This window comes from Urtica dioica, chromosome 6 (assembly GCF_054948205.1).
Source record: "Urtica dioica subsp. dioica isolate 48M chromosome 6, U.dioica_male_clone48M_v1_H2, whole genome shotgun sequence".
NCBI classification, from domain to species: Eukaryota; Viridiplantae; Streptophyta; class Magnoliopsida; order Rosales; family Urticaceae; genus Urtica; species Urtica dioica.
Window position 1 is genome coordinate 23,308,373 of NC_142761.1, and position 72,089 is coordinate 23,380,461.

The 72,089-nt window shown below is 46.6% G+C and overlaps 1 long non-coding RNA gene across 1 annotated transcript; it reads left to right on the top strand.

Moving 5' to 3' along the window:
• The first annotated feature begins 29,377 nt into the window (after positions 1 to 29,377).
• Positions 29,378 to 32,730, top strand: LOC149393507 (uncharacterized). The gene is made up of 3 exons (XR_016299650.1): positions 29,378 to 29,977; positions 31,353 to 31,476; positions 32,491 to 32,730. It is a non-coding gene; the product is annotated as an uncharacterized LOC149393507 (long non-coding RNA).
• Positions 32,731 to 72,089: the final 39,359 nt, after the last annotated feature.

Genomic DNA, 72,089 nt, shown 5'->3' on the forward strand with positions numbered 1-72,089 from the left:
CCGGGGTACCTAGAAGGGATGAGAGAACCGTGAGCTAAAAAGGGGAAATAGAGAGGGTGCCTCTGTTTACCTCTCCGACGCTCAACATTAGTGGGATTGAGGTGGATAATATAGGGTTTAAGTGTTTAGGGGCCGAGACTTGAGAGAAACGAGAGAAAGGTGAGTTCGGCAGCGTTTCCTTTCTCAAATTTGGATTACCTTTGGAAGAGGGAGGGCCTCTTGTATTTATAGGCGACCAAAGGGTCATTGGTGGGACCTTTGGCCGAGTGAAGTAAATGGCCGAGGATAGCCATTGGCCGAGGATGGCCCATGGCCGAGGATAGCATTTCGCCGAGGATAGCCATTGGCCGACGATGGCCCATGGCCGAGGATAGCCCCTGGCCGAGGATAACATAAGGTGGCGTCACTGGTGGGCCCGTCAGTATGGGCTCGGCATGGGATAATATAGACTGGCGCTATTGATGTGCCCCCTGGCCGAAGATAACATAGGCTGGCGTCACTGGCGTGTCCCTGGGCTGAGGACAACATGGGCTAGCGTCATTGGTGGGCCCCTTGACCGAGGATAACATAAGCTCGGCCGAGGATGGCAAAGGGCCGAGGACAGGCCTGTGAGGCCGAAGTAGCTCGCCAGGCCGAGGTCGAGCTGAGGCCGAGGCCGAGCTCGCCAGGCCGAGGTCGAGCTTAGGCCGAGGTCGAGCTGAGGCCGAGGTCGAGCTCGCCAGGCCGAGGTCGAGCTGAGGCTGAGGTCGAGCTCGCCAGGCCGAGGTCGAGCTGAGGCCGAGGTCGAGCTCGTCAGACCGAGGTCGAGCTGAGGCCGAGGTCGAGCTCGCCAGGCCGAGGTCGAGCTGAGGCCGAGGTCGAGCTCTTCAAGCCGAGGTCGAGCTGAGGCCGAGGTCGAGCTGAGGCCGAGGCCGAGCTCGCCAGGCCGAGGTCGAGCTGAGGCCGAGGTCGAGCTCGGTCTTGGGCCGAGGCCATTGGGCCGGCTTTTGGCCTAATCGGCCCAAGGGCCGATTAATGGCTAGGGCAAGTCTGATTGCCTTTTATTTTTCCCTTTGAATAGCTTCGATCGGGATCGGGCCGATAACATTAGCCCCCCGAGTTTATCGTCGAGTGAAGCTTGTGCGATAAACTCAAGATTCCCGTCATCCCCAACCCACTGAAGCGACCCATCACGAAAAAGGTTCGACCCGAGCCTCCTTCACTTTTTAATTTCCCTTCTCTGGTTTCTTTTCGTTTTTTGCCTCGCTACACGTGCCAATGGTCCCCACTAACCATCTGTCGGGGCGTGGGTCCATTGAAGATGACCTCTTCCCTCTGCTCGTGGATCAAGATGCAGACAGATGATCTTTGGGCGCAATTCTTACCCCCTGTGGATACCCAAAACACAGCGCCCCCATCAACGCCTTCGGGCGACGGGTCGGTTGAGATGGCTGGAGGCGATCCTCGTTTGGTGGATGCGCGGCTGGCCGACGCGGAGGAGGGTACGCGCATCGGATTCGCCTCCAGAGGGGACCCCGAGGTCGCCGGGAATGCGCGCGGCCTCGGGGGAGGTACGCCCGCCGAGGCGAGTCCGTGCGGAGGCGGGTCGGCCTGCGTCGGCCTTGTCTGTGCTGAAGGTGTTGCCGGGAGAGGCCTAAACCGCGCTGGTGGAGCTCCCGCCATGGAAGGAGTCGCGTTGGTCGGGTCGGGCGCAGAAGGAGTCGCGCCGGTCCCGGGCGGCGGCGAGGGAGGCCCGGGTACTCTGGGTCCGGTCTCCCTCGAGGAGGGGTGCATCGGTGGAGGTCGATCGGAGATGGGTGGTGTTGCTGGCGGTAATGTTGGAATTGATCTAGGGTTTAAGAAAAAGATTAAACTCTTCGAGAAGCGGCGGAATTTTAAAAAATTTCTTTTCAAGTAAAAACAGTTTTTACTAACCTAGACAAAGAAGCAAGTACATGTAATTAAAAATCAATATGAGCTAAGAGTTTACTAACCTTTCTTGAAGCTTGAACTTTGAAGTAGCTTTTGGAAAGTTTGCAACGCTCGTCTCCCCTTGCAGCACGTCTCTCTTCCTTTCCTCGGCACCTCGAGCAACCACGAAAGTTTCTATCACTAAATCACTCGAAATAAAGGAATTAGTGAGTGGGCACTTTTAAACACTACGACTTAAGAACAAGTCTTGAAGTCGCAGAGCTAAACACTAGGTCGAGTGAGGACCTAGGTGCCAAGACAAGAAAAAATCGAAAATAAACTAGAGAGAGAGAGAGAGAGAGGATTTTCGGCCACAAGTTCTAGAGAGAGAGTCTCTCAAATCTCTTAAACTTGGATGAATGAATTGTGAGGAAATGAGGCTCCTATTTATAGGAGAGGTCTCACCTTCTATAAGGTAGTTTCCTCTTCTATAGAATATCACAAATTCATGAGCCAATTACCTCTTTTCCCACTTGAGATGCTCGGCCAACATAGGCTTCATTAAGCCTTGGATTTGTTTCCTATTTTGTTCCAAGCCTTGCTTTGTCTCTCTCTTGGCCGAAGTTATGCTTTCCTTCTAGAGGAAATTTGTTTCCTCTTTTTCTTTTGGCAAGTATCTTGATACATTTATGCACAAAATAAACTCTCTTTCCTTGGGTATTATGGGCGCCTATTCTCATCTAGAAGGAGCTTCTAGAAGCTTCTTCATTTGTTAATGACAACACTAGAAAAGCCCATTAAGAATTTTCAATAAAATTCTTATGAAATGAAATTAATTCACAAGGCCCAATAATCAAGTTATGGCCGAGTGACGTTAAGTCATCAAATGAACTTGTCAAAAAATTTATTGACATTCATTTCATCATATGTCTCAAAAGACAAAAATACCTTTTTGACTATTTTTGTTCTTGTTTTGACTTAGCTTCCAGTTTAACTATTCCTATCGATGTGATTCGTGACAGTGACCTCATGGACCCAAATGAACAAAGCTTGAGCTAAACACTTGGACTCAAAAGTTCACAAACCTTTTCCAAGTTTAGCTTAATGCCAACTGACTCCACTAAAGAGCTGACACTGAAAATCTCTCGGTTCAAATGAGTTTGTTTTCTACTCAAGAATTCGACCTAATTATGATGAGCGGATCCACTGAATATTATCTATGTTTACCCTTCATGAATGTCATCAGCTAGTCGGGATTTACTAAATTACCATTTTACCCTTCTAGCTGTTATTTCCTCAACTCCTTTGTCGCTTGTGAATAAGTTAGAAACAATGTATTGACGAGGAGCTAACAAGTCACATTGTTTCATCCAAAAGAGTCAGGACTCAATTTGGACACTGGCCAGTTCATTTATTCACACTCCAAGGAACAAAGCATGAGGTGACATACATTGCATTTCAGCAATCTGGTACATGAATTCCATATCTATGAGAACTTCACAAAGTTACTCATGACAGACTCACAACTTAGTACTTCACCAATAGGCCTTGTTCGGAATCACATAGTGAGTCCGAACTTTGACTTTCTCAAATGAGAATACTAAGGTGTGAAATGGCATGTCTCATTTCAGGATTAAGGTAAGCATGATGCAATTCATACATAGTGACTTCGAGACACAAGAGGTTAAATGGTTTGTTCTTATATTGTCTCTAGAAGTGCACTAGTCAATTCAGTACCTTCGGAAGATACCTAGAAGAACTATAGAGTCCCAAACTCTCAATGCCTCATAACCAGACATCATAGATTCTTCTAACAATCATACTGAGGTCAATAGTCCTTTGACCCTAAGATTGCGAATATATCCTTTTAAGCAAACTACGAAGAGTTTGTTCATGCAAATCTACATTTGTCTCTTCGCAAGTTGTTAAGTTTGTTTATGGACTAAAAGACTAAGGTTTTATCATAAAACTTCAAACAAAGAAAGAATGAATGAACGTTTCAACTTTATTAATGAATAGGCAATTACAAGCAAGAGTCTTCATGAGACTTTATTACATCAAATGTACAAAATAAAGACTACAACTCTTCTTGTGGGCACCATTGACAACAAACTCCCACTTGACTCAAAGAAGGTGTGTGTAGTCCTTCATGCCTAATCCCTCACGATGTTGGTCGAAGACCTTGTTCGTTAGGGCCTTGGTGAATGGATCTGCGAGGTTGTCCACCATTGAGATCTTCTTCACTTCCACGTCTCCGCGCTGCACAATCTCTCGAATCAAATGGTATTTCCTCTCAATATGCTTAGAGCGCTTATGGCTTCTAGGTTCCTTTGAGTTAGCGACAGCCTCTTTGGATGCTTCACAAGCAGCCACATATTCTGCTTCCATTGTGGAGTCAGCAATGCAAGATTGCTTAATACTTCTCCACACAATAGCTCCACCATTAAGGATGAACACAGATCCCGAAGTGGATTTCCTGGAATCCTTATCCGCTTGAAAATCGGAGTCGGTATATCCCGTCATAGTCAGGTCAGTACCTGAGTGTGTAAGTATCAAGTTCCTAGTTCTTCGAAGATACTTAAGAACATGCTTAGCAGCAATCCAGTGCTCGGGTCCAGGGTTGGATTGGAAACGACTAACTACGCCAACGGCGAAACAGATGTCAGGTCTAGTGCAAAGCATAACATACATAAGGCTTCCTACAGCAGAGGCGTAAGGAATCTTCCTCATGTCTTCAATCTCTTGTGCAGTCTTGGGACACTGGTCCTTAGAGAGTGAAACTCCATGCCTAAAGGGTGTTTGACCCCTCTTGCAGTCTTGCATCGAGAAGCGATTCATCACCTTATCAATATAAGATGCTTGAGAGAGCGACAGGGTCCGGTTTTTCCTATCTCGAAAGATTTGGATTCCCAGAATGTATGCGGCTTCTCCTAGATCCTTCATATCGAATTGCTTCGCCAGCCAGACCTTAACCTCAGATAACTTACCCACGTCATTACCAATGAGTAGTATATCATCGACATATAGTACCAATAACACAACCTTGCCTTCGTGTATTAACTTGTAAACACAAGGCTCATCTATTGACTGTTCAAAGCCAAAGCTCTTTACAGTTTCATCGAATCTAATATTCCATGACCTAGATGCTTGCTTTAGTCCGTAAATGGATTTAAGCAACTCACAAACTTTGGTCTCTTGACCTTTATCCACGAAACCGTCTGGTTGAGCCATGTAAATGCGCTCGTCAAGATTGCCATTCAGAAAGGCTGTCTTGACATCCATTTGCCAGATCTCATAGTCGAGAGCTGCATCTATGGATAGGAGTATGCGGATGGATTTAAGCATCGCGACTGCCGAGAAGGTTTCTTCATAGTCAATCCCTTCTTGTTGGGTATAACCCTTCGCCACAAGTCGTGCTTTGAACGTCTCGACGTTCCCATCAGGACCCTTTTTCTTCTTGTATATCAACTTACACCCTACGGGTTTAATCCCTTCAGGAAGGTCTACAAGTTTCCATACTTTGTTGACATACATCGAGTGCATTTCAACTTTCATGGCGTCAAGCCAAAGGTTTGATTCAGAACAAGCCATCGCTTGGCAATAGGAAACAGGGTCATCCATGTCGGAGATGGCTACAAGAGAGTCTCCATAAGACATGTACCTGTCAGGCTGTTGAACAGCCCTCCCACTACGTCGAAGTACTACTTGACGAGATTCTGATGAGTTAGGTTGTGTTTCAGTTGGGGTAAGAACAGTTCTTACAGATGAGGTAGAAGCTTCCTCACCCAACTTTTCTTCAAGCACAATTTTGCTTCTAGGTTTCGCATCCTTCATAAAGTCCTCCTCAAGGAAACGATCATTCGTGCTAACGAAAGTCTTATCGTCCTCGGGACTATAGAAAGTAAAACCTTTGGTTTCGTTCGGATATCCTACAAACAGGCACAATTCTGACCTACTAGCCAACTTGCTAGTCTTTTGCCTCAGCACGTGTGCAGGGCAACCCCAAATTCGGATGCGGCCAATATTCACTTTACGGCCAGTCCATCGTTCATAAGGAGTACCAGGAACCGTTTTAGACGGAACTTGGTTCAGAATGTAAGCGGCTGTTTCGAGGGCATATCCCCAAAAGGAAAGTGGGAGTGATGAGTAACTCATCATTGATCTAACCATCTCCATAAGAGTTCGGTTTCTTCTCTCTGACACTCCGTTTTGTTGAGGTGTGCCAGGTGCGGTAAGCTGAGAAGCGATACCTTCTTCTTTAAGAAAGTCATTGAACTCTCCAGACATATACTCACCACCTCGATCAGATCGAAGGGTTTTGATCACTTTGCCAGTTTGCTTTTCCACTAAAGCCCTAAAGACCTTAAATACGTTAAAGGTCTCGGATTTGTGTTTAAGCAAATAGACAAACCCATATCTTGAGTAATCATCAGTGAAGGTAACGAAGTATTCGTATCCTCCACGTGCCTGTTGGTTGAGCGGACCACATACATCAGAATGTATTAGTTCCAGCAACTCAGTGGCTCTTCGACCCTTATCGGAGAAAGGTCGCTTAGTCATTTTTCCTTCTATGTAGGATTCACAAGTAGGTAGTGAACCTATTGCAGAGGCTTGGAATGGACCATCCCTCACAAGTCTCTTAATCCTATCTAGACTGATATGACCAAGTCTTAAGTGCCAGAGGTATGTTGATTTTGTTAGATCGGAGGATTCAGAAAGTTTGATCCTCTTTGGCTCCCTAATTAGATCGTTATCTATTTCGGTGTCTAAAAGAGAAGGTTGAGTGGGATAATTGTAAAAAAGACCATTCTTCATACATGCATCATTGACAACAGAATTAGAAAAAGAAGAACAAAATAAACATTATTAAAGTTTAATGTGCGGTCTTCAAAAGACAGCGTCACGGATCCCACAGCCTTCGCAAACACCAGACTCCCATCACCCCATTTAAAACAGAACTCGCCTTCGTCTAAGCTTTTGGTTTTCTTGAAACCATTTAAGGAACAACAAATATGGTTAGTAGCAGCGGAGTCAAGAATCCACGTTGATACATTATCAGCTACTAAGCATGCTTCGGTTAACTAATACAATACTATATTCCTTTGCTTTGAGATAGGCAGGACATTTCTTTTTATCGGCTTTGTAAGGTCCCTTCTCAGTTCTAGAGGCGGAGGCTTTGTGCTCAATAGCATGTACCTCTCCTTGATTCCTCTTTCTCTTAGTGAGACCTACAGCAGTGTAAAGTTCCTGCATAAGCTTGGTAACAGTGTACTTTAGCTTGTTAATGGAGTAGTTCATCTTGGAGGTATCAAGAGATGCGGGGAGAGTTTCTAAGATCACATCTATGACATTCTTCTCATCAATCTCAGATCCTAGGATTTCCATTTTACTTAGATGACTAATGATCAATATCATAAAGTCTCCAACAGGAGTCCTAGCCTTCATGCGACAGTTCATAAATTGTCGGACTGCTTTTTGCCTTGCTTGACGCATTTGCCCTCCAAACATTTGTAGAGCATCTCAGCGGCAGTCTTGATGTCACGATGTTGCTCTTTCAGCACATTGTTCATAGATGCCAAGATATAGCACCTCACAATCTTATCGGATCGAAGCCAGGCCGCTAAGGCGTCATTGTCCTCTTGAGTTGAATCATCATTCGTCAGAGGAGGACACGGGGTGGTGAGTAACCATTTGTGCTTGGTAAGGATTATGTCGAGGTTATGTTTCGAATCTACGTAGTTATCATTTTCGAGTTTGTTCGAGGAAAGGATGAACGAGAGATGTTTGCGAGACATGTTGCTTATTTAAGTTGAAACAAGTTTATGATTAGTCTTTGGTTTAGGATTTAAGTTTTATTAAGACTTTTATAAAATCCAAAGGAGTTATAAACCAAATGATAATTTACTCCCTCAAGAGAAGGCCGCAAAAAATCTCCTTTTATAAGTAAATGACACATCATTAATGCTTAGCCAAGATGTCAATACATCAGCTTTGACTAGCCACCTTGTAAATTGGTTTGATCACTCATATCCTTTCGCAGAGCCTCAAGGGAGGATTACTAGGGATTGAGCCTAAGTGTGTAACCAACCACTTAGTACAAAAGATCAGCTTTGAAAAACAATCCCCCAAGGGGAGGCCTTGTCATCATTGCATCACTCTCGGACGTAGCTCATTGAGCAATGATCGAGGCAATAACGCCTTGGAGTACTCACATTTAAGGGAGGGTCGAAAGAGCGGCTCTTAGTCCCACGTTATTGCATCTTTCATTAGTGTTGGGGATCGTGGGTTACAAACAACGAATATAACCCTCCCACTTAGTTTTTGGAGTTGGTTCATCGACTCTTATAATTTCGGAAACAAATTTCCTAGTTAGAGAGCGACAGAGCGGACAACTAGAAGAGAATCCTAGATCGACATGTTCAGAGTAGTATTAGTGCGTAAAGGCACAAGGTACGTACTCGATCTTTTCCTATTTTCTATTTCGGGAAAGTGCATTAGGGAAGTGTGAACTTCAACTCACTCGAACACTTGAAAGTTTTAGATTACACATCTTTTTATTTTTCGTCTTGTCTACAAGGAGACCTCCCACTCAAATTTTCAAGAGCATATAGATTTTGAACATATGTGATATAGATATAGTTTTGAAAACATTTTGAAAATTTATTTGATTTGGATGACAAAATATTTTCAAGTTTGAAAGTGAAAACGGTTTTTCAAAATTCAAACTAGTTTTGTAAAAACTCAATTTCAATTAATCTTTTAAAAATCAAAACTTTTAATCTTACACATCATGTTTATAATCATATGAAAAACATTTTTGCTCAAGAAAGTTTTCTCATTAGAGTTCTATAACTCATGGTAGTGGGGTTTGAAAATCCGGATTTCTAAAAAAACTGGAGTTTCAGACAGCCGCGCACCTCGGAGTAAAATCGCCATATCTGGCGGCTCCGATGTCCTTTTGAGTCGAAACCGGTGGCATTGGACAGAGAACAGACAGAGATTTAATTTGATTCTAGAATCATTAAATTTCGATTTCTGAGCAGAGAGTTATGCTACTTTTAATGCGGGTTTACTCCAGCTCGAAGAAAAAGAAATAATTAAAACTTTGGTCCTTTTTAGGTGCGAAAAAGAATCGAGTGTAACGGAACGTTTTATGAAGGTTGTAAAAGCTTTTATTTGTGTTTTATTAGCAAGGTAATAACATGATATAAAAGAAATAGTGACAAGCATAAAACGAATACGGTAAATAAAAGAAACTAGAAAGACAATGTAACTAGTCACAAAATTTACAGAAATTTCTCAAACCTTTAAAACACGTTTTTCAATATAAAAAATTAAAAACTTTTAGAACTGATTCTAATTTGTTTTAAAAACATCCCAAACTCATAGAAAATCAACATGCTTTTTAATTTAAAGACAAGAGCATTAAATAAAAAAAAAATCTAAGATTACAATTCTAACTTGTCACAAAATTAGTAAACTTTCGAAAACGATTTTCAAGCTCATAATTTTAAAAACATGTACATGCATATCTTTGACCATAGCTCTGATACCATTTGTTGGAATTGATCTAGGGTTTAAGAAAAAGATTAAACGCTTCGAGAAGCGGCGGAATTTTAAAAAATTTCTTTTCAAGTAAAAACAGTTTTTACTAACCTAGACAAAGAAGCAAGTACATGTAATTAAAAATCAATATGAGCTAAGAGTTTACTAACCTTTCTTGAAGCTTGAACTTTGAAGAAGCTTTTGGAAAGTTTGCAACGCTCGTCTCCCCTCGCAGCACGTCTCCCTTCCTTTCCTCGGCACCTCGAGCAACCACGAAAGTTTCTATCACTAAATCACTCGAAATAAAGGAATTAGTGAGTGGGCACTTTTAAACACTACGACTTAAGAACAAGTCTTGAAGTCGCAGAGCTAAACACTAGGTCGAGTGAGGACCTAGGTGCCAAGACAAGAAAAAATCGAAAATAAACTAGAGAGAGAGAGAGGATTTTCGGCCACAAGTTCTAGAGAGAGAGTCTCTCAAATCTCTTAAACTTGGATGAATGAATTGTGAGGAAATGAGGCTCCTATTTATAGGAGAGGTCTCACCTTCTATAAGGTAGTTTCCTCTTCTATAGAATATCACAAATTCATGAGCCAATTACCTCTTTTCCCACTTGAGATGCTCGGCCAACATAGGCTTCATTAAGCCTTGGATTTGTTTCCTATTTTGTTCCAAGCCTTGCTTTGTCTCTCTCTTGGCCGAAGTTATGCTTTCCTTCTAGAGGAAATTTGTTTCCTCTTTTTCTTTTGGCAAGTATCTTGATACATTTATGCACAAAATAAACTCTCTTTCCTTGGGTATTATGGGCGCCTATTCTCATCTAGAAGGAGCTTCTAGAAGCTTCTTCATTTGTTAATGACAACACTAGAAAAGCCCATTAAGAATTTTCAATAAAATTCTTATGAAATGAAATTAATTCACAAGGCCCAATAATCAAGTTATGGCCGAGTGACGTTAAGTCATCAAATGAACTTGTCAAAAAATTTATTGACATTCATTTCATCATATGTCTCAAAAGACAAAAATACCTTTTTGACTATTTTTGTTCTTGTTTTGACTTAGCTTCCAGTTTAACTATTCCTATCGATGTGATTCGTGACAGTGACCTCATGGACCCAAATGAACAAAGCTTGAGCTAAACACTTGGACTCAAAAGTTCACAAACCTTTTCCAAGTTTAGCTTAATGCCAACTGACTCCACTAAAGAGCTGACACTGAAAATCTCTCGGTTCAAATGAATTTGTTTTCTACTCAAGAATTCGACCTAATTATGATGAGCGGATCCACTGAATATTATCTATGTTTACACTTCATGAATGGCATCAGCTAGTCGGGATTTACTAAATTACCATTTTACCCTTCTAGCTGTTATTTCCACAACTCCTTTTGTCGCTTGTGAATAAGTTGGAAACAATGTATTGACGAGGAGCTAACAAGTCACATTGTTTCATCCAAAAGAGTCAGGACTCAATTTGGACACTGGCCAGTTCATTTATTCACACTCCAAGGAACAAAGCATGAGGTGACATACATTGCATTTCAGCAATCTTGTACATGAATTCCATATCTATGAGAACTTCACAAAGTTACTCATGACAGACTCACAACTTAGTACTTCACCAATAGGCCTTGTTCGGAATCACATAGTGAGTCCGAACTTTGACTTTCTCAAATGAGAATACTAAGGTGTGAAATGTCATGTCTCATTTCAGGATTAAGGGAAGCATGATGCAATTCATACATAGTGACTTCGAGACACAAGAGGTTAAATGGTTTGTTCTTATATTGTCTCTAGAAGTGCACTGGTCAATTCAGTACCTTCGGAAGATACCTAGAAGAACTATAGAGTCCCAAACTCTCAATGCCTCATAACCAGACATCATAGATTCTTCTAACGATCATACTGAGGTCAATAGTCCTTTGACCCTAAGATTGCGAATATATCGTTTTAAGAAAACTCGAAGAGTTTGTTCATGCAAATCTACATTTGTCTCTTCGTAAGTTGTTAAGTTTGGTTATGGACTAAAAGACTAAGGTTTTATCATAAAGCTTCAAACAAAGAAAGAATGAATGAACGTTTCAACTTTATTAATGAATAGGCAATTACAAGCAAGAGTCTTCATGAGACTTTATTACATCAAATGTACAAAATAAAGACTACAACTCTTCTTGTGGGCACCGTTGACAACAGGTAACGCCGGCACTAGAGACGAGGAAAGCCGGCCAGACAGTGCCGGCCAAGGGGCGGCGGCCGAGGCGCTGGTTGCCCTAGCCCTAGGGGCCAGTGGCGTCCCACCTGGCGAGTCGCGCTGTGCCGCCGAGCCAGGCGCAAGCGCCAATGGGCCGGGCGAGAGCCCAAGGAGCCCGGGTGGCCTGGGCGCACGAGGGAACTCTTTGGACAGGCCGGGCTCCGACGGTGGGCTCGCTGCCGGGCCGGACAAGGAGGAGACAGGGCCGGCTGGCCCGGGCGGCCGACGTGAGGGGTCTGCAATCCGTGGCGACCTGGACTGCTCGGGCGTCGATGTCTCGAGCTCGCTCTCGGTCGTTAGCTTCGCAAGTTTGAGGAAGCGTTATGGCATCCCTGACTCGGTGTCGATCCTGAGGCCGTTGCCCGACGATCGCCCGACCCGTCCTCCGAATGGACACGCGGCCATCCACGAGGCGAGTCTTCGCGGGGGGCTACGGTTACCCTTCCAGCCGGTGATTCAAGAGCTATTGATTCGGTTGGGGGTGCACGCGTCGCAGATGTCCCTATCCTTTTACCGGGCGGTCGCCACGTGCCATATGATGCTCTACCGAGCGAAGAAGCGGGCAGTCACTGCCGACGATATCCAGGGTCTCGTGGTTGTTCGCGGGGTCCCGGGGAAACTGGGCTTCTATTGCGCGTGCCCTCGGAAGCGCATCTCCATCGTTACCAAGGTTACCTCGAAGCACCGATACCCTTGGGTGTGGGTTTCCGAGTCGGCCTTTGGGTCCGCACCCTGAGCGTTTGGGCCCGCGGTCGACTTTCCCTCCGTCAGGGACGTAGAAGATTCCGAACTCGTATCTGTGATCAAGGCGATCCCGGATTCGAGGCGGCATGGGTCACTGTTCGAGTCCCCGGACCTCATGGCAAGGACCGGGTGGTTCGTGCCTCGCGGCAACATCCCTCCATGTCTCGGTCTTGGCGTGGAGGTTGCGGCGGACCTTGTATCAGAGGCGGGAGGTTCGTCCGCCCCTCCCCCCGACGCGGGGGGTACTATCCGTTCACATGCTCTCGCGTTATCGCGCTATCTGTTGTTTTAAGCTTATTGTGTGTATTCCAACTTACTGTCGTCTCTCTCTCTTTCAGATATCATGCCCAGGCGACATCGGCCGCGCACACACGTGCCGGCAGCGGCACCCAAGGCCGAAGCCACGATCGCGGCTTGCCCCCGAGCCGAGTCTTGCCGCCGAGGGTCGCCGCCGCAGGCGGGGAACGAGGCGATCTCCTCTAACAAGCGATCGTTGCCGTCGATTCCCTTCGGGCCACCCTCCGGCCACAAGCGTGCCCACATATCGGCGGTGCCGGATGGCATGGATTCGATGCTCCTGGCGGAGGCGGCAGAGTTGAGGGATCAGTGCTCCTGAGGGATTCTTGAGACCTCTCTGCGGGACTTCAGGAGTCTGCTGACGGCAAGCGATCTGGAGCATTTTAAAAACGGGATCGGCGATGCTCGAAAGGTACGATACGCCTGCTTATCTCATGCGTAACCCTTATGCTTACTTCGATTATACGTATATCGTTTGTCTTTGCAGATGCTCGCACGTCAAGAGCGAAGCGGTCGCATTCTCCGGGACCTGCTGCGGCGCATGCTGATTATGGAGAAGGACAAGGAGAGCACGGCGGCCGCCCATGCTGACGCTCTAGCGAGAGCCCGCACTGCTCGAGATTTCCAAGCACTCGAGGAGGAGTTGGAGCGAGCTCGCGAGGAGTTGGCGACCGAGAAATTGCTTTGCACGGCCGGGCAGGCGTCTCGGGAGAAGGCGGAGCAGGCGGCCAACACCTTCTTAGGGGAGACAAAGAAGCTCCAGGCGGCGCTCTTGAGTCGGGACGAGGAGCTGAACATCGTCCATGCCCGGCTGTCAGCGAGTGAGATCTCCCGGGTCAAGGCCGAGAGGGAGAGGGATACTTTGCGGGCGGAGGTGCAGATCCTCGCCGAGGAGAAAGACGACGCTGTGCAGTCCAAGACGGACCTGGAGGACGACTGGGACCTCGCGCTGGAGGCGGCCCGCTATGAGGTGGCCAAACGGGTCCGAGACGCGACTGTGGAGGAGAACGTGTCTCGCGGGACCACGTTTTCCTTCTTCGACGTCATGTTTCCTCCTCTGGACGGCGAGTCACCCGAGGACGATCTGCGTACTCCAGCCCCCGCGGAAGCCGCTCAGTCGGCGAACCTCCAACTCGACGGAGAAGTCATCGGTGGGTTTGGCACCCCCTGCCCCGAGGGAGATGAAGAGCCGATCGACTTCGGCTCGGAGTAGTCGGGTTCTCTTCGGTTTTACGCGCACTCGTCTAGCGCTTGCATCATGCTTTCTTCCGGAATTTTGTTATGTCATTCTTCCGTTAGAAGTTTGTCGTGTTCTTATACTTTTCTTTTTGGGTTGTTCGTACAACATTGTTCGCCTTAGTCTGCGCTTTTCTGTCTGTTATGCGTCTTATTTTCTCGACTTGCCATGCTTAGCGTAATCGATTCGCGTGTTGTGATTGGTGCGTGTCTCACGAGCCCGGCTTGCCTTACCTAGCATAACCGGTTTGCACAGCTTACTGCCGCACTTGGCGGCGAAGCTTCCCGCGGTCGCTGGCTAGACCAGATTCGCCCGGCGGGTGGTGCGACCTTCGGCCACTCATTCGTGACTCATCGCCTGTCGGCGTGTGTGAGCTAGGTGGCCGTCGCGCTCGTCTTGCGGCGAGTACGCTACCTGTCGGCGTGCATATCGTGACGAGCTCGTAGTTCTCGGTGAGCGTGGTACCCGTAGGTACGCTCGTCACGTTTTGGGTTTTGACTGCCGAGATCGACGGTCCGGTGCGCGGACGTGATCTACCGATGCCCCGTTGCCTATCGGTGTGCGGGGCGTGGAGTTGCGCGAGAGCGTCGCGCGGGGGTCGGAGGCCCGGTGCACTGATCCGATTTGTTGATATTTAGCTACCTCTTGGTGCGTAAAACGAGTCGTTGTGCGAGCCTGACTAGACGAGGCGACGAGCTCAGCTAGACGACGTGACAAGCTTGACTAGGCGGAGTGACCAGCTCGTAGTGATGAGGCGGCCAGCTCGACTTAGGTGAAGCGGCGAGCTCGACCGGGAGCTCGATTTGGACCAGTGGCGAGCTTGACTAGGAGCTTGACTAGGAGTAGTGGCGAGCTCGACTAGGAGCTCGACCAGGCGGAGTGGCGAGCTCGACTAGGAGCAGTGGCGAGCTCGACTAGGAGCTCGACCAGGCGAAGTGGCGAGCTCGACTAGGAGCAGCGGCGAGCTCGACTAGGAGCTCGACCAGGCGAAGTGGCGAGCTTGACTGGGAGCAGTGGCGAGCTCGACTTGGAGCAGCGGCGAGCTCGACCAGGTGAAGTGGCGAGGCGAGCTCGGCTTAGGCGAACTGGCGAGCTCGACTGGGAGCTCCACCACGCGAAGTGGCGAGCTCGGCCTAGGCGAACTGGCGAGCTCGGCTTGGCGAACTGGCGAGCTCGACTGGGAGCTCCACCAGGCGAAGTGGCGAGCTCGGCCTAGGCGAACTGGCGAGCTCGGCTTGGCGAACTGGAGAGCTCGACTGGGAGCTCCACCAGGCGAAGTGGCGAGCTCGGCCTAGGTGAACTGGCGAGCTCGGCTTGGCGAACTAGCGAGCTCGGCCTAGGCAAACTGGCGAGCTCAGCCTACGCGAACTGACGAGCTCGACTTGGCGAACTGGCGAGACGGCGAGCTCAGCCTAGGCGAACTGACAAGTCCAACTTGGCGAACTGGCGAGCTCGACTGGGAGCTCCACCAGGCAAAGTGGCGAGTTGAGCTCGGCTTAAGCGAACTGGCGGGCTCGGCCTAGGCGAACTGGAGAGCTTGGCCTAGGCGAACCGGCGAGCTAAGCCTAGGCGAACTGACGAGCTCGACTTGGCGAACTGGCGAGCTAGCGAGCCGGCGAGCTCAGCCCATGCGAACTGACGAGCTCGGCCTAGGCGAACTGGCGAGCTCAGCCTAGGCGAACTGAAGATTTTTGACTTGGCGAACTAGCGAGCTCGACTGGGAGCTCCACCAGGGGAAGTGGCGAGCTCGGCCTAGGGGAACTGGCGATCTCGGCTTGGCGAACAGGCGAGCTCGACTGGGAGCTCCACCAGGCGAAGTGGCGAGCTCGGCCTAGGCGAACTGGCGAGCTCGGCTTGGCGAACTGGCGAGCTCGACTGGGAGCTCCACCAGGCGAAGTGGCGAGCTTGGCCTAGGCGAACTGGCGAGCTCGACTTAGGGGAACTGGAGAGGTCGGCCTAGGCGAACTAGCAAGCTCAGCCTAGGCGAACCGACGAGCTCGACTTGGCGAACTGGCGAGCTTGACTGGGAGCTCCACCAGGCGAAGTGGCGAGGCGAGCTCGGCTTAGACGAACTGGCGAGCTCGGCCTATGCGAACTGGAGAGCTCGGCCTAGGCGAACTGGCGAGCTGGCGAGCCGGTGAGCTTAGCCCAGGCGAACTGACGAGCTCGGCCTAGGCGAATTGGCGAGCTCAGCCTAGGCGAACTGACGAGTTCGACTTTGGCGAACTGGCGAGCTCAGCCTAGGCAAACTGACAAGCTCGACTTGGCGAACTGGTGATCTCGACTAGGCGAATTGGCGAGCTCGAAATCCCAACAATCTGTTACTCAACTTGAGGACTTATGTGGAGTTTGCACGAGGAGTTACGTGATAAGTCTTTCCTTGGGACCTCCGGCCTAACCATCGGCCCCTTGAGACTTTGTTATACTTTTGTTTTTGAGTCTTTTTTTTTTGTTGAGCGAGTGAGCTCTAGTTTCGTTGAGCATTGTTTCCCGTTAGCCCCCCGAGTTTCTTGTGTGCTCGCAGAAAAGACGAGAAATTGTTACAAAGTAAAGTAAAGGTTTCGAAGTGAAGTGTAGTTCGATTACAACGTTGAAATAGTTAAATAAAAAAGATTACATTCCCAGGCCATTCGGCCGTACTTGAGATTTAACAAATGTCATTTCAAAGAATTGAAAATGGAATGACATAACAAAACATAGAGTAAGCAGGAACGGGCATCTATTGGTAGTACCGCCGAAGGTCTTCCGCGTTCCAAGGGTGTGTGAATACGAGTCCTTCCAGGTTCTCGAGCTCGTACGTGCCGTTGTGGATGGCTCGGCGCACGCGGTACGGACCTTCCCAAGTGGGGCCCAAGACTCCCGCCCCTTGCACTTTCGTGTTTTGGAACACTCTCCTGAGGACGAGGTTTCCGTCGGTGAACTGCCGTAGCTTGACCTTGGAGTTGTAGTACTTTTCGACCTTCCTCTTTTGTGCGGCAAGGCGGGTGAGGGCGTCCGCCCTCCTCTCATCTATGAGGTCCAGCTCGAGCCTGATCGCGCTGTCGTTGGCGGTTTCTTCGTATTCCTCGATGCGCAGGGTCGGCAGCTTGGTCTCGACGGGTACCGCGGCCTCGACTCCGAACGCGAGAGCGAAAGGGGTTTCGCCGGTCGCATTTCGCGCGGTGCTTCGGTACGCCCACAGGACCATGGGGAGCTCGTCAGCCCAAGCCCCTTTTTTCTCCTCCAGCCTCTTTTTCAGATTCTCCTTCATCGTTTTGTTGACCGCCTCTACCTGACCGTTGGCTTGAGGATGGTGGGGGGAAGAGAAAGTCTTGCTAATGCCCAACCGCTCACACACTTCTCGGAGGCGCGCGTTGTCAAACTGCTTTCCGTTATCGGTCACAATCGACGCGGGAATCCCAAAGCGGCAGACAACGTTCTTCCAGATGAAGTTCGTTGTGTTTGTCTCGGTGATCTTTGCCAGCGGTTCGGCCTCTACCCACTTCGTGAAATAGTCGATTGCCACGATCGCATGCTTGTATTGTCTCGGAGCCATAGGTAGCTCGCCGATGAGATCGATTCCCCATTTTGCGAAGGGGCGCGGTACGATGATCGGACATAGCGGTGCCGGTGCTTGGCGCGGGATATGGGCGAACCTTTGGCATTTGTCGCACCTTTTGGCCCACTCGTGGGAGTCCTTTTTCAAGGTTGGCCAGAAGTATCCGAGCCTCAGGAGTTTCAACGCCAAAGATTGTCCGGCGGCGTGGTTTCCGCACACCCCCTCATGAACCTCGTGGAGCGCCCTCTTCGCCTCGACCTCGGTCAAGCAGCGGAGGAGGGGCATGGAGTAGCCTCTTTTGAACAGGTTGTTCTCCCTCATCGTGTATTTTGGCGCCAAGCTTCTCAGCTTTTTGGCCTCCTCTTTGTCTTCGGGGACGACTCCTCGCTTAAGGAATTCTACGAGCGGTGTCATGCACGAGGGAGGCGGAGTCTCTTCAACTACCCCTACGTCGCCTCTCGAGACGTAGGGTCGGGTCAGCACCTCGATCGGGACGCTGCCTTCGCCCTCCTCGTCTATCCCGGACGCGAGGCGGGCAAGGGCGTCAGCGTCGATGTTCGCTTCTCGGGGGACTTGGACGATCTCGAACCATGACAGTGCCTCTAGGTTTTTTCGGGTCTTGGATAAGTACGCGACCATGTTCGGCTCTTTAGCGGCGTAGTCGCCCTTAACCTGGTTCACAATCAACTGCGAGTCGCAGTGGATGCGCAGGTTTTGGGCGCCTAGCTTGTCTGCCAGCTCAAAGCCAACGATCAGAGCCTCGTACTCTGCCTCGTTGTTGGAAGCCTTGAACTCGAACCGCAGGGCATATCTCAGTTTTTCCCTATCGGGATTCGTGAGCACTACGCCGGCGCCAGCCCCCCGGGCGTTTGATGCGCCATCCACGTGCAAGTCCCAGACCGGCCCTGTCGGGCCGTTGGCCCTCTTTCTTGACGGCTCGCCGTGGTCATCCTCCTCGTCTTTCGTGCCCTTATTACCTTCGTCGCCATCGTCGGCCGGGGGCGTTGTGAATTCGGCGATGAAGTCGGCGAGGGCCTGACCCTTGATGGCGGTTCTTGGCTGGAACTCGACCCCGTACTCGCCCAACTCTTGGGACCACACGGCCATTCGAGAGGAGGTCCCTTTTTGAAGGGCCTTCTCGATGGGATGTCCCGTGCGGATCACAATGTGGTGCGCCTGAAAGTAGGGTCGGAGTTTTCTCGCGCTCATGACAAGGGCGAGGGACAACCTCTCGATTTCCGGGTATCGAGTCTCGGCGTCGAGGAGCGCCTTGCTGACATAGTAGACCTGCCATTGCACCTTGTCTTCTTCACGTATGAGAACCGTGCTCACGGCCCTGTCAGAAACCGCGAGGTAGATGTACAAGGTTTCACCATTCTTTGGCTTTGTGAGGAACGGGGGGGAGGCGAAGTAGGCTTTCATTTCGCGGAACGCTTCCTCGCACGTCTCCGTCCACACGAACCCGTCGGTCTTCTTTAGTTCCTTAAAAAACGGTTGGCACTTGTCGGTGGCTTTGGACACGAATCGCGTTAGGGCGGCGATCCTTCCCGTCAGACTCTGAACTTCTTTCACTTTTTGCGGCGACCTCATCTCTAAGATCGCCCTAATCTTCTTGGGGTTAGCCTCGATCCCGCGGCGGCTAACCATGTAGCCCAAGAATTTTCCGGACTCGACCCCAAAAGCGCACTTATTGGGGTTGAGCTTCATCTTGTAGCGTCGCAGGATCGCAAACATTTCTCCCAGGTCTCGAACGTGGTCGTTGGTCTTGAGGCTTATGACGAGCATATCGTCAACGTAGACCTCCATAGTTTTGCCGATTTGATCGGCGAACATTCGGTTCACCAACCTTTGATACGTCGCCCCCACGTTTCTGAGGCCAAAAGGCATGACCTTGTAACAGTAGAGTCCGCGGTTTGTAACAAAGGTGGTCTTGATCTGATCCGGCTCGTGCATGCGGATCTGATTGTAGCCTGAGTAGGCGTCCATGAAGCTTAATAACTCATGGCCCGCCTTGGCGTCCACAAGTTGCTCGATCCTCGGGAGAGGGCAGCTGTCCTTCGGGCAGGCTTTGTTGAGATCTTTGTAGTCGATACAGATCCGCCACTTCCCGTTTGGCTTCCTGACCATCACCACGTTGGACACCCACTTGGGGTGTTTCGCCTCCCTGATGAAGTCGGCGGCGAGAAGTTTGTCAACCTCTTCACTAATGGCTTGATACCTTTCTCCACTGAACGTTCGTCGTGGTTGAACGCACTCAGCCATTCTCTTGTCGTCGTTGAGACGGTGAACCATTATCTCGGGGTCGATCCCCGGCATGTCGGCGTGTGTCCACGCGAAGACGTCTTTGTGCTCGCGAAGGAAGGTGGCGAGCTGGGCTCAAACTTCGGACGGGAGTTGGGCGCCTATCTTAACTACGTGGTCAGGTTTGGCGTCGTCCAACACGACGGGAACAAGGTCGTCCGGTGTCTCCACCTTTCGACGCTCGACATCGTCTCTTTGGTCCAATTCTCCGAAGATTCCTCCCTTCCCTATTTCGCACGGGAACTTGTCCCCGAGTTGGAAGATGGTGCTCACCATTTTTCCCTTTTCTTTCCCGTCCATGCCTTGGATGTAGCACATCCTCGCCATCGATTGGTCTCCCAACATTACGGCTATCCCTTTGTCCGTTGGGAACTTCATCATCAGGTGGTAAGTGGAAGTGATGGCCTTTAGCCGATTGAGAGTCGGGCGGCCGACGATGACGTTGTATGCCGAGGGCTGGTCCACGGCCAGGAATGACACGATGTGGGTCACTTCGAGCCCCCCCGGTGTGCCGAAGGTAACCGGGAGGTCGATAGTTCCCTCCGTCATGACCCTTTCCCCGGAGAAGCCGAAGAGTGGGGTCGATATCGGGGTCGGTCTCATCCCGGATAGCTTCATCTTGTCCAACGCCGACTTGAAGATTATATCGGCGGAGCTCCCATTGTCGATTAGGATTCTTCGGACGAGGTTGTTGGCGACCGGGGCCGAGACGACTATCGCGTCGTTATGTGGGTGGAGGACTCGCGCCGCCTCTTGGCCGGTGAAGAACATGGACTCGAACGGGGCTGGGGGAGGAGCCTCGTATGTGTTGTTGATATAGTGCGCTATTTTCCCTCCGGAAACTTCGCGCACGTACTTCTTCCTTTACGTGGCCGAGTCTCCAAATTCTGGGCCTCCCGGGATCGCGCCCACGATGTGCAGTTGCGAGCTTTCTGGTTCTTCAATGGCTACTCGGTCCATGACGGTCACCGTCGCCGGACCCTTTCTTTCTTGCCGCGGGCGCTCATCGCGTGCCGCGGCCGTCTTGATCGTTCTAAAGACGTATTCCTTCAGTTTCCCGTCTTGAATCTGGGCCTCGATCAAACGCTTGAGTTGATAGCATTCGGATGTTAGATGCCCGTGATCTTGGTGGTATTCGCAGAACTTGTTTCGATCCCTCTTTGCAGGATCCTTTGTGAGAGGAGCAGGGCTCCCTAGCTTGTCGCGGTGCAGAGCTAGGATCCGCTCCGGTGGGGTGTTCAAAGGGGTGAACGTCGAGAACTTTCGGAAGCTATCGATGTGTGCCGGTCTCGGCCCAGGGAGGGAGCGGCCGTTAGGGGCCTGGCCTCCCTTGTTCCTCCACTTTCGAGGGTCGGGACGATCTCCGTCCGGGTCATCGCGGCGTCGACTACCTTGTCCCCCCGACTTCCGGCCATCTCGGCCATCGAGATAGTCCTCGATTCCCATATACGTGCGGGCTCTCGTCATTAGCTCTGCCATGCTTCGCTGGACCTTCCCCACAATGGACTTGAGGAAGTCGCTCGTGCGAACCCCTTCGGTGATCGTCGTGATGGCGTCCTTGTCGTCGAAGCCCTCGACTTTGTGAGATTCCTCGGTGAAGCGAGCGAGGTATTGCCTCAATGTCTCGTCTCTCCCCTGCCGAAGGGAGAGGAGGTGGGTTTTTGACTTCTTTTGTGCCACGAGCGTGGCGAAGCGGGTGAGGAAAGCCTTCTGCAAAGCCCGGAAGGACGGGATGCTCCTGGGTCTCAGGCTCCGAAACCACTCAAAGCCCGACCCTATGAGGGTTAGGCTGAAGGCTTGGAATAGGGTCGCGTCCGGCTGCCCTTGCATTGTCATCCATGTCTCGTAGTGTTGGATGTGGAAGCCGGGTCAGTCCGCCCATCATAGCGAGGGATGGACGGCAATTTGAAGTTTCCCACGCAAGGCTGCGCGAGGATTTGCGCGACAAAGGGAGAGTATGATTCCTCGATCCCCCCATATGGCCTCTGCCTCCCCGACTCCCTCATCTCGATGATTTGGTTTTGGAGGCTCTGAATCATCGTGACCATGTTGAGCCCGTTAGCCGGGCTTACAGCCGGGGCTATGGGAGTCGGCGGCTGGCGCTCGTTGGATGCTTGGTCCACGATAGTGGCCTTAGGTTGGCCGAGAGTTGCGGCGGGGAGCGCGTCCCTCCGAGAGTTGAGCCTTTGGCGGAGATCCTCCCCCCGGGAGTTTCTCTGCGCCGTCAAGCGCTCTCTAAGGTCCACGCTCGGCGCGCGGTGAGGAGAGTTCGCCCTTGGTCGGGCCGCGCGGCGAGCGCTTCGGCTATCGGCCCCATCATTGCCTAGAGTCGCTCTCTCCTCGGCGAGGGGCCGTGTCCGGCCGCCTCTTGAAACCGAAGGGGCGAGTCCCTGGGAACGTGACCGCGCCTGCCATCGCGCCGGACGCGACGGGTTGGCCAAAGCGCCATTGGGTCTCTCGGACCGCGAATGGGCGAGGCTAGGAGTCGCCTCGTCGGTCCTCGACTCCCCCACATAGTCGGAGTCGGAGTCGCTGTGGGCGGATCGATCCTCGACATCGTAGCCGAGGAGATCGGCAATGAGCGAACCGTCGACGCCGGGACGGTCAAGGAGCTCCGCAAGCCGCCGGGCCGTGTCCTCTCGGAGCTCGGCCTCGGGGGCGTTCACCGGGTCTTTGGGCTGGCTCTCGCTATCGCGAGGTTGCCCTTCAAGACGGTGTGCGAGGCGTCGGAGACCGTACCTCGAGGTTGTTGCCCGAGTACCCGCGGAGGTAGTGGGAATGTGACTCATTGTTCAAAGGTCGGGGTGAAAGTGGTAGAGGGAATGTGTCGCCAAGGTCAAGAGATCCCCTCCTTCTAGCGCCAAAATGTTGTCGCCGTTTTCCGGACAACGATTTAGAAGCCGCAGGCGGTTAGACCCAAGACCGGACCAAGTGGCCTCGCCTGGGCTTGAGCGTGTCGGACTCGGTGTCCCGAGTCTTCCCTTGGCTGTCGGTGGTGTCTGAGCTCGCCGGGGTACCTAGAAGGGATGAGAGAACCGTGAGCTAAAAAGGGGAAACAGAGGGGGTGCCTCTGTTTACCTCTCCGACGCTCAACATTAGTGGGATTGAGGTGGATAATATAGGGTTTAAGTGTTAAGGGGCCGAGACTTGAGAGAAACGAGCGAAAGGTGAGTTCAGCAGCGTTTCCTTTCTCAAATTTGGATTACCTTTGGAAGAGGGAGGGCCTCTTGTATTTATAGGCGACCAAAGGGGTCATTGGTGGGCCCTTTGGCCGAGTGAAGTAAATGGCCGAGGATAGCCCATGGCCGAGGATAGCCATTGGCCGAGGATGGCCCATGGCCGAGGATAGCATTTGGCCGAGGATAGCCATTGGCCGAGGATGGCCCATGGCCGAGGATAGCCCCTGGCCGAGGATAGCCCCTGGCCGAGGATAACATAGGGTAGCGTCACTGGTGGGCCCGTCAGTATGGGCTCGGCAGGGGATAATATAGACTGGCGCTATTGATGTGCCCCCTGGCCGAAGATAACATAGGCTGGCGTCACTGGCGTGTCCCTGGGCTGAGGAAAACATGGGCTAGCGTCATTGGTGGGCTCCTTGGCCGAGGATAACATAAGCTCGGCCGAGGATGGCATAGGGCCAAGGACAGGACTGTGAGGCCGAAGTAGCTCGCCAGGCCGAGGTCGAGCTGAGGCCGAGGCCGAGCTCGCCAGGCCGAGGTCGAGCTGAGGCCGAGGTCGAGCTCGCCAGGCCGAGGTCGAGCTGAGGCCGAGGTCGAGCTGCGGCCGAGGTCGAGCTCGTCAGGCCGAGGTCGAGCTGAGGCCGAGGTCGAGCTCGTCAGGCCGAGGTCGAGCTCAGGCCGAGGTCGAGCTCGCCAGGCCGAGGTCGATCTGAGGCCGAGGCCGAGCTAGCCAGGCCGAGGTCGAGCTGAGGACGAGGTCGAGCTCGTCAGGCCGAGGTCGAGCTGAGGCCGAGGTCGAGCTCGGTCTTGGGCCGAGGCCATTGGGCCGGCTTTTGGCCTAATCGGCCCAAGGGCCGATTAATGGCTAGGGCAAGTCTGATTGCCTTTTATTTTTCCCTTTGAATAGCTTCGATCGGGATCGGGCCGATAACATCTATGAGAACTTCACAAAGTTACTCATGACATTCTCACAACTTAGTACTTCACCACTAGGCCCTGTTCGGAATCACATAGTGAGTCCGAACTCTGACTTTCTCAAATGAGAATACTAACGTGTGAAATGACATGTCTCATTTCAGGATTAAGGTAAGCACGATGCAATTCATACGTAGTGACTTCGAGACATAAGAGGTTAAATGGTTTGTTCTTATCTTGTCTCTAGAAGTGCACTGGTCAATTCAGTACCTTCAGAAGATACCTAGAAGAACTATAGAGTCTCCAACTCTCAATGCCTCATAACCAGACATCATAGATTCTTCTAACAATCATACTGAGGTCAATAGTCCTTTGACCCTTAAATTGCGAATATATCGTTTTAAGCAAACTACGAAGAGTTTGTTCCTGCAAATCTACATTTGTCTCTTCGTAAGTTATTTAGTTTGTTTATGGACTAAAGACTAAGGTTTTTATCATAAAGCTTCAAACACGGAAGATTGAATGAAAGTTTCAACTTTTTATTAATGAATAAGCAATTATAAGCAAGAGTCTTCGTAAGACTATATGACATCAAATGTACATAAATACAAACTACAACTCTTCTTGTGGGCACCATTGACAACAAACTCCCACTTGACTCGATGTTGGTCGAAGACCTTCTTCGCTAGGGCCTTGGTGAATGGATCTGCCAGAGATCTATTTAACCTCCACGTCTCCGCGCTGCGCGATTTCTCGAATCAAATGGTATTTCCTCTCAACATGCTCAGAGTGCTTATGGCTTCGAGGTTCCTTTGAGTTAGCGACAGCTCCACTATTATCACAATAAAGGGTCATGGGCTCGTCGACGTTTGGAACAACTTCCAAATACTTAAGGAATTTTCTAAGCCATACAGCCTCTTTGGATGCTTCACAAGCAGCCACATATTCTGCTTCCATTGTGGAGTCAGCAATGCAGGATTGCTTAATACTCCTCCACACAACAGCTCCACCATTAAGGATGAACACAGATCCCGAAGTGGATTTCCTGGAATCCTTATCCGCTTGAAAATCGGAGTCGGTATATCCCGTCATATTCAGGTCAGTACCTCAGTATGTAAGCATCAAGTTCCTAGTTCTTCGAAGATACTTAAGAACATGCTTAACAGCAATCCAGTGCGCGGGTCCAGGGTTGGATTCGAAACGACTAACTACGCCAATGGCGAAACAGATGTCAGGTCTAGTGCAAAACATAGCATACATGAGGCTTCATATGGCAGAGGCGTAAGGAATTTTCCTCATGTCTTCAATCTCTTGTGCAGTCTTGGGAGACTAGTCCTTAGAGAGTGAAATTCCATGCCTAAAGGGTGTTTGGCCCTTCTCGGAGTCTTGCATCGAGAAGCGATCCATCACCTTATCAATATAAGATGCTTGAGAGAGCGACAGGGTCCGGTTTTTCCTATCTCGAAAGATTTGGATTCCCAGAATGTATGCGGCTTCTCCTAGATCCTTCATATCAAATTGCTTCGCCAGCCAGACCTTAACCTCAGATAACTTATCCACGTCATTACCAATGAGTAGTATATCATCGACATATAGTACCAGAAACACAACTTTTCCTTCGTGTATTAACTTGTAAACACAAGGCTCATCTATTGACTGTTCAAAGCCGAAGCTTTTCACAGTTTCATCGAATCTAATATTCCATGACCTAGATGCTTGCTTGAGTCTATAAATGGACTTAAGTAACTCACAAAACTTGGTCTTGACATCCATTTGCCAGATCTCATAGTCGAGAGCTGCAGCTATGGATAGGAGTATGCGGATGGATTTAAGCATCGCGACTGGCGAGAAGGTTTCTTCATAGTCAATCCCTTCCTGTTGGGTATAACCCTTCGCCACAAGTCGTGCTTTGAACGTCTCGACGTTCCCATCAGGACCCATTTTCTTCTTGTATATCCACTTACACCCTACGGGTTTAATCCCTTCAGGAAGGTCTACAAGTTTCCAGACTTTGTTGACATACATAGAGTGCATTTAAACTTTCATGGCGTCAAGCCAAAGGTTTGATTCATAACAAGCCATCGTTTGGCTATAGGAAACAGGATCATCCATGTCAGAGACGGCTACAAGAGAGTCTCCATAAGACATGTACCTGTCAGGCTTTTGAGTAGCCCTCCCACTACGTCGAAGTACAACTTGACGAGATTCTGATTAGTTAGGTTGTGTTTCAGTTGGGGTAAGACCAGTTCTTACAGATGAGGTAGAAGCTTCCTCACCCAACTTTTCTTCAAGCACAATTTTGCTTCTAGGTTTTGCATCTGTCATAAAGTCCTCCTCAAGGAAACGAGCATTCATGCTAACGAAAGTCTTATCGTCCTCGGGACTGTAGAAGATGAAACCGTTGGTCTCCTTTGGATATCCCACAAACAAGAACAATTCTGATCTACTAGCCAACTTGCTAGTCTTTTGCCTCAGCACGTGTGCAGGGCAACCCCAAATTTTGATGCGGCCAAGATTCACTTTGCGGCCAGTCCATCGTTCATAAGGAGTACCAGGAACCGTTTTGGACGGAACTTGGTTCAGAATGTAAGCGGCTGTTTCGAGGGCATATCCCCAAAAGGAAAGAGGGAGTGATGAGTAACTCATCATTGATCTAACCATCTCCATAACAGTTCGGTTCCTTCTCTCTGACACTCCGTTTTGTTGAGGTGTGCCAGGTGCGGTAAGCTGAGAAGCGATACCTTCTTCTTTAAGAAACTCATCGAACTCTCCAGACATATACTCACCATCTCGATCAGATCGAAGGGTTTTGATCACTTTGCCAGTTTGCTTTTCCACTAAAGCCCTAAAGACTTTAAATACGTTAAAAGTCTCGGATTTGTGTTTGAGCAAATAGACAAAACCATATCGCGAGTAATCATCAGTGAATGTAACGAAGTATTCGTATCCACCACGTGCGTGTTGACTGAGCGAACAACATACATCAGAATGTACTAGTTCCAGCAGCTCAGTGGCTCTTCGACCCTTATCAGAGAAAGGTCGCTTGGTCATTTTTCCTTCTATGCAGGATTCACAAGTAGGTAGTGAACCTATTGCAGAGGCTTGGAGTGGACCATCCCTCACAAGTCTCTTAATCCTATCTAGACTGATATGACCAAGTCTTAATTGCAAGAGGTATGTTGATTTTGCTAGATCGGAGGATTCAGAAAGTTTGATCCTCTTTGGGTCCCTAACTAGATCGTTATCTATTTCGGTGTCTAAAAGAGAGGGTTGAGTGGGATAGATGTAGAAAAGAGCATTCTTCATACATGCATCACTGAAAAAAGAATTATCAGGAAATGAAATACGAATTCCATTCTTAATGAACTTTAAACAATAATCTTGCTCAAGAAGACGAGCAACGGATATTAAGTTCTTCCTAAAGGTAGGAACAAAATAAACATTATTCAAGTTTAAAGTGCGGTCTTCAAAAGACAGCATCACGGATCCCACAGCCTTCGCAGACACCAGGCTCCCATCACCCCATTTGAAACAGAACTCGCCTTCCTCTAAGCTTTTGGTTTTCTAGAAACCATTCAAGGAACAACAAATATGGTTAGTAGCAGCGGAGTCAAGAATCCACGTTGATACATTATCAGCTACTAAGCATGCTTCGGTAACTAGTACAATACTATGTTCCTTTGCTTTGAGATAGGCAGGACAGTTCTTTTTATCGGCCTTGTAAGGTGCCTTCTCAGTTCTAGAAGCGGAGGCTTTGTGCTCAGTAGCATGTGTCTCTCCTTGATTCCTCTTTCTCTTAGTGAAACCTACAACAGTGTGAAGTTCCTCCATAAGCTTGGTTACAGTGTACTCTAGCTTGTTAATGGAGTAGTTCATTTTGGAGGTATCAAGAGATGCGGGGAGAGTTTCTAAGATCACATCTATGACATTCTTCCCATCAATCTCAGATCCTAGGATTTCCATTTTACTCAGATGACTAATGATCAATATCATAAAGTCTCCAACAGGAGTCCTAGCCTTCATATGACAGTTCATAAACTGTCGGACTACTTTTTGCCTTGCTTGACGCCTTTGCCCTCCAAACATCTCATGGAGATTGATGAGCATTTCGGCGGCGGTCTCGATGTCACGATGTTGTTGTTGCAACACATTGTTCATTGATGCTAAGATGTAGCACCTCACAATCTCATCGGAGCAGAGCCAGGCCGCCAAGGCGTCTTTGTCCTCTTCAGTTGAATCATTATTCGTTAGAGGAGGACACGGGGTGGTGAGTACCCATTTGTGCTTGGTATGGATTATGTCGAGGTGTTATGTTTCGAATCTACGTAGTTTTTGTTTTCGAGTTTGTTCGAGGAAAGGATGAACGAGAGAAGGTTGAGAGACATGTTGCCTATATAAGTTGAAACAAGTTTATGATTAGTCTTTCGTTTAGGATTTAAGTTTTATTTAAGACTTTGATAAAATCCAAAGGTGTTATAAACCAAACGATAATTTACTCCTTCGAGGGAAGGCCGCAAAAAATCTCCATTTATAAGTAAATGACACATCATTAATGCTTAGCCAAGATGTCAATACACCATTTTTGACTAGCCACCTTGTAAATTGGTTTGATCACTCACATCCTTTCGCAGGGCCTCGAGGGAGGATTACTAGGGATTGAGTCTAAGTGTGTAACCAACCACTTAGTCCAAGAGATCGACTTTGAAAAACAATCCGCCGAGGGGAGGTCTTGTCTCATAGTCTCACTCTCGGACTTAGCTCATTGAGCAATGATCAGTGCAAAGCGCCCTTGAGTACTCTCATTTAAGAGAGGGCCACGAGGGTGACTCTTAGTCTGGCGACAATTACACTTTTCATTAGTGTTGGAGATCGTGGGTCGAGTATAACCCTCCCACTTAGTTTTTGGAGTTGGTACATCGACTCTTATAAGTTCGGAAACGGTTTTGCTAGTTATAGAGCGATAGAGCGGACAACTAGAAGAGAATCCTAGATATTCATCTTCAGAGCAGTATTAGTGCATAAAGGCACAAGGTACATACTCGATCTTTTCCTATTTTCTATTTTGGGAAAGTGCGTGAGGGAAGTGTAAACATCAACTCACTCGAACACTTGAAAGTTTGAGATTACACATCTTTTTATTTTTCGGCTTGTCTACAAGGAGACCTCCCACTCAAATTTTCAAGAGCATATAGATTTTGAACATATGTGATATAGATATAGTTTTGAAAACTGTAAGGACAAGTTTCTGCGTCACTCGTATTTGGAGATAATAAGCGAGTTTCCGTTGTTACAACTAAATTATCGAGTGGGTTATATTTCAATGGATTTATCGAATTAATTTTAAATATGTTAAGGTTATGGAAAATCTCGGAATAAATAAAGGAATTATCGAGCTTAACTCGATTAATAAATTATTTCCGAAGAGACATTCCGGAAATTAATTTAAGAAACAAATTCTCAAGGAAGAGAATTAATTCCGAGAATCCTTAAATATATTTTAATTAATCGAGAACGAACGAGAAAATTTTCGGTTCGAATCATATAATTATAATCCGTTCGGTTATGGATTTAATTAAATAATTGTATGAAAGGACGTGGTTGTAACAATTTTTATGGGACCCATTTGAAAGAAAACAAGGAAAAGAGTTTGGATTGTAAATAAGATGTTTTCTTCCTAGCTTGCCACGTCATCTATGACTCATCTTCTTCACAAAGTGATAAGTATCACTTGGCCGAGTGAAGAAGAAAAGAGTCGGCAAACCAGAAAAAAAAAAAGAAAGGAAAAGAAGAGAAAAGAAGAAGCAGAAGAAAACTGAGCGGGAGAGAGAGAGAGCTCGGGGAAGAGAAAGGCCGAGAAAGAGAGAAGAGAGCGAGAGAGCGAGACTGAGAAGGAGAGGACGCGCGACTACCAGCACCAGCCTGTGCGCGCGCCATCCAGCCAGCCACCGAGCCCGAGCGCAACCCACGCGCGGCCGAGAAGGAACCAGCGCCGCCGCGAGCACGCCGAGGAGACCGGACCGAGAGAAATCACCGGAAACAGAAGGAACGAGCACCGGAGAGAAGAGATTTCACGGAATTAAGGTTAGATTTTTGGTTCCCCTAATTTTGGAATCCGGATTCTAGGGTTTGAATTTTGGAATTTGGGGCTTTTCTCTCTGAGTGTTTTTGTTTAATCATGGCATGGATTAGTGTTGTTTCCGGGTTATCTCTTGGTTTGGATTCGATATTTGAATATTTGCTTAGTCAAGCCCCATTTTAGTATGGAATTCTCTGGTTTAGGGCTGGCCGTGCGTGTGTGGATGTGTTGATCGCTAATCTGGTTTGGTGTGGGTCTGTTTTGGCCGTGTGATGTTGGATTTGAATTGATTTTGTTTTTTCTAGTTGAGAATAGGAGTTAACGGTTGTTTCGTTGGAGTGCGTGTGAGTTATATATGTTGAGAGTCTAGGCTCGTTTTAGGTGGGCTGAACAGGTCTCGGGGCAGCGGCTCGGGATGGCGAAGAGGCTGTCCGAAGGTTGGCAGAGCTGTTGCGCGAGTGACGAAGGAGCGGGGCTGGTCAGCGAGGTTCATCGGCTCGGTTGGGACGAGCTGTTGGGTCGGGAACGGCAGCGACTTTGTGGCGGCTCTCGGGGGGCTGTTCACGGCTGTCGGGTTTCGTTCGGAAACTCGCGAAGTCTCGGTTTAGTGTTAGAAAGTCGAGAAATTTCCCGAGTCTCGACTCGTGCTAGTGCGAACCTATAATTATTTTTGTTGGGTCGTTCTAGATTATGAGAGTTGCGATATAATATCAATATGTATGTTTTATAATCGAGCTCGTTTTATGTAAGTTGTTAAAAAAAAATAATTAATATGTATCATTATTAAACTCGTTGATTATTCACGTAATTATTTAGTATATTTATCTTAATTATGTATTAAAAATCGAGTTCGACTATAAGCTCGACTCTTTTAATTTGGAAAAAGAATATCAACGAGAAATGTTTTATTTACGTTCTCAAACGTTATAACTTGTCAATAAAAAGAGACAAGTCATAGAATATTTTCTAAACCACATTTGAGAAGTGTCGGTTTGAGTTATTTTCATATAACTTACGTATTCTATAGATTGTTAGTAAGAGTTTCTTTATACGTTCTTTTCTTTTAGTTTCGACCTTCGGGAACCTATCCTAAGCAATGGGTTTTGTCCCGTCAAAAGAATAGGTGGTCGAATAGCGGGGCGTTTCTTAGCCTAGATCAGGGAAGTTGTTAAGGCCTTGTTCTTAGGCGTCGATTCTTTTTAGTCTCTGTTCTGTCATGTATTCCCTGATGTTTGTTTTTTTAGACGCTCTGAGTAGCGTGACTAGGAGGACGTTTTGAATACGTTCCTTATGAGCTTTCTTTTAGTAGAAGTGTGTACGTTAGTAGATCAATGGACGAGATACTGAGTATGCTCAATGTTCGATCTTTCTCTTCCATAGATACGTCCAGATTGCTATAAGGATTAGCAGGAGAAGCTTACGAGGACTGGGTTATACGTGAAGTTAAGAAGAACCCTTTTATCTGGAAGAGAAGATCTCAGGATTCGAAAGAATCGTTATCCGGGTAAGTGGATTATAGGTACCTACAATATCAAGAAATATTATATATATCTTTATATATATACATATATTGTACGTGCATTTTCTATATGCTTTCTAGTAAGCAAGAGTAAGATAAACCAAAAGACAATTCACTATCAAGATTAAGGGCTTTAAGCCGCTAACGAATTGGGAAACGGAATTAGTCCGGCTAACAAAAATGGCTAGAGGTAACTAGGAACCCGAGCCTTTGCTATGTGTTTAGTTAGCCACCTTCCAGAGATCCAGTCCTAGTTAACTGTATTATGAGAGACTGAAGTTAAGACTCGTATTCAAAAGCGAGAATATTATGATAGGATCTTTGGGAGTCGCATCTCAAGATCTTATAATTCACGAGTTAATAAGCGAAAAGAATATATGTTAAGATCGGGATTAAACCCGAATTAAGCAGTCTCTCATGTTAAGTTAATTAAAGGGAAAACACAGAATGATACCGCCTCCGACATATACCCCTTGTTAGCAGGTACCTATTATGCTTCGTGCTGGTACCACATGGGGATTAGGCAGGAGACTGTGCACCCTCCTGTCTGGCGCCAATAAGACATGTGTCGTGCGGATATCATTAAGGGATCCCGAGCAGGAAATGTATTGTATGATGGGAATTGCCGGGACCTAAGCTGGCATATTCTCAAGTAAGAGGAGTTACCGGGACCTAAGCTGGTAATTCCATAGTTATGATTAAAGCAAGTATGTTTATGATGTGAATCACCGGGACCTAAGCTGGTGAATTCTTAAGTAAGAGGAATCTCTCGGGACCTAAGCTGAGTGATTCCTAAGCAGGATGAATCTATCGGGACCTAAGCCGATTGATTCTCAAGTAAGGTGGATTTATCGGGACCTAAGCCGATACTTCCGCAAGTTATGAAAAGATATGATCTCATGTTATGTATTGTTTATGTGTTATATGCATTGTGCATTAGATATGTAGATATCCGCTTACTGAGTCTTTCGACTCACAGTTATTATCTTGATATTGTAGATAAAGGAAAGGCCAAAGAAGACTGAGCAGAGCATCAGCGAAACCGGTAAGTAAGTAGGCGTGTGTATGTACGGCTGCCGACCTGTGGCTAAGTCAAGGGCGAATGAGTCTATTTTGTTTTTAAAAGACGAGTCTTTTGTTTGTAAAGTTTTAAATAGTATGTTTTAAGAAAAACGAAAAATTCGCCCATATTTTTGAGACGTTTATGTAAATATTTTAAAAGTTTTTCTAAAAAATGTTTTCAGGAAGCGCTTCCACCAAAGTTTTTATGAATTTTATTTATGTCAAGTAAGATACGGAGAAATCTGCCGCGGCTCGCGGGCGAGCTAAGGCTCGCGGGTCGTGACAAAAACATTTTGAAAATTTATTTGATTTGGATGACAAAATATTTTTCAAGTTTGAAAGTGAAAACGGTTTTTCAAAATTCAAACTAGTTTTGTAAAAATTCAATTTCAATTAAACTTTCAAAAATCAAAAAAATTTAATCTTACACATCATGTTTATAATCTTATGAAAAACATTTTTGCTCAAGAAATTTTTCTCATTAGGGTTCTATAACTCATGGTAGTGGGGCTGAAAATCCGGAATTCTAAAAAACTGAAGTTTCGGAACAGCCGCACACCTCGGAGTAAAATCACCATAAGTGGCGGCTCCGATGTCCTTTTGACCTGAAACCAGTGGCATTGGATAGAGGACAGACAGAGCTTTAATTTGATTCATAAATCCTGAAATTTCGATTTCTGAACAGAGAGTTATGCCACTTTTACTGCAGGTTTTACTCCAGCTCGAAGAAAAAGAAATAATTAAAGCTTGGTCCTTTTTAGGTGCGAAAAAGAATCGAGTGTAACGGAACGTTTTAGGATGTTGTTAAAGCTTTTATTTTGTGTTTTATTAGCAAGGTAATAACATGGTATAAAATAAATAACAACAAGCATAAAACGATTCAAGTAAAAATAAGAAACTAGTAAGACAAGAAAACTAGTCACAAAATTTTACTCGAAATTTCTCAAACCTTTAAAACACGTTTTTCAATATAAAAAATTAAAAACTTTTAGAACTGATTCTAATGTGTTTTAATAACATCCCAAACTCATAGAAAAACAACATGATATTTAATTTAAAGGCAAGAGCAATAAATTAAAAAAAAAATCTAAGATAACAATTCTAACTTGTCACAAAATTAGTAAACTTTCGAAAACGATTTTCAAGCTCATAATTTTTAAATACATGTACATGCATATCTTTGACCATAGCTCTGATACCATTTGTTGGAATTGATCTAGGGTTTAAGCAAAAGTTTAACGCTTCGCAAAGCGGTGGAATTTTAAAAATTTTCTTTTCAAGTAAAAAGAGTTTTTTACTAACCTAGACAAGGAGCAAGTACATATAAATAAAAACTATTATGAGCTAAGAAGTTTACTAACCTTTCTTGAAGCTTGAACTTTGAGAAGCTTTTGGAAAGTTGCAACGCTCGTCTCCTCGCAGCACGTCTCTCTTTCTTTCCTCGGCAACTCGAGCAACCACGATAGTTTCTATCACTAAATCACTCGAAATAAAAGGAATCACTGAGTGGGCACTTTTAAACACTACGACTTAAGAACGAGTCTTGAATTCGCAGAGCTAAACTCTAGGTCAAATGAGGACCTAGGTGCCAAAACAATAAAACGAAATTGAAGAGAGAGGGAGAGAGAGGATCGGCCAAGTCTAGAGAGAGAAACTCTCAATCTCTAAAACTTTTGGAATGAGAAAACAATGAGAATGAGGGCCATATTTATAGGAGAGGGATTACCTTCAATAAGGTAGTTTCCTCTTCTACAAAATATCACATATTCATGAGCAAAAAACTAGTTTCCTTTTTACCCATGTTGGGCGCCCAACTCGTGCCATTAAAGGCTTGGATTTGTTTCCTATTTTGTTCCATTCTCTAGTTGGCTGATTTCCCTAATGCATCCATATGCAAATTTGTTTCCTCTTTTTCTTTTGGCAAGTATCTTGATATATTTATGCACAAAATATTCTCTCTTTCTTTGGGTATTATGGGCGCCTATTTCTCATCTAGAAGGAGCTTCTAGAAGCTTCTTCATTTGTTCATGACAATATGAGAAAGGCCCATTAAGAATTTTCAATAAAATTCTTATTAAATGAAATTAATCCACAAAGCCCAATTAATCATATTATGGCCGAGTGTTACTTGTCATCAAATGACCATGTCAAAAAATTTATTGACATTCATTTCATCCTATGTCTCAAAAGACAAAAATACCGTTTTGACAATTTTCGTTTTTTTTTACTTAGCTTCCAGTTTAACTATTCCTACTCGATGTGATTCGTGACAGTGACCTCATGGACCCAAATGAACAAAGCTTGAGCTAAACACTTGGACTCAAAGGTTCACAAACCTTTTCCAAGTTTAGCTTAATGCCAACTGACTCAACTAAAGAGTTGACACTGAAAATCTCTCGGTTCAAATGAATTTATTTTCTACTCAAGAATTCAACCTAATTGTAATGAGCGGATCCACAGAATATTATCAGTGTTTACCCTTCATGAATATCATCAGCTACTCGGGATTTACAAAATTACCATTTTACCCTTCTAGCTGTTATTTCCTCAACTCCTTTGTCGCTTGTGAATAAGTTAGAAACAATGTATTGACGAGGAGCTAACAAGTCACATTGTTTCATCCAAAAGAGTCAGGACTCAATTTGGACACTGGCCAGTTCATTTATTCACACTCCAAGGAACAAAGAATGAGGTGATATACATTGCATTTCAGAATCTTTTACATGAATTCCATATCTATGAGAACTTCACAAAGTTACTCATGACATTCTCACAACTTAGTACTTCACAAATAGGCCCTGTTCGGAATCACATAGTGAGTCCAAACTCTGACTTTCTTAAATGAGAATACTAAGGTGTGAAATGACATGTCTCATTTCAGGATTAAGGTAAGCACGATGCAATTCATACGTAGTGACTTCGAGACATAAGAGGTTAAATGGTTTGTTCTTATCTTGTCTCTAGAAGTGCACTGGTCAATTCAGTACCTTCGGAAGATACCTAGAAGAACTATAGAGTCTCCAACTCTCAATGCCTCATAACCAGACATCGTAGATTCTTCTAACAATCGTACTGAGGTCAATAGTCCTTTGACCCTAAGATTGCGAATATATCGTTTTAAGCAAACTACGAAGAGTTTGTTCATGCAAATCTACATTTGTCTCTTCGTAAGTTGTTTAGTTTGTTTATGGACTAAAGACTAAGGTTTTTATCATAAAGCTTCAAACAAGGAAGATTGAATGAACGTTTCAACTTTTTATTAATGAATAAGCAATTACAAGCAAGAGTCTTCGTAAGACTATATGACATCAAATGTACATAAATACACACTACAACTCTTCTTGTGGGCACCATTGACAACAATTGTTTCCTCACTGGTCAATTCAGTACCTTCGGAAGATACCTAGAAGAATTATAGAGTCTCCAACTCTCAATGCCTCATAACCAGACATCATAGATTCTTCTAACAATCATACTGAGGTCAATAGTCATTTGACCCTTAGATTGTGAATATATCGATTTAAGCAAACTACGAAGAGTTTATTCATGCAAATCTACATTTGTGTCTTCGTAAGAGTTTATCATAAAGCTTCAAGCACACAAGGAAGAATGAATGAACGTTTCAACTTTTTATTAATGAGAAAGCAATTACAACCAAGAGTCTTCGTGAGACGTTATTACATCAAATGTATAAAATAAAGACTACAACTCTTCTTGTGGGCACCATTGACAACAAAGTCCCACTTGACTCAAAGAAGATGTGTGTAGTCCTTCATGCATAATCCCTCTCGATGTTGGTCGAAGACCTTGTTCGCTAGGGCCTTGGTGAATGGATCTGCTAGGTTGTCCACCGTTGAGATCTTCTTCACTTCCACGTCTCCGCGCTGCACGATCTCTCAAATCAAATGGTATTTCCTCTCAATATGCTTAGAGCGCTTATGGCTTTGACGTTCCTTTGAGTTAGCGACAGCCCCACTATTATCACAGTAAAGGGTCATGGGCTCGTCGACGTTTGGAACAACTTCCAAATACTTAAGGAATTTTCTAAGCCATACAGCCTCTTTGGATGCTTCACAAGCAGCCAAATATTCTGCTTCCATTGTGGAGTCAGCAATGCAAGATTGCTTAATACTCCTCCACACGACAGCTCCACGACAGATCCCGAAGTGGATTTCCTAGAATCATTGTCCGCTTGAAAATCGGAGTCGGTATATCCCATCATAGTCAGGTCAGTACCTGAGTATGCAAGCATCAAGTTCCTAATTCTTCGAATATACTTAAGAACATGCATAACAGCAATCCAGTGCTCGGGTCCAGGGTTGGATTGGAAACGGCTAACTACGCCAACGGCGAAACAGATGTCAGGTCTAGTGCAAAGCATAGCATACATGAGGCTTCCTACGGCAGAGGCGTAAGGAATCTTCCTCATATCTTCAATCTCTTGTGCAGTCTTGGGAGACTGGTGCTTAGAGAGTGAAACTCCATGCCTAAAGGGTGTTTGGCCCTTCTTGGAGTCTTGCATCGAGAAGCGATCCATCACCTTATCAATATAAGATCCTTGAGAGAGCGACAGAGTCCGGTTTTTCCTATCTCGAAAGATTCGGATCCCCAGAATGTACACGGCTTCTCCTAGATCCTTCATATTGTTGTCAATGGTGCCCACAAGAAGAGTTGTTATCTTTATATTCTACATTTGATGTAATAAAGTCTCGTGAAGACTCTTGCTTGTAATTGCTTATTCATTAATAAAAAGAGGTGGTTTGAAGACCCCTTGGCCGAGTGAGCATGCTTGAGTCGGCCATTGACCCCCTGAATGGTTGGGTCGGCCAATGGCCGAGTGAACATGGTGGTGAGGTTCACTCGGCCATTGGCCGAGTGAAAAGCTTGGGCCGGCTGAGGTTCACTCGGCCATTGGCCGAGTGAACTGCATGGCCGGTTGAAAGGTTCACTCGGCCAATGGCCGAGTGAACTGCTGGAAGTTCACTCGGCCACTGGAGCCAGAGGCCGAGCTCATTAGGCCGGAGGTCGGCCATGGAGCTGGAGGCCGAGCTCATGAGGCCGGAGGTCGGCCATGGAGCTGGAGGCCGAGCTCATGAGGTCGGAGGTCGGCCATGGAGCTAGAGGCCGAGCTCATGAGGCCGAAGGTCGGCCATGGAGCTGGAGGCCGAGCTCATGAGGCCGGAGGTCGGCCATGGAGCTGGAGAGTCCCGGGGTGGTCGCTATCGCAGTCGTCGCTGCTCTACCGGGCCGAGATGGACCGGTAACAGTTAGTAAACTTCTATGCTCATAATAGTTTTTATTTACATGTACTTGCTCTTTGTCTAGGTTAGTAAAAAACTGTTTTTACTTGTAAAAGAAAATTTTTAAAATTCCACCGCTTGCCGAAGCGTTAATTATTTTCATAAACCCTAGATCGATTCCAACATGTATCGAATTGCTTTGCCATACAGACCTTAACCTCAGATAACTTACCCACGTCATTACCAATGAGTAATATATCATCAACATATAGTACCAGAAACACAAATTTGTCTTCGTGTATTAACTTGTAAACATAAGGCTCATCTATTGACTGTTCAAAGCCGAAGCTCTTCACAGTTTCATCGAATCTAATATTCCATGACCTAGATGCTTGCTTTAATCCATAAATGGACTTAAGCAACTCACAAACCATGGTCTCTTGACCTTCTTCCAAGAAACCGTCTGGTTGAGCCATGTAAATACGCTCATCAAGATTGCCATTCAGGAAGGCTGTCTTGACATCCATTTGCCAGATCTCATAGTCGAGAGCTGCAGCTATGGATAGGAGTAGGTGGATGGATTTAAGCATCGGGACTGGCGAGAAGGTTTCTTCATAGTCAATCCCTTCTTGTTGGGTATAACCCTTCTCCACAAGTCGTGCTTTGAATGTCTCGACGTTCCCATCAGGACCCCTTTTCTTCTTGTATATCCACTTACACCCTACGGGTTTAATCCCTTCAGGAAGGTCTACAAGTTTCCAGACTTTGTTGACATACATCGAGTGCATCTCAACTTTCATGGCGTCAAGCCAAAGGTTTGTGTTGTCGCAGTTTTTCGGACAACTATTTAGGAGCCAAAGACGGTTAGACCCAAGGCCGGACCAAGTGGTCTCGTCTTGACTCGAGCGTGTCGGACCCGGTGTCCCGGGTCGTCCCTTAGCTGTGGATGTCCCTTGAGTTCGTCAAAGTACCTGAAGAGGAGTAGAGAACACGTGAACTACAAAGGGGAAACAGGGGGGTGCCCCTGTTTACCTCTCCGACGCTCAACATTAGTGTGATTGAGGTGGACTATAGAGGTTTTAGGGGTGTTTAGAGGCCAAAGCTTGAGAGAAACGAGCGAGGTACGAGTTCGGCAGCGTTTCAGTACTCAAGAATGGATTACCTGGGTCAAGGGAAGGACCCTTGTATTTATAGGCAGCCAAGGGGTGGTTTGAAGACCCCTTGGCCGAGTGAGCAAGGTTGGGCCGGCCTTAGAGGAGGGCCGGCCATGGAGAGCCGGCCATGGAGGAGGGCCGGCCTTGGAGGAGGGCCGGCCTTGGAGTGCCGGCCATGGAGAGCCGGCCGGCCATGGAGGAAGGCCGGCCTTGGAGTGCCGGCCATGAAGAAGGGCCGGCCTTGGAGGGCCGGCCAGGGAGTGCCGGCCATGGAGGGCCGGCCTTGGAGTTCCGGCCTTGGAGGGCCGGCTGAGCATATGGTTGGCCATTGGCCGGCTGACCTTTGGCCCGACCACTGGTTTGGGCCGGCCAAAGGCCGAGGCAAGGTTTCGCCGCTCGAGGCCTTGCACCGGTCGCATGGGTCGAGGTGACGCTTTAGTCTCTGTCGATCCGAGACGGACCGACAACATTAGCCCCCCGAGTTTCCGGTCGAGCGTAGATCGAGTGGAAACTCAAAATCTACTCTTTATACGGATGCGGGATGAATGCTCTCGGGTTTGCGTCATGAGGGATGGCCTTTGGGCGTCGCGAGGGACGACTTATTGTTTCGGGTTGATCGTGCGCGGCTTATTTTCTCGATCTACCAGTGAGGGCGTGATCGATTAGCACGGCTTTATTGCGTTGTGCGCGTCTTGTTTTCTCGACTTGCCAATGAAGGCATGATCGATTTGCACGTCTCTTTTGTCTTGCGCGTCTTGTTTTCTCGATTTGCCAACGAAGGCATAATCGATTAGCATGTCTTCTTGGTTTTATGCGCGTCTTGTTTTCTCGATTTGCCAACGAAGGCATAATCGATTTGCGTGTCTTTTTTGTATTGTGCGCGTCTTATGTTCTCGATTTGCCATCGAAGGCATAATCGATTTGCGCGTATTTTTTATATTGTGCGCGTCTTGTTTTCTCGATTTGCCAACGAAGGCATAATCGATTTGCGCGTCTTTGTTGGTTTGTGCGCGTCTTGTTTTCTCGATTTGCCAACGAAGGCATAATCGATTTGCACGTCTTTGTTGTTTTGTGCGCGTCTTATGTTCTCGATTTGCCAACGAAGGCATAATCGATTTGCACGTCTTTGTTGTGTTGTGCGCGTCTTATGTTCTCGATTTGCCAACGAAGGCATAATCGATTTGCACATCTTTGTTTTGTTGTGCGCGTCTTATGTTCTCGATTTGCCAACGAAGGCATAATCGATTTGCACGTCTTTGTTTTGTTGTGCGCGTCTTATGTTCTCGATTTGCCAACGAAGGCATAATCGATTTGCACGTCTTTTTTTTTTTCTTTTTTTTTGAGCGAGCGAGCCCTAGTTTCGTTGAGCATTGTTTCCCATTAGCCCCCCGAGTTTCTCGTGTACTCGTAGAGGAGACTAGGAATTATAATGCAACAAGATAAAGACTTCGAGGTGAAATGTAATCTAATTACCATGCATAAATAGTCAAAAATTACATCCCTGGGCCATTGGCCTTATTGAAATTCGAGATTGTCTTAAAACCGGAAATAAAATGACATAATGAGAAAAGGGGACGGGCTTAGCCCACGACATGCAGCTGTGAGCTCTCCGGTTCTTCAATCGCTGCCTGGTCCGTGACAGTCACCGTCGCCGGACCCTTCCTTCCCTGCCGCGGATGGCCTTCGTGCATCGTGGCCGCCCCGACCGTTCTCAGGACATACTCTTTTAATTTCCCATCCTGAATCAGGGCCTCGATCTGACGCCTAAGATGATAGCACTCGGACGTCAGATGCCCGTGATCCTGGTGGTACTCACAGAACTTGTTCCGATCCCTCTTCGCGGGATCCTTCGCCAGAGGAGCCGGACTTCCTAGCTTGTCGCGGTGCAGAGCTAGGATCCGCTCTTGCGGAGTGTTCAGAGGGGTGTACGTTGATGACGCTCGGAAGCTATCAACGTGCGACGATCTTGGACCGGAGAGGGGGCGACCGTTAGGGGCCCGGCCTCCCTTGCTCCTCTTGCTTTGAGGGTCGGGGCGATCTTCGTCCTGTTCTTCACGGTGGCGACTACCTTGTCCTCCTGACTTTCGGCCATCGCGGCCATCGAGATAGTCCTCGATTCCCATATGTGTGCGGGCTCTCGTCATCAGCTCCGCCATGTCTCGCGGGACTTGCCCGACAATGGACTTGAGGAAGTCGCTCGTGCGAACTCCCTCGGTGATCGCCGTGATGGCGTCCTTGTCGTCGAAGCCCTCGACTTTGTGAGACTCCTCGGTGAAGCGAGCGAGGTATTGTCTCAATGTCTCACCTCTCCCCTGCCGAATGGAGAGGAGGTGGGTCTTCGATTTCTTTTGTGCCACAAGCGTGGCAAAGCGAGCGAGGAAAGCCTCTCGCAAGACCCTGAAGGACGGGATGCTTCCAGGCCTCAAACTTTGGAACCACTCAAAGCCCGACCCTGTGAGGGTCAGGCTGAAGGCTTGGCAGAGGGTGGCGTCCGTCTGCCCTTGCATCGTCATCCACGTCTCATAGTGTTGGACGTGGAAGTGGGGGTCCGTACGTCCATCATAGGGGGGAATGGACGGTAACTTAAAGTTTCCCACGCATGGCTGCGCGAGGACCTGTGCGGCGAAGGGAGAGTATGATTCCTCGATCCCTCTGTACGGCCTTTGCCTCCCAGACTCCCTCATCTCGATGATTTGATTCTGGAGGCTCTGAATCATCGTGACCACGTCAAGCCCGTTAGCAGGGCCGACCGTCGGGGCCACGGGAGTCACCGGTTGGCGTTCGTTGGATGCTTGGTCCATGACATTGGCCTGAGGCCGGCCAAGAGTTGCGGCGGGGAGCGCGTCCCTTCGAGAATTTAGCCTTTGGCGGAGATCCTCCCCTCGGGAGATTCTCTGCGCCGTCAAACGCTCTCTCAGGTCCACACTTGGCGCACGACGAGGCGAGGTCGCCCTTGGTCGGGTCGTCCGGCGAGCGCTTCGGCTATCGGCTCCATCGTCGACCAGAGTCGCTCTCTCCTCGGCGAGGGGCCGTGTCCGGCCACCTCTTGAAACCGAAGGGGCGAGTCCCCGGGACTGTGACCGTGCCTGTTGTCGCGCCGGGTACAAAGGATCGGCCAACGCACCGTTGGCCCTCTCGGGTCGCGCTTGAGCGAGGCTAGGGATGGCCTCGTCGGTCCTCGACTCCTCCACGTATTCGGGGTCGGAGTAATCTTGAGCAGATCGATCCTCGACGTCGTAGCCGAGGAGACCGGCGATGAGGGAGCTGTCAACGCCGGGACGGTCGAGGAGCTCCGCGAGCCGCCGGGCCGTGTCCTCTCGGAGCTCGGCCTCGGGGTCGTTCACCGGGTCTTGGGGCTGGCTCTCGCTATCGCGAGGTTGCCCATCAAGACGGTGCGCGAGGAGTCGGAGACCGTACCTCGAGCTCGTCGCTCGGGTACCCGCGGAGGTAGTGGGTAGGTGACTCATCTCTCGAGAGTCGTAGGGGCGGTGAAAGTGTGGAATGGAAGGGAGAGCGTGCTAAGGTCGGTGGTCCCCTCCTTCTAGCGCCAAAATGTTGTCGCAATTTTTCGGACAACTATTTAGGAGCCAAAGACGGTTAGACCCAAGGCCGGACCGAGTGGTCTCGTCTTGACTCGAGCGTGTCGGACCCGGTGTCCCGGGTCGTCCCTTAGCTGTGGATGTCCCTTGAGTTCGTCAAAGTACCTGAAGAGGAGTAGAGAACACGTGAACTACAAAGGGGAAACAAGGGGGGTGCCCCTGTTTACCTCTCCGACGCTCAACATTAGTGTGATTGAGGTGGACTATAGAGGTTTTAGGGGTGTTTAGAGGCCAAAGTTTGAGAGAAACGAGCGAGGTACGAGTTCGGCAGCGTTTCAGTACTCAAGAATGGATTACCTGGGTCAAGGGAAGGACCCTTGTATTTATAGGCAGCCAAGGGGTGGTTTGAAGACCCCTTGGCCGAGTGAGCAAGGTTGGGCCGGCCTTGGAGGAGGGCCGGCCATGGAGAGCCGGCCATGGAGGAGGGCCGGCCTTGGAGGAGGGCCGGCCTTGGAGTGCCGGACATGGAGGGCCGGCCGGCCATGGAGGAAGGCCGGCCTTGGAGTGCCGGCCATGGAGGGCCGGCCATGGAGGAGGGCCGGCCTTGGAGTGCCGGCCATGGAGAGCCGGCCGGCCATGGAGGAAGGCCGGCCTTGGAGTGCCGGCCATGGAGAAGGGCCGGCCTTGGAGGGCCGGCCATGGAGGAAGGCCGGCCTTGGAGTGCCGGCCATGGAGAGCCGGCCGGCCATGGAGGAAGGCCGGCCTTGGAGTGCCGGCCATGGAGAAGGGCCGGCCTTGGAGGGCCGGCCAGGGAGTGCCGGCCATGGAGGGCCGGCCTTGGAGTGCCGGCCTTGGAGGGCCGGCTGAGCATATGGCCGGCCATTGGCCGGCTGACCTTTGGCCCGACCACTGGTTTGGGCCGGCCAAAGGCCGAGGCAAGGTTTCGCCGCTCGAGGCCTTGCACCGGTCGCATGGGTCGAGGTGACGCTTTAGTCTCTGTCGATCCGAGACGGACCGACAACAGTTTGATTTAGAACAAGCCATCGCTTGGCTATAGGAAACAGGATCATCCATTTCAGCAAGATGCTTGCGAATAGGCAAGGCGTTGCGACAAATGCCAACACTTCGCAGAAATCCCGCGACAGCCACCGACCCCATTAAGCAGCATCGCCGTCCCACGTCCCTTTGCTAAATGGGGCGTGGACATCATTGGAAAGCTCCCTAGAGCACCGAGGCAATACGAGTATGCCATAATCGCCATAGACTACTTCACTAAGTGGGTAGAGGCCGAGCCGCTTGCCAGAATAACTGAAGCGAACACGACAAACTTCATCTAGAAAAGCATCATATGTAGGCACGGTATCCCGGCCTTGATTGTGACCGACAATGGAGCACAGTTCGATAATGCGCGAGTAAGAGATATCTGCGATCAACTAAAGATCAGCAAGACTTTTTCATCGCCACGTCATCCTGGCCAGGTCGAAGCAGTCAACAAGAATATGAAGAGCAATCTTAAAAAGAAGCTCGAAGATAGAAAAGGCGCCAGGGCCGAGGAATTGCCATTCATCCTATGGGCTTACAGGACAACCACGCGAAACACTACCGGCGAAACGCCATTCTCCCTCGCATATGGGACCGAGATCCTCACATTCTGAGTTGATACATTCGACGAAGCGAACAACGACGAGGCCATGCGCCTGGAGTTGGATTTGATCGACGAAATGAGGTCAGAAGCATTCAGACGCCTCGCTGCATAGAAGCGCAAGGGCGAAAGATACTACAACTCCAAGATCAAAAGGCGAACCTTTTCCGTCGGAAGCCTTGTAGTCAGACGAGTGTTCCAGAATACGCAAGTTCAAGGCTCCGGTGTCCTAGGCCCGAACTGGGAAGGTCCCTATAGAGTACGAAAAGTCATTCACGACGGGACATACTACATCGAGCACACAGACGAAACTCTGATCCGCCACCCGTGGAATGCGGAACACTTGAGGCAGTACTACCAGTAGCTAGCGTTCCCGACATTTTACCGCTTCCATTTCCCATTTTCAATAAGGCCTGCGAGCCAATTTTTTAGGATTTTAAATTTTTCGCAAACGTAATAAAAATTCGAGTTTTCCCTTTCAAAATTCGTTTTGTGCAAGTTTTCCGGTTATCATAAACTAAACATATAACCCTAAAACATGGGGGGCTAGCAACGGTAAGGACACCTTCAAAAGAACACGCTCCACCAAAAATTTCCTAAGACGCCTACATGGTGCACCTAAGACGCCTACATGGCGCAACCAAGTCGTCTCTCGAGACACATCTAAGACGACTGCATGGCGCATCTAAGACGCCTACATGGCACACCTAAGATGCCTACATGGCGCACCTAAGATGCCTACGTGGCGCACCTAAGATGCCAACATGGCGCACCTAAGACGCCTACATGGCGCAACCAAGTCGTCTCTCGAGACGCACCAAAGACGCCTACATGGCGCACGTAAGACGCCAACATGGCGCACGTAAGACGCCTACATGGCGCAACCATGTCGTCTCTCGAGACGCACCTAAGACGCCTACATGGCGCAACCAAGTCGTCTCTCGAGACGCATCTAAGACACCTACATGGCGCACCTAAGACGCCTACATGGCGCAACCAAGTCGTCTCTCGAGACGCATCTAAGACGCCTACATGGCTCACCTAAGACGCCTACATGGCGCATTTAAGTCGCCTACATGGCGCAACCAAGTCGTCTCTCTAGACGCATCTAAGATGCCTACATGGCGCACCTAAGACTCCCACATGGCGCACCTAAGACGCCTACATGGCGCATCTAAGTCATCCTTCGAGACAACCCTAAGACGCCTACATGGCGCGATCAGGACACACACCCGGCGCACATAAGGTGCCCACGTAGCATGGCTAACTCGCAGTCGAAAAACTTACGGAAAGCACACCACTCAAACGGCTGGCGCGTCCGAGGTGAGATCTTGCTGAGATGAAAGAACGGGCAAGGCCATTAACACAAACACTTACCTATCGAAACATGCCATAACGAAAAAAAATGAGCAAAAACGTTCATTAAGAGAAATAATGTTTCACCAAAGAAAGGGCAACCGCCCCGAAAAACTTAGAAAGCAAGCGCTAAAACAAGTGCGCTGAAAGTAAAAAGCTAAAGGAAAGCATGCGCTAAACACTTGCGCAGAAAAAATAATAAGGAAAATATGTCACTCGGCGGGATCGTCGCCAATAGGATCGGCCCTGTCGAGTGGTGGGAACAGTGAGTCGAACAAGTGGAAGGTGAATCCCGAGAATCATTCTCAGTAGCTGTGGCGTCCCGACACTCCACCACCGCTGCATATCTCGCCTCCTCGACCCCGACGTCAAAATCATCATGAAGGTCGGACGCAAGCTGCTCCGCTGCAGCTTTCTCCGCGGTGGCTCGAGCCACGTCCTCCGCCAAGGAGTCGCGCTCACACTCCGCTCGAACACGGGCAGCTTCGCTCATTGGAAGTTGGCCCTCAAGAATGCCTATTTCTTCTATACGCGATTCCAACTGGCGTCGAAGGTCCCGCACCTCGCTTCGGAAAACTTTTGTTGATCGAGTCGCCACTTTGAGAGCCTGACGTTCCGACGTTAGCTCCTTAGCCATCTTTGCCACGGCCGACTAAGCACAGTCACATTTGCCGCGGGTAACCCCCAACTCCACGCGAGCCTCCTGAAGCTGCTCGCGGGGACTCGCAAACTCTGCCTTTGAGTGAGAACCTCGCTCGGCATGGGCCAGCTGAGACTTCGCTTGAGCAAGGTCCTCTTGGGCAAGGCTCATCCGTCGGAGAAGATAATGAAGGATCTTCGCGCTCCGGGTTGCTCGAGCAAGCACCTGAGAAGGCAAAAAGACAAGTCAGCAAAATACAAGGCCCTAGCAAGAAAAAAAAAAGCAAGAGAAACTCATCTTCATCGAAGATTGAGCGAGGCCACGATTCTTTTCCACATCTTCATCGAAGATTGAGCGAGGCCCATGGAACATTCCCCTCTAATCTCTGCGGCCTCCACCTCGACCATCGAATTTACGCGCTTCGAGTCCGAAGACATGTCTGGAAGAGCCGAGGAAGAGGGTCGCTTCAAAGAAGTGCGAGGGCCGCTCTCCGTCGGATAATCGGAATCCGAGAACGGATTGCCGCCAATGACTTCGGGTCCTGAGATGCCTTCGCTAAGCGCGCCCGAGCCCTCGCCCTTGCCGAGGAGGCTACAAAAGCAACAAAGTCAAACCCTAGACTAAAAGTTAAAAACAGAAAAAGTGAAGGTTAAAATACCTGGAAGACCACTGCTCCAGGGAGATGGCGCGGCGCTAGGGGCACTCTCCACCCGCTGACTGTCTTCACGGCTAGGAGGAAAGGGCGAGAATCACCCGGTGGAAGCCATCCGCTCAGGCGAACGAAATCCTTCAACAGCCTTCCGAGCCTCCGACATTCCCCAGATCTCCTTCACGAAGTCGAGATCATCGGCCCCCGCATCGGCAGAAAACTCGGTCAAAGGGCCAAACCGAAGCGGCGCGTCGCCAAAGGCCCGGTGGAAGCCATCAGCTCAGGCGAATGATATCGTTCAATAGCCTTTCGAGCCTCCGACATTCCCCAGATCTCCTTCACGAAGTCGAGATCATTGGCCCCCGCATCGGCAGAAAACTCGGTCAAAGGGCCAAACCGAAGCGGCGCGTCGCCAAAGGCCTCCGCCGAAACCCACACCCACGGTCTTCGATTATACTTCTCTGAGTCTGTGATCAGCTTAGTATTCCGGCGATCGCGGGCCATGAAGAAACTGGGTTGCCCGGGCGCAGGGAAGACCGCGATGAGATTGCGAAAGACACTCACGGTCATCACCCGCTCGGTCTGGCAATGCCACTCCATGTGACACATTGCCACGATGCGGTAAAACGCCGGACTCATCTGTCAAGCATGCACCCCTAATCGTGCGAGGAGTGCTGGATGATGGGTTGGAACGGCAACCGCAACCCGCAATTGCGACGCGCGACCAAAACAGCGGCAAATCCACGGCGAGGATGGAAAGGACGGTCGCCCTGTAAGGGACGGAGAAGCGCCACGGACGACGGAATGGCAAATGCCTCCCTGAGACCGATGAATGTCCGGTAGGTGAGCGAGCTCAAAGCATCGACCCCCAAATAATCGAAGCCCTCAGGAGCATCAAAGCCTTCCTTGGGATACCACTCCATCCTAGCAAGCGACCTCGCCGACATAATCACCTCTACGTCAGGGGTCTCAGGCTGAGCACCCCCTGGCTCCATAGAACGGCCTCCGCCCTCCAGCACGGCAGCGGCACCCGCCGGCGGCCCCTCAAGACGCTCCGGTGCGAGGCCCTCGGCCCCCGGATATGTCTCTAAATCACCTCCGGGATCTTCAGACTCGGGACCAAAGTCGTCGATGCAGTCAATCTCATCGAGGACCGACTCTAGCGGAGTCATCGCGTCCGCGGCCGCAACGTCTCCCGACATGCCATGAGAATCCATGTCGGACTTTGGCGCGTCGGGGCGGGGCTTGTCGCGAGCCCCCTCGCAAACCAAGTTGATCACAAGGCGAGGGGCAGGTTACCTGGACACGGGGTGATCGACGCCTCCGTCTGTGCCACGCCCAGTCAGCACACACCCCTCCTGAGGCAGAGGAACGGGCGCGGTTGCGCCCGGCTCACCTCCTTCGAGCCACTGCTCCATTCCACTTGGATTCTCTTCCACGTGTAAAGGAAATTCCCTCAATCCCATGAAGACGTCATCCTCTACATGTTCAGGGTCCTGAAACAAGAGAGAGAAATCAATCTCGGGATCCTCAGTTGAGAAAAGGGGAGGAATATCCATAATGCAAGCGATAGAAAATAAAAAAAGTGTAGAGAAAAGGAGAAAAAATAAAGTGGAAGAATGAGAGAGAGGGGGGGGGCTATTTATAGACTCCTAGGGGAGTTGGAGTCCAAATCCTACTCCCACAAGGAGAGAAAACGGAGGAAAACCTCCAAAAAAGTCGGATTCCCCCAGGCGAGCGCACCAGCCTCGCGCACGAGGCACGCCGCACGGACCGCGCGCCATCTGGTCACTCAAAAAAAATATAGAAGAGAAGGGAAAGGAAGAACCTTCTTTGGGTGACGGAATTTTCAAGGATATTTTCCTCAAACACCCAACCGAAAAGACATAAAGTTCTTCGCCAGGAACCTCCCGAGTGACGAACTTGGGGGCTAATGTTGTCGGTCATTTTTTGAAAACCCGAGACGCTGGAAAAACACGTCGTTCAAAGGGCCGATGGTCAGGCCGGAGGTCCTGAAGAGCGGCGAGCTCCCCATCACAAGATGACCGTCAAGCCCTCGTCCAGACTCTTAGCTCCTTGAGTCAAGCTTAACTCCTTGAGTCGAGCCTAGCTCCTTGAGTCGAGACTTGAATCAGCTCCTTGAGTTGAGCCTCGCTCCTCGAGTCAAGACTTGAGTCAATCTCCTCGAGTCGAGCCTCGCTCCTCGAGTCGAGACTTGAGTCAATCTCCTCTAGTCGAGACTTGCTCCTCGAGTCAAGCCATGAGTCAGTCTCCTCGAGTCGAGCCTCGCTCCTCGAGTCGAGCCCTAAGTCAATCTCCTCGAGTCAAGCCTTGAATCCGTCTCCTCGAGTCGAGCCTCGCTCCTCGAGTCGAGCCCTGAGTCAGTCTCCTCGAGTCGAGCCTCACTCCTCGAGTCGAGCCCTGAGTCGGTCTCCTCGAGTCGAGACCGGGGTCGGTCCCCTCGAGACGAACCTCGAGTCGGATCCTACCCGTCGAATAGATACATTCGTGTCATAAACCCGGGATGCGAAGCCCATAATGGCTTGACGGACACGGAAGGACGACGGTCGCGAAAAACCCACGAAGATGCAGCCCAGGGCGCGCCGCACCCGGGCAGGGTCTCGCCGCGCGCAGAGCGGCGCAGCACGCAGTTGTCAATGGTGCCCACAAGAAAAGTTGTAGTCTTTATTTTGTACATTTGATGTAATAAATCTCATTAAGACTCTTGCTTGTAATTGCTTATGCATTAATAAAAAGTTGAAACGTTCATTCATTCCTCCTTGTCTTTTTAAAGCTTTATGATAAAACATTAGTCTTTAGAACATAAACAAACCTAACAACTTACGACGAGACAAATGTAGATTTGCATGAACAAACTCTTCATGGTTTGCTTAAAACAATATATTCGCAATCCAAGGGTCAAGGGACTATTGACCTCAGTACGATTGTTAGGAGAATCTATGATGTCTGGTTAAAGGACATTGAGAGTTGGAGACTCTATAGTTCTTCTAGGTATCTTCTGAAGGTACTGAATTGATCAGTACACTTCTAGAGAAAAAATAAGAACAAACCATTTAACCTCTTATGTCTCGAAGTCACTATGTATGAATTGCATCGTGCTTACCTTCATCCTGGAATGAGACATGCCATTTCATAGCTTACGTATTCTCATTTGAGAAAGTCAGAGTTCGGACTCACTATGTGATTCTGAACATGGCCTATTGGTGAAGTACTAAGTTATGAGAATATCATGAGTAACTTTGTGAAGTTCTCATAGATATGGAATTCATGTACAAGATTGCTAAAATGCAATGTATATCACCTCATACTTTGTTCCTTGGAATGTGAATAAATGAACTGGCCAGTGTCCAAATTGAATCTTTACTCTTTTGGATTAAAGAATGTGACTTGTTAGCACCTCGTCATTACATTGTTTCTAACTAGCTGATGATATTCATGAAGGGTAAACATAGATAATATTCAGTGGATCCGCTCATCATAATTAGGTTGAATTCTTGAGTAGAAAATAAATTCATTTGAACCGAGAGATTTTCATTGTCAACTCTTTAGTGGAGTCAGTTGGCTCTAAGCTAAACTTGGAAAAGGTTTGTGAACTTTTGAGTCCAAGTGTTTAGCTCAAGCTTTGTTCATTTGGATCCATTAGGTCACTGTCACAAATCACATTGAGTAGGAATAGTTAAACTAGAAGCTAAGTCAAAACAAAAACGAGACAAGTTTTACGAAAATTGTCAAAATTGTATTTTTGTCTTTTGAGACATAGGATGAAATGAATTTCAATAAATTTTTTTGACATGGTCATTTGATGACATGCATCACTCGGCCAAAATCAGATTTATTGGAGCTTGTGGATTAATTTCATTTCATAAGAATTTTATTGAAAATTCTTAATGGGCCTTTTTCATGTTGTCATGAACAAATGAAGGAGCTTCTAGAAGCCCCTTCTAGAGACCATATGGGCCCCAACTACCCAAGAGAAAGAGAGAATATTTTGTGCATAAATGTATCAAGATACTTGCCAAAAGAAAAAGAGGAAACAAATTTGCATGTGGATGCATTAGGAAAATCGGCCAACCTAGAGGAGGCACAAAATAGGAAACAAATCAAGGATTCTAGAAGGCTTTTTTGGCCGTGTGTCTCAAGTGGGTAAGGAGGGATATTGTGCTCATGTATATGTGATATTTTACAGAAGAGGAAACTACCTTATTGAAGGAGAGACCTCTCCTATAAATAGGAGCCTCATTCCTCACATTTCATTCATCCAAGTTTTAGAGATTTGAGAGCTTCTCTCTCTAGACTTGGCCGACTCCTCTCTCTCTCTTTCTATTCAATTTCGTTTTTGGTTTTGCCACCTAGGTCTTCATTTGACCTAGTGTTTTAGCTCATTGACTTTAAGACTTGTTCTTAAGTCGTAGTCTTTAAAAGTGCCCACACACTAATTCCTTTTTCTCTCGAGTGATTTAGTGATAGAAACTTTCGTGGTTGCTCGAGTTGCCGAGGAAGGAAGAGAGACGTGCTGCGAGGGAGACGAACGTTGCAACTTTCCAAAAGCTTCTCAATGTTCAAGCTTCTAAGAAGGTTAGTAATCTTTAATGCTCATATAAGTTTTTATTTACATGTGTTTGCTCTTTGTCTACGTTAGTAAAAACGTTTTACTAGTTAAAAGAAAATTTTTAAAATTCCGCCGCTTACCGAAGCGTTAAACTTTTTCTTAAACCTTAGATTAATTCCAAAAAATGGTATCAGAGCTATGGTCAAAGATATGCATGTACATGTATTTAAAATTATGAGTTGAAAATCGTTTTCGAAAGTTTACTATTTTTGTGACAAGTTACAATTGTTATCTTAGTTTTTTTTTTTAATTTATTGCTCTTGCCTTTAAATTAAAAATCATGTTTATTTTCTATGAGTTTGGGATGTTATTAAAACGTGTTATTAAGAATCAGTTCTAAAAGTTTTTAATTTTTTATATTAAAAAACGTGTTTTTAAGTTGGAGAAAATTTCGAGTAATTTTTGTGACTAGTTTTCTTGTCTTACTAGTTTCTTTTATTTACTTGAATCGTTTTATGATTGTTGTTATTTCTTTTATACCATGTTATTACCTTGCTAATAAAACACAAATAAAAGTTCTAACAACTTCCTAAAACGTTCCGTTACACTCGATTCTTTTTCGCACCTAAAAAGACCAAACTTTAATTATTTCTTTTTCTTCGAGCTGGAGTAAAACCCGCAGTAAAAGTGGCATAACTCTCTGCTCCGAAATCCAAATTTAATGATTCTTAAATCAAATTAAAGATCTGTCTGTCCTCTTTTTAATGCCCCCACCTTTGGGGCAAAAGGACATTAGAGCCGCCAGTTATGGTGATTTTACTCCGAGGTGTGCGGCTGTTCCGAAACTTCAGTTTTTTAGAATTCCGGATTTTCAGCCCCACTACCATGAGTTATAGAACTCTAATGAGAAAAATTTCTTGAGCAAAAATGTTTTTCATAAGATTATAAACATGATGTGTAAGATTAAATTTTTTTGAATTTTGAAAGTTTAATTGAAATTGAATTTTTACAAAACTAGTTTGAATTTTGAAAAACCGTTTTCACTTTCAAACTTGAAAAATATTTTGTCATCCAAATCAAATAAATTGTCAAAATGTTTTCGAAACTATATCTATATCACATATGTTCAAAATCTATATGCTCTTGAAAATTTGAGTGGGAGGTCTCCTTGTAGACAAGCCGAAAAATAAAAAGATGTGTAATCTCAAAGTTTCAAGTGTTCGAGTGAGTTGAAGTTCACACTTCCCTCATGCACTTTCCGGAAATAGAAAATAGGACAAGGTCCGAGTATGTCCCTTGTGCCTTTATGCACTAACACTACTCTGAACATGAAGATCTAGGATTCTTTTCTAGTTGTCCGCTCTATCGCGCTATAACTAGGAAAACCGTTTCTAAACTTATAGGAGTCGATATACCAACTCGAAAAACTAAGTGGGAGGGTTATACTTGTTGTTTGTAACCCACGATCCCTAACACTAATGAAAGAAGCAATTAACATGGGACTAAGAGCCGCTCTTGTGGTCCTCTCTTAAATGGGAGTACTCTAAGGCGTTTTTTCTTCGATCATTGCTCAATGAGCTACGTCCAAGAGTGAGACGATGATGACAAGGCCTCCCCTTGGGGGATTGTTTTTCAAAGTTGACCTTTTGGACTAAGTGGTTGGTTACACACTTAGACTGAATCCCTTGTAATCCTCCCTCGAGGCCCTGCGAAAGGATGTGAGTGATCAAACCAATTTAAAAGTTTGCTAGTCAAAATTGGTGTATTGACATCTTGGCTAAGCATTAATGATGTGTCATTTACTTATAAATGGAGATTTTTTGCGGCCTTCTCTTGAGGGAGTAAATTATCGTTTGGTTTATAACACCTTTGGATTTTATCAAGTCTTAAACAAACTTAAATCCTAAACCAAAGACTAAATCATAAACTTGTTTAAACTTAATTAAGCAACATGTCTCTCAACCATCTCTCAATCATCCTTTCCTCAAAAGAACTCGAAACCAAAAACTACGTTAATTGGATACGTAACCTCGATATCATCCTTACCATTAACAAGCACAAATGGGTACTCACCACCCCGTGTCCTCCTAAAACGAATGATGATTCGACTCAAGAGGACAAAGACGCCTTGGCGGCCTGGCTCCGATCCGATGAGATTGTGAGGTGCTTAGCATCAATGAACAATGTGTTGCAATAACAACATCGTGAAATCGAGATTGCCGCCAACACGCTCCACAATCTCCCTGCGATGTTTGGAGGGCAAAGGCGTCAAGCAAGGCAAAAAGTAGTCCGACAGTTTATGAACTGTCGTATGAAGGCTGGAACTCCTGTTAGGGACCATATGATGCTGATCATTAGTTACCTGAATGAGATGGAAATCCTAGGATCTAAGATTGACGAGGAGACCAAAATAGATATGATATTGGAAACTCTCCCTGACTCTTTCGATACCTTCAAGCTGAACTACTCCATGAACAAGCTAAAGTACATTGTTATCGAGCTTATGAAGGAGCTTCACACTGCTAAAGGTCTCACTAAGAGAAAGAGGAATCAAGGAGAGGCACATGCTACTGAGCAAAAAGCCTCTGCCTCTGGAACTGAGAAGAGACCTCACAAGGCCGAGAAATAGAACTGTCCTACCTATCTCAAAGCAAAGGAACATAGTATTGTACTAATTACCAAAGAATGCTTAGTAGCTAATAATGTATCAACGTGGATTCTTGACTCCGCTGCTACTAACCATATTTGTTGTTCCATGACTGGTTTCAAGAAAACCAAAAGCTTAGAAATAGGCGACTTCTGTTTCAAATGGGGTGATGGGAGCCTGGTGTCTGCGAAGGTTATGGGATCCGTGACGCTGTCTTTTGAAGACTACACTTTAAACTGGAATAATTATTATTTTGTTCCTACCTTTGGGAAGAACTTAATATCTGTTGCTCGTCTTCTTGAGCAAGATTATTGTTTAAAGTTCATTAAGAATGGAATTCGTATTTCGTTTCCTGATAATTTTTTTGTCACTGATGCATGTATGAAGAATGCTCTTTTTTACATCTATACCACTCAACCTTCTCTTTTAGACACCGGAATAGATAATAATCTAGTTAGGGAGCCAACGAGGATCAAACTTTCTGAATCCTCCGATCTAACAAAATCAAGATACCTATGGCACTTAAGACTTGGTCATATCAGTCTAGATAGGATTAAGAAACTTGTGAGGGACGGTCCACTCCAAGCCTCTGCAATAGGTTCACTACCTACTTGTGAATCCTGCTTAGAAGGAAAAATGACTAAGCGACCTTTGTCCGATAAGGGTCGAAGAGCCACTGAGTTGCTGGAGCTAGTATATTCTGATGTATGTGGTCCGCTCAGCCAACAGGCACGTGGAGGATACGAATACTTCGTTACGTTCACCGATGATTACTCGCGATATGGCTTTGTCTATTTGCTCAAACACAAATCCGAGACCTTTAACGTATTTACGGTCTTTAGGGCTTTATTGGAAACGCAAACTGGCAAAGTGATCAAAACCCTTCGATCTGATCGAGGTGGTGAATATATGTCTGGAGAGATCGATGACTTTCTTAAAGAAGAAGGTATCGCTTATCAGCTTACCGCACCTAGCACACGTCAACAAAACAGGGTGTTAGAGAGAAGAAACCGAACTCTCACCACTACAAATATGGGCATCAGGTGCGACAAAAGTCGCACCTGATGCCCACAGCGTCGCACCCGATAGTACTAACGGGTGCGACTATAGGTGCGACTTAGTCGCACCTAAAAGGCCACAACTAATACTATTGGGTGCGACATGTCGCACCCAATAGTATATACTATTAGGTGCGACACTATCAGGTGCGACTTATCGCACCTGAAGTCGCACCTATTTTTTCGTGGGAACTTAAGAATAAGGCGGGAATTTGACTTTTGGGTGCGACATGTCGCACCCAATACACTTCCCGCCATCTTATTGGGTGCGACATGTCGCACCCAATACACTTCCCGCCATCTTATTGGGTGCGACTAGTCGCACCCAATACCCTTCCCGCCATCTTATTGGGTGCGACTAGTCGCACCCAATACCCTTCCCGCCATAGTATTGAGTGCGACGTGTCGCATCCGATTCCCAATTTATTTAATTTTTTTTTTACAAATATTAGAATTAGAATATAATATTATTAGAATTAGAAATTAATATTATTAGAATTATAATAGAATTATAATTAGAATTAGAAATTAATATTTCATATTAAAATATTTTTAATACACAAACAACTAATCCGAGTTTGTTCGCTAATATAAAAATATATAAGTGCAACTATTTTCGTTGTTGCCTATAAAAGTTATCTATAGAGGAATTTCCTCATTCAAATAAGTTGCCTCCGCGGCCACTGCTGCTTCCTCCTCGGCCACGGCCGCTACCGCTAGGACGATCACGCTGAAACTCCGCAGAACCTGGCGTTTCATTATCAGCCATTGCCGCTGATGTCGGCGTAGGGGAAGCCTGAGTATGCATATGTGTAAACGAGAGCAGCTGTCGTTGCATCTCTTCCATCTGCATTTGTTGTGCCGCCATTTGAACTTGTTGTGCTGCCAACTGAGCTTGCAACTCGGTATACAGTACTGGATCGGCACATGACTGAGGTGACGAACCAGACGAGCTTCCATCTTGAGCTCGAGCCACACTCAAAGCCCCAACTGGTGTCGTGGGTCCTATCCCGACATCCCAATCATGGCGTGGCCCGAGAACGTCATGCATCGCATACTCCTCTGCGGCTTTGAGGCTCACCTCTTCGCCTCTCTCCTCCGCTTGTCGCAAAATATCTGCCACTTGGGCGTTGATTCGCGCCTTTACAAAAAAACCAAATAAAATTATTATATATTTATTATTAAGTAATTAAATAAAGTAACTTACAAATTGTTGACTTGCGAAGGGCGTTGTCCAGTTGCCGTTAATATCTTGATGCTTTTTCTCCCACGTCGCTAATGCGGAGGACAATGTCCCATCCTCCTTCCTCTGCAAGTTTTAATCATCAAAATAAGACTAATGTGTCTAATGTTAATAAAAATTAAGCAACTTACGCTCTTCTGTCGATGAGCGAAAAAAGGTATCGACCCTTGTCTGGCCTTTGTCTGCTTCTTCTTCGCATTTTGTCGGTTGCGGTCAGCCTTTGCCTACGAGACATAAATTCATTTAATTCGATTCGATGAGAAAAAAAATCATGTTCAACTCATACCTTATGTTACGGTGTGTTGAACACCTCTATTGCCTTCAACCAAGCCTCGTGCGTATAGCCCTTTGGTGTTTCTTCTCTGGCGAGCTCTATTTTCCCGCAAAACTTGTTGAAGAATCTAGATGATAACTTTGACTTTTGGTTGCGTCGCAACCGCTTCATTTCGCGAATGATAGTAGACTCTATCTCGTTGCGAATGCAATCAGCTGGCACTCTCTCGCCAGTTGCAGGATCCTCGTACACAAAACGGTACTCGTTATGGATTGCGGTCATAACGGCCGTCACATGCTGATGCTCGACTTCATTCCAGTCATTTGCGTGTGCTTGAAACGTCGCCTTGATCAAGTTTCCAAGACGGTTCGAGAAGGTGCCGATCAAGGGATTTTGCTCCCTGATGTCCTGGTAGAACATCATGTGTCGCCGATCGTAGCGAACTACATTCGCACCAGGAGTCCCTACCCCTGCTCTCGCTGACACGAGGATCCCGGCGTCTATGGTGGATCCTCGCCTCCACCTGCTCCAGTCGACATCCTATAAGGAGAAAAAAAAATTAGAAAACAAAGAAACGTGGACGACACCACAAAATTTTATTAAAATGTCCTCACATATGGCGGAGGAAAACCGTGGTTACATATTAGATAAATATTACTCATTCATCATCATCACTGCCTATAATGTTAGTATCTTCTTCTATATCTACATCAACATCTTCTCCCTAAAAAACGATGTGTGCCTCATTATCCTCATCAAACTCTTCATCATCGTCAACGATACTGACTAGCTCAATTTCAGCAGTTTCGTGTCGATGATTTAGACCTTCGATGTTTGACAATTCTATTGTCAATGGGACCAAGGCTGATGTGGTAGGGTCAACTTTGGGAATGCCCCAAATCCCTCGATGATTGCCTTCTTGAACAATTTCCCAATCGCCACCTTTAACAAGATCTTGGATGTAGAAGACTTGTTTCGCCTGAGTCGCGAGTACGAACGGCTCATCTGTAAACCACTCTTTAGCGGTATAAGAACTCGTCGCTCCAGTAATCTTATCAACATGCACTATTCGCCCTGTATTGTACTTGTCACCATACCAAATGCATTTGAATAGTACGACACGACAGTTATGTCTATAGTTAAGCACGATGACATCTTCCATTCGTCCGTAGAAATTGTACTCATCCACGGGCACACATACACCACTGTTTTGAGTTATTCGTTGATTATCACGACGAAGAGTGATGAACTTCTCGCCGTTAACAAAACAGCTCGGATATTGATGGGAGATTTCCAATGAACCGACATATAATGCGTAGAGCTCTTCAGACACGTCAGAGCCACTAACTTTTATGTCATAAATCTGGTTCAAAACAAAGAAATTCTTAGCACTTTTAACTCTTTGAATTATTTGGTTTAAGGTTTAGGGTTTACCTTTTTTTCAAAGCAATCTTTGAATTCTTTTCTATGCGTTGCTTCGAGTTCAGCATCTTCAATGCCCACTTGAGAATTCCTTCGTATGAGTTCCAAATGCTCACTGTTGTTCGAAACTTTACTCAAATAACAGATTAACAATGGAATAACTTAGAGAAACACACATGGATCGATAAACTTACAACAAATATGGATCTACTTCAGGACAATTGGTATAGATATACCACTCCGCCTTCTCTCTCTGCTCATCGTCTAATATTATCGGATTCATTATCCCATAAGGCACACACATCTCGGATCGAAAAACAGAAAGCTCTCGAACTGGAACTTCATTAACACTTTTCTTATCCTCCAGATACCTTCCAACGAACGTTAGAGCTTATTCTACAACGTAAGCTTCCGCAATAGAGCCTTCAGGCCTAGCTCTGTTTTTAACAAAATGTTTTAACGTCCCAAGGTATCTCTCAAAAGGGTACATCCACTGCATATGAATCGGGCCGCCATACAACGCTTCCTCTGGTAGATGAATCGCCACGTGAACCATGATCGTGAAAAAAGCAGGTGGAAATATCATCTCAAGCTTTCATAGTATCTCGACAATGGAATTTTGCGCTTTTTCGAGATCTTCCACTCCCAACGTTCTAGAACTAATCAACTTGAAAAAGTTGCAAAGTTCGGAGATCCTAACCTGTATTGCCTTTGGCACAAAAGGGCGAATACTAACAACCAACAACCTCTGCAAGATCACGTGGCAATCGTGCGACTTCAAACCTGTGAGCTTCTCGTCAGCAGTCACGTTTTTCTTCAAATTACCAGCGACGCCATCTGGAAATTTGATAGATTGGAGGAACTCGGTAAACCGCTGCCTCTGCTCAAGGGTCAAAGTGTACGTTGCTTGCGGTTTGTACCACCCATTCCCTTGTTCTTGCAAGTGCAAACTGGTTTTGATTTTCAAGTCCATTAAATCAAACCTCGCCTTCTCGGTGTCATAGTTTTTCTTCTCTAAGCTAAGCATGGTCCCAAGAAGATTCTCGCACACATTCTTCTCTACTTGCATGACATCCAAGTTGTGCTTCAACTCCAACTCTGACCAGTAAGGCAACTCGTAGAAGATGTTTTTCTTCGCCCAATTAAGCTCACTCTCGGCTCGCTTTCGTTTTCTGCCAACGGAACTAGCGTGTTTGCCAGTTTTCGTGTAAGAAACACTAGCCAACTGAGCTAGTTTGTCTTGCGGAGTCAACTTGTTGGGTTTACTACGTCTCTCGTGGCGATTTGTGTAGTGATCGCTACTTTTCCTCAATCGGTGACGCGTGGGCAAAAATCGACGATGGTCGTAGTACGTGGGGCAAGCGAGATACCCTTGGCCACTCCACCCCGATAAATACGATCGAGCCGGAAAGTCGTTTATCGTCCAGAGTAGCGCAGCACGCAACCGAAACACTTCATCGTTGACTCCATCTCGAACGTTGAATCCCGTCTCCCACAATTCTTTCAGCTCTTCAACTAGTGGCTGCAAGAACACGTCCATGTTCTTTCCTGGTGAGCTCGGCCCGGTAATCAGAAGCGTCGGCATAAGGTATCCTTTCTTCATGCACAACCAAGGCGGCAAGTTGTATGCAGTCAGTACCATAGGCCACATGCTGTACGCTAGACTCATTTCTCCAAACGGGTTGAACCCATCAGAAGCTAATCCAAGCCGCACGTTCCGAGGCTATTCGGCAAATTCTGGGTATCTCTCGTCCAGGTTCTTCCACGTCGTACCGTCCGCAGGATGTCGCATAACGCCTTCTTCTCTGACGCGATCTCTTTCGTGCCACTGCATCTGAAGCAACGTGTGTCGAGAGGCGTACAACCGCTTCAATCGATCTTTCAGGGGAAAATATCGCAATATCTTTTGCGGTATCTGTTTCCCAGTCGGCTTCCATCTGCTCTCGTTGCAAACTGGGCACACTTTAGCTTTCTCGAGATCTTTTCGAAACAAGACACAGTCGTTTGTGCACACATCGATCATCTCGTACCCCATGCCGAAGCGCTTCAGTTTCACCTTTGCCTCGTAGTGCTTTTCCGGAATTCGGTTACCGGTTGGATGAGACTTCCTCAAGAGCTGTAAGAGTTCTGTGAACGACTTGTTCGTCCAATGATTCGTGACTTTGATGTGCATCAATGAAACCAAGAATGACAAAGACGAAAACTCTTTGCATCCAGGGTACAATTCGACAAATAAGTCTTCCACTTGCTCCTCCGCACGCACCTCGCTCGGGGTCGGATCCGCAAAGTCGTCGAAATCCTCGTGGTCCATGATATCATGCAGGGCGTCGTGCAATCTTCCTACTCCTCTCTGATCAGTTCCAATGGGGTCTTCACTATGAGTAAGGACAAGGCGCTCGCCGTTATGATACCATTCTGTGTAGCCTGGGGTAAACCCATTGTCCAGGAGGTGATGCCTTACGACCCCGATGGCGTGCCATCTCACGTTGTTGCAAGACTTGCAAGGACAACGATATTGGCCATTTTCGTTCGGTTGTCTGCTTGCAATGCGGATAAACTCGTTAAACCCTATTTTATACTGCAAGGTCAACCTCTCGTTCTCGGTAACCCAATCTCTACTTGGATTAGACATTGATTTCGCTGAACGAGAAAGACAACGAGAATTATTAATTTGCATTGAAAGTCTGATCTTACTAACGGACCGAGAGCGAATTTAGAAGGAATGAGAGAGAGACTGTGAAAGGTATCTTATTTTTTTTAAATGGATTGTAGAAATTGTGGGAAAGATACTAAAGCGCCTCAAAATCCTGGAAAATGGATTGTTTTTGAAAATGGACTGTTTCTAGTGGATTTCGATTCTAATTGGTTCAAAACTCTACCGAAATTTTGGCAGAGTTTCCCCTATAATATTGTTAAACCAAAAACCTGCAAACTACTTTAAAAACATTTAAAATCCATCTAGAAACTATCATATTAATTAACTAAGTCCTAAACCGAGCCTCTGTGGTTCGGTCACAACATTTTATCAATATCTATAGTTTAAACTAACAACTTATTAACCAATTTGATTTCCACTACAAATTAATTAGTTAAGTAAACTAATTATAAACACTATATATATTAACAATTATAACTACAATAATTATTAAACACAAATATACTTCATTCATTAAATTAACAAATTAATCAACAAGTTAATTAAATTAACTACTTATTAACCTAACATATTAACATACTTATTAAAATTTAATAACTAATTAGCATTTTTATAAACATGTGAATTAATTACATAAATAACAACTTAACAAAATTATTTACCTAATTTATGAACTTAACTTACTAATTACTATAACTAATCAATTAATTTAATTAACATAAATAACCACTAACCTTCACCGACGGGGCTGCGAGGTACAAGGCGCGGCAACGCGGAGGAAACGCGGCGAGGACGGGGCTGAGGTGATGCGGCGAGGACGGGGCTGAGGCGACACGGCGAGGACGGGGCTGAGGCGACGCGGCGAGGACGGGGCTGAGGCGACGCGGCGAGGACGGGGCTGAGGCGATGCGGAGAGGACGGGGCTGCGAGATGATGGTCGGGCTGCCGAGGCACGACTAAAGGTCAAGGCGAGGCGTTGGATAAGGCGGAGCTTTCGAGCTCGGAAATCATGGCCATAATTTACAAAAATAAAATAAAATGAAAAACATACCGAGGCTGAGAAGATAGTGGTCGGAGGTGGTGGTGACAGAGAGATTGTGGTGGTGGCTCGCGGTGGTGGCCTCGGTGGTGGCTCACGGTGGTACCTCGAAAAAGAGAGAGCGAGGGAGATGGTGGTGGCTCACGGTGGTGGCTCGCGGTGGTGGCCTCGGTGGTGACTCACGGTGGTACCTCGGAAAAGAGAGAGCGATGAAGATGGTGGTGGCTCACGGTGGTGGCTCGCAGTGGTGGCTCACGGAGGGAGGGAGGGAGGGTTTGGTTTTTTCGGCTGTGACCAAATGAAGAACACGAACCAGGAAATTGTGTTTTATAAAACTAACTCTAGTAATCAGGTGCGACATGTCGCACCTGATACTCAAATAGGTGCGACTAGTCGCACCTGAAAGTAAAAAACAAAACCTTAAAATTAATTCCACGTCAGACAAATGAAAAAAATGAGGGGGAGAAGTTGAGCGCCGAATTTTTTTTGGACTTTCAGGTGCGACTTGTCGCACCTGAAAGTTTTCAAAACTATTGGCTGCGACTAGTCGCACCCAATACCACTTAAAATCAGCGAAATTTTTTTCTTTTCTGGAGCCCTTTGGGCGCGACAAGTCGCACCTGATGCCCAATTAGGTGCGACTTGTCGCACCTAATGCCCTTCCGCACCAGAAAAGCTTATTTGTAGTAGTGTCTAATGGAGATGGTTAGATCGATGATGAGTTACTCATCACTCCCTCTTTTCTTTTGGGGATATGACCTTGAAACAGCCGCTTACATTCTGAACTAAGTTCCTTCCAAAACGGTTCCTGGTACTCCTTATGAACGATGGACTGGCCGTAAAGTAAATCTTGGCCGCATCAAAATTTGGGGTTGCCTCGCACACGTGCTGAGGCAAAAGACTAGCAAGCTGGCTAGTAGGTCAGAATTGTGCCTGTTTGTGGGATATCCAAAGGAACCCAAAGGTTTCATTTTCTATAGTCCCGAGGATGATAAGACTTTTGTTAGTACGAATGCTCGTTTCCTTGAGGAGGACTTTATGAAAGACGTGAAACCTAGAAGCATAATTGTGCTTGAACAAAAGTAGGGTGAGGAAGCTTCTACCTTATCTGTAAGAACTGTTCTTGCCCTAACTTAAACACAACCTAACTCATCAGAATCTCATCATGTAGTACTTCGACGTAGTGGGAGGGCTACTCAAAACCTTACAGGTACATGTCTTATGGAGACTCTCTCGTAGCCGTCTCTGACATGGATGATCCTGTTTCCTATAGCCAAGAAATGACTTGTTCTGGATCAAACCTTTGGCTTGACGCCATGAAAGTTGAGATGCACTCGATGTATGTGAAGAAAGTCTGGAAGCTTGTAGACCTTCCTAAAGGGATTAAACCCGTAGGGTGTAAGTGGATATACAAGAAGAAAATGGGTCAGGATGGGAACGTCGAGACGTTCAAAGCATGACTTGTGGCGAAGGGTTATACCCAACAAGAAGGGATTGACTATGAAGAAACCTTATCGCCATTAGCGATGCTTAAATCCATCCGCATACTCCTATCCATAGCTGCAGCTCTCGACTATGAGATCTGGCAAATGGATGTCAAGACAGCCTTCCTGAATGGAAATCTTGACGAGCGCATTTACATGGCTCAACCAGACGGTTTCGTGGAAAAAGGTCGACAGACCAAGGTTTGTGAGTTACTTAAGTCCATTTATGGACTAAAGCAAGCATCTAGGTCATGGAATATTAGATTCGATGAAACAGTAAAGAGCTTCGGCATTGAGCAGTCAATAGATGAGCCGTGCATTTACAAGTTAATGCACGAAGGCAAATTTGTGTTTCTGGTACTATATGTCGATGATATATTACTCATAGGTAACGATGTGGGTAAATTATCTGAGGTTAAGGTCTTGCTAGCAAAGCAATTCGACATGAAGGATCTAGGAGAAGCCGCGTACATACTGGGGATCCAAATCTTTCGAGATAGGAAAAACCGGACCCTGTCGCTCTCTCAAGCATCTTATATTGTTAAGGTGATGGATCGCTTCTCGATGCAATACTCCAAGAAGGGCCAAACACCCTTTAGGCATGGAGTCTCTGTTGGAATCGATCTAGGGTTTAAGAAAATAATTAACGCTTCGGTAAGCTGCGGAATTTTAAAAATTTTCTTTTACAAGTAAAAACGGTTTTTACTAACCTAGACAAAGAGCAAGTACACGTAATTAAAAACTATTATGAGCTAAGAAGTTTACTAACCTTTCTTGAAGCTTGATCCTTGAGAAGCTCTTAGAAAGTTGCAACGCTCGTCTCCCCTCGCAGCACGTCTCTCTTTCTTTCCTCGGCACCTCGAGCAACCACGAAAGTTTCTATCACTAAATCACTCGAAATAAAGGAATCAGTGAGTGGGCAATTTTAAACACTACGACTTAAGAACGAGTCTTGAAGTCGCAGAGCAAAACACTAGGTCAAATGAGGACCTAGGTGCCAAAACAATAAAACGAAATTGACTAGAGAGAGAGAGGAGAGGGGCGGCCACAATGTCTAGAGAGAGAGTCTCTCAATCTCTAACTTGTGTGGAATGAGAAAACAAGGAGAATGAGGGCCCTATTTATAGGAGAAGGGTTAGCCTTAGAAATGGGAGTTTCTTCTTTTTTCCAAGCATTCATGAGCAATCTCTTATTTCCCATTCTCTCCATATGCGCCCAACATTGCCATTCCCTTAAGGGATTTGTTTCCTAATTTGTTTCCTCTTCTTTGCTTGTCTTGGCCGCCCATATACTTTCCCACATTGGGAAATTTGTTTCCTCTATTTCTTTTGGCAAGTATCATGATACATTTACGCACAAAATATTCTCTCTTTCTTTGGGTATTATGGGCGTCCAAGTGGCTTTCTAGAAGGGGTTTCTAGAAGCTTCTTCATTTGTTCATGACAACATGAAAAAGGCCCATTAAGAATTTTCAATAAAATTCTTATGAAATGAAATTAATCCACAAGGCCCAATTAATCATATTATGGCCGAGTGTTACTTGTCATCAAATGACCATGTCAAAAAATTTATTGACATTCATTTCATCATATGTCTCAAAAGACAAAAATACCCTTTTGACAATTTTCGTTCTTGTTTTGACTTAGCTTCCAGTTTAACTATTCCTACTCGATGTGATTCGTGACAGTGACCTCATGGACCCAAATGAACAAAGCTTGAGCTAAACACTTGGACTCAAAGGTTCACAAACCTTTTCCAAGTTTAGCTTAATGCCAACTGACTCCACTAAAGAGTTGACACTGAAAATCTCTCTGTTCAAATGAATTTATTTTCTACTCAAGAATTCAACCTAATTATGATGAGCGGATCCACTGAATATTATCTATGTTTACCCTTCATGAATGTCATCAGCTAGTCGGGATTTACTAAATTACCATTTTACCCTTCTAGCTGTTATTTCTTTAACTCCTTTGTCGCTTGTGAATAAGTTAGAAACAATGTATTGACGAGGAGCTAACAAGTCACATTGTTTCATCCAAAAGACTCAGGACTCAATTTGGACACTGGCCAGTTCATTTATTCACACTCCAAGGAACAAAGCATGAGGTGACATACATTGCATTTCAGCAATCTTGTACATGAATTCCATATCTATGAGAACTTCACAAAGTTACTCATGACATTCTCACAACTTAGTATTTCACCAATAGGCCCTGTTCGGAATCACATAGTGAGCCCGAACTCTGACTTTCTCAAATGAGAATACTAAGCTGTGAACTGGCATGTCTCATTTCAGGATTAAGGTAAGCATGATGCAATTCATACGTAGTGACTTCGAGACATAAGAGGTTAAATGGTTTGTTCTTATCTTGTCTCTAGAAGTGCACTGGTCAATTTAGTACCTTCGGAAGATACCTAGAAGAACTATAGAGTCTCCAACTCTCAATGCCTCATAACCAGACATCATAGATTCTTCTAACAATCGTACTGAGGTCAATAGTCCTTTGACCCTAAGATTGCGAATATATCGTTTTAAGCAAACTACGAAGAGTTTGTTCATGCAAATCTACATTTGTCTCTTCGTAAGTTGTTAAGTTTGTTTATGGACTAAAAGACTAAGGTTTTATCATAAAGCTTCAAACAAAGAAAGAATGAATGAACATTTCAACTTTATTATTAAATGAATAGGCAATTACAAGCAAGAGTCTTCGTGACACTTTATTACATCAAATGTACAAAATAAAGACTACAACTCTTCTTGTGGGCACCATTGACAACAAACTCCCACTTGACTCAAAGAAGATGTGTGTAGTCCTTCATACCTAATCCCTCACGATGTTGGTCGAAGACCTTGTTCGCTAGGGCCTTGGTAAATGGATCTGCGAAGTTGTCCGCCGTTGAGATCTTCTTCACTTCCACGTCTCCACGCTACACGATCTCTCGAATCAAATGGTATTTCCTCTCAATATGCTTAGAGCGCTTATGGCTTCTAGGTTCCTTTGACTTAGCGACAGCCCCACTATTATCACAATAAAGGGTCATGGGCTCGTCGACGTTTGGAACAACTTCCAAATACTTACGGAATTTTCTAAGCCATACAGCCTCTTTGGATGCTTCACAAGCAGCCACATATTCTGCTTCCATTGTGGAGTCAGCAATGCAAGATTTCTTAATACTCCTCCACACAACAGCTCCACCATTAAGGATGAACACAGATCCCGAAGTGGATTTCCTGGAATCCTTATCCGCTTGAAAATCGGAGTCGGTATATCCCGTCATAGTCAGGTCAGTACCTGAGTATGTAATCATCAAGTTCCTAGTTCTTCGAAGATACTTAAGAACATGCTTAACAGCAATCCAGTGCTCGGGTCCAGGGTTGGATTGGAAACGGCTAACTACGCCAACGGCGAAACAGATGTCAGGTCTAGTGCAAAGCATAGCATACATGAGGCTTCCTACGGCAGAGGCGTAAGGAATTTTCCTCATGTCTTCAATCTCTTGTGCAGTCTTGGGAGACTGGTCCTTAGAGAGTGAAACTCCATGCCTAAAGGGTGTTTGGCCCTTCTTGGAGTCTTGCATCGAGAAGCGATCCATTACCTTATTAATATAAGATGCTTGAGAGAGCGACAGGGTCCGGTTTTCCCTATCTTGAAAGATTTGGATCCCCAGAATGTACGCGGCTTCTCCTAGATCCTTCATATCGAATTGCTTTGCCAGCCAGATCTTAACCTCAGATAACTTACCCACGTCATTACCAATGAGTAATATATCATCGACATATAGTACCAGAAACACAACTTTGCCTTCGTGTATTAACTTGTAAACATAACGCTCATCTATTGACTGTTCAAAGCCAAAGCTCTTTACAGTTTCATCGAATCTAATATTCCATGACCTAGATGCTTGCTTTAATCCATAAATGGACTTAAGCAACTCACAAACCTTGGTCTCTTGACCTTCTTCCACGAAACCGTCTGGTTGAGCCATGTAAATGCGCTCGTCAAGATTGCCATTCAGAAAGGCTGTCTTGACATCCATTTGCCAGATCTCATAGTCGAGAGCTGCAGCTATGGATAGGAGTATGCAGATGGATTTAAGCATCGCGACTGGCGAGAAGGTTTCTTCATAGTCAATCCCTTCTTGTTGGGTATAACCCTTCGCCACAAGTCGTGCTTTGAACGTCTCGACGTTCCCATCAGGACCCCTTTTCTTCTTATATATCCACTTACACCCTACGGGTTTAATCCCTTCAGGAAGGTCTACAAGTTTCCAGACATTGTTGACATACATCGAGTGCATTTCAACTTTCATGGCGTCAAGCCAAAGGTTTGATTTAGAACAAGCCATCGCTTGGCTATAGGAAACAGGATCATCCATGTCAGAGACGGCTACAAGAGAGTCTCCATAAGACATGTACCTGTCAGGCTTTTGAGTAGCCCTTCCCACTACGTCTAAGTACTACTTGACGAGATTCTGATGAGTTAGGTTGTGTTTCAGTTGGGGTAAGAACAGTTCTTACAGATGAGGTAGAAGCTTCCTCACCCAAATTTTCTTCAAGCACAATTTTGCTTCTAGGTTTTGCATCCTTCATAAAGTCCTCCTCAAGGAAACGAGCATTCGTGCTAACAAAAGTCTTATCGTCCTCGGGACTATAGAAGATGAAACCCTTGGTTTCCTTTGGATATCCCACAAACAAGCACAATTCTGACCTACTAGCCAACTTGCTAGTCTTTTGCCTTAGCACGTGTGCAGGGCAACCCCAAATTCTGATGCGGCCAAGATTCACTTTACGGCCAGTCCATCCTTCATAAGGAGTACCAGGAACCGTTTTGGACAGAACTTGGTTCAGAATATAAGCGGCTGTTACGAGGGCATATCCGCAAAAGGAAAGAGGGAGTGATGAGTAACTCATCATTGATCTAACCATCTCCATAAGAGTTCGGTTTCTTCTCTCTGACACTCCGTTTTGTTGAGGTGTGCCAGGTGCAGTAAGCTGAGAAGCGATACCTTCTTCTTTAAAAAGTCATCGAACTCTCTAGACATATACTCACCACCTCGATCAGATCGAAGGGTTTTGATCACTTTGCCAGTTTGCTTTTCCACTAAAGCCCTAAAGACCTTAAATACGTTAAAGGTCTCGGATTTGTGTTTGAGCAAATAGACAAACCCATATCGTGAGTAATCATCGGTGATGGTAACGAAGTATTCGTATCCTCCACGTGCCTGTTGGCTGAGCGGACCACATACATCAGAATGTACTAGTTCCACCAACTCAGTGGCTCTTCGACCCTTATCGGAGAAAGGTCGCTTAGTCATTTTTCCTTCTATGCAGGATTCGCAAGTAGGTAGTGAACCTATTGCAGAGGCTTGGAGTGGACCGTCCCTCACAAGTCTCTTAATCCTATCTAGGCTGATATGACCAAGTCTTAAGTGCCATAGGTATGTTGATTTTGTTAGATCGAAGGATTCAGAAAGTTTGATCCTCTTTGGCTCCCTAATTAGATCATTATCTATTTCGGTGTCTAAAAGAGAAGGTTGAGTGGGATAGATGTAAAAAAGAGCATTCTTCATACATGCATCAGTGACAAAAGAAATATCAGGAAACGTGTTGTCGCTGTTTTCGGACAACTATTTAGGAGCCAAAGACGGTTAGACCCAAGGCCGGACCAAGTGGTCTCGTCTTGACTCGAGCGTGTTGGACCCAGTATCCCGAGTCGTCCCTTAGCTGTGGATGTCCCTTGAGTTCGTCAGAGTACCTGAAAAGGAGTAGAGAACACGTGAACTACAAAGGGGAAACAGGGGGGGTGCCCCTGTTTACCTCTCCGACGCTCAACATTAGTTGGATTGAGGTGGAGTATAGAGGTTTTAGGGGTGTTTAGAGGCCAAAGCTTGAGAGAAACGAGCGAGGTACGAGTTCGGCAGCGTTTCAGTACTCAAGAATGGATCACCTGGAGTAGGGGAGCGGCCCATCTATTTATAGGCAGCCAAGGGGTGGTTTGAAGACCCCTTGGCCGAGTGAACTTGCTTGGTTCGGCCATTGAGTGGCTGGGTCGGCCAATGGCGGAGTGAACATGGTGGTGAGGTTCACTCGGCCATTGGCCGAGTGAAAAGCTTGGGCCGGCTGAGGTTCACTCGGCCATTGGCCGAGTGAACTGCTGGAAGGTTCACTCGGCCAATGGCCGAGTGAATTGCCTTGGTGGCTGGAGGGCTCACTCGGCCATTGGCCGAGTGAACTGCTGGAAGGTTCACTCGGCCAATGGCCGAGTGAACTGCCTTGGTGGCTGGAGGGTTCACTCGGCCATTGGCCGAGTGAACTGCTGGAAGGTTCACTCGGCCAATGGCCGAGTGAACTGCCTTGGTGGCTGGAGGGTTCACTCGACCAATCGCCGAGTGAACTGCCCAATGGCCGAGTGAGCCATTGACTTGGCCATTGGTTTGGGCCGGCCCCTGGTTGGGTCGGGGTTTCGCCGCCCGAGACCTCGCACCAGCCACGTGGATTGAAGAGATGCCTTTGTCCTCGTCGGTCCTAGACGGGCCGACAACAAAACGAAATACGAATTCCATTCTTTATGAACTTTAAACAATAATCTTGCTCGAGAGGACGAGCAACGGATATTAAGTTCTTCCCAAAGGTAGGAACAAAATAAACATTATTCAAGTTTAAAGTGCGGTCTTCAAAAGACAGCGTCACGGATCCCACAGCCTTTGCGGACACCAGGCTCCCATCACCCCATTTGAAACAGAACTCGCCTTCCTCTAAGCTTTTGGTTTTCTAGAAACCATTCAAGGAACAATAAATATGGTTAGTAGCAGCGGAGTCAAGAATCCACGTTGATACATTATCAGCTACTAAGCATGCTTCGGTAACTAGTACAATACTATGTTCCTTTGCTTTGAGATAGGCGGGACAGTTCTCTTTATCGGCCTTGTAAGGTCCCTTCTCAGTTCTAGAGGCGGAGGCTTTGTGCTCAGTAGCATGTGCCTCTCCTTGATTCCTCTTTCTCTTAGTGAGACCTACAGCAGTGTGAAGTTCCTCCATAAGCTTGGTAACAGTGTACTCTAGCTTGTTAATGGAGTAGTTCATCTTGGAGGTATCAAGACATGCGGGGAGAGTTTCTAAGATCACATCTATGACATTCTTCCCATCAATCTCAGATCCTAGGATTTCCATTTTACTCAGATGACTAATGATCAATATCATAAAGTCTCCAAAAGGAGTCCTAGCCTTCATGCGACAGTTCATAAATTGTCGGACTACTTTTTTCCTTGCTTGACGCCTTTGCCCTCCAAACATCTCATGGAGATTGGTGAGCATGTCGGCGGCAGACTCGATGTCACAATGTTGTTGTTGCAACACATTGTTCATTGATGCTAAGATATAGCACCTCACAATCTCATCAGAGCAGAGCCAGGCAGCCAAGGCATCTTTGTCCTCTTGAGTTGAATCATTATTCGTCAGAGGAGGACACGGGGTGGTGAGTACCCATTTGTGCTTGGTAAGGATTATGTCGAGGTTATGTTTCGAATCTACGCAGTTTTTGTTTTCTAGTTTGTTCGAGGAAAGGATGAACGAGAGAAGGTTGAGAGACATATTGCCTATATAAGTTGAAACAAGTTTATGATTAATCTTTGGTTTAGGATTTAAGTTTTATTAAGACTTTTATAAAATCGAAAGGTGTTATAAACCAAACGATAATTTACTCCCTCAAGAGAAGGCCGCAAAAAATCTCCATTTATAAGTAAATGACACATCATTAATGCTTAGCCAAGATGTCAATACATCTATTTTTGATTAGCCACCTTTTAAATTAGTTTGATCACTCACATCCTTTCGCAGAGCCTCAAGGGAGGATTACTAGGGATTGAGCCTAAGTGTGAAACCAACCACTTAGTCCAAAAGATCAACTTTGAAAAAAAATCCCCCAAGGGGAGGCCTTGTCATCATTGTCTCACTCTCGGACGTAGCTCATTGAGCAATGATCGAAGCAATAACGCCTTGGAGTACTCCCATTTAAGTGAGGGTCGCAAGAGCGGCTCTTAGTCCCACGTTAATTGCTTCTTTCATTAGTGTTGGGGATCGTGGGTTACAAACAACAACTATAACCCTCCCACTTAGTGTTTGGAGTTGGTTCATCGACTCTTATAAGTTCGGAAACAGATTTCCTAGTTAAAGTGCGACAGAGCGGACAACTAGAAGAGAATCCTAGATTGACATGTTCAGAGCAGTATTAGTGCATAAAGGCACAAGGTACATACTCGATCTTTTCCTATTTTCTATTTCGGGAAAGTGCGTGAGGGAAGTGTGAACTTCAACTCACTCGAACACTTGAAAGTTTGAGATTACACATCTTTTTATTTTTCGGCTTGCCTACAAGGAGACCTCCCACTCAAATTTTCAAGAGCATATATATTTTGAACATATGTGATATAGATATAGTTTTGAAAACATTTTGAAAACTTATTTGATTTGGATGACAGAATATTTTCAAGTTTGAAAGTGAAAACGGTTTTTCAAAATTCAAACTAGTTTTGTAAAAACTCAATTTCAATTAAACTTTCAAAAATCAAAACATTTTAATCTTACACATCATGTTTATAATCATATGAAAAAAAAATTTGCTCAAGAAAATTTTCTCATTAGAGTTCTATAACTCATGGTAGTGGGGTTTGAAAATCCGGATTTCTAAAAAACTGGAGTTTCAGCACAGCCGCGCACCTCGGAGTAAAATCGCCATATCTGGCGTCTCCGATGTCCTTTTGAGCCGAAACCGGTGGCATTGGACAGAGGACAGACAGAGCTTTAATTTGAATCACGAATCATTAAATTTATATTTCTGAGCAGAGAGTTATGCCACTTTTAATGCGGGTTTACTCCAGCTCAAAGAAAAAGAAATAATTAAAGCTTGGTCCTTTTTAGGTGCGA